The 69,248-nt window shown below is 41.2% G+C and overlaps 5 protein-coding genes across 8 annotated transcripts in view; 3 read left to right on the top strand and 2 right to left on the bottom strand.

The window, feature by feature from the left end:
* Positions 1-611, bottom strand: part of LOC104562011 (olfactory receptor 2A12-like) — a 939-nt gene extending 328 nt beyond the window's left edge. Inside the window, exon 1 of the mRNA XM_010207906.2 lies at positions 1-611. This exon is cut by the window's left edge and continues 328 nt beyond it. Within this exon, the coding sequence (XP_010206208.2) occupies positions 1-611 (611 nt within the window).
* Positions 612-10,030: 9,419 nt separating this feature from the next.
* Positions 10,031-10,588, bottom strand: LOC104556020 (uncharacterized). The gene has a single exon (XM_010199693.1). It carries the CDS (start codon positions 10,586-10,588, stop codon positions 10,031-10,033), a length of 558 nt encoding a protein of 185 aa, XP_010197995.1.
* A 6,791-nt stretch (positions 10,589-17,379) lies between these two features.
* Positions 17,380-29,684, top strand: LOC104563370 (C-type lectin domain family 12 member A-like). 2 transcript variants are annotated; one of them, XM_010209798.2, is made up of 8 exons: positions 17,380-17,431; positions 17,545-17,637; positions 20,742-20,840; positions 21,512-21,655; positions 22,792-22,946; positions 23,536-23,651; positions 24,451-24,648; positions 24,746-29,684. In XM_010209798.2, exons 2-7 carry the CDS (start codon positions 17,547-17,549, stop codon positions 24,617-24,619), a joined length of 774 nt encoding a protein of 257 aa, XP_010208100.1. In that variant the 5' UTR covers positions 17,380-17,431; positions 17,545-17,546; the 3' UTR covers positions 24,620-24,648; positions 24,746-29,684. The 2 variants fall into 2 exon arrangements, with proteins under 2 accessions (XP_010208100.1, XP_061863668.1); XM_062007684.1 differs by having other exon boundaries at positions 17,386-17,637.
* Positions 29,685-30,272: 588 nt separating this feature from the next.
* Positions 30,273-38,857, top strand: LOC104557841 (natural killer cells antigen CD94). Of its 3 annotated transcripts, none has more exons than XM_062007662.1 (7): positions 30,273-30,461; positions 34,349-34,447; positions 34,525-34,608; positions 35,640-35,726; positions 36,004-36,134; positions 37,944-38,056; positions 38,595-38,857. In XM_062007662.1, exons 1-7 carry the CDS (start codon positions 30,335-30,337, stop codon positions 38,713-38,715), a joined length of 762 nt encoding a protein of 253 aa, XP_061863646.1. In that variant the 5' UTR covers positions 30,273-30,334; the 3' UTR covers positions 38,716-38,857. The 3 variants fall into 3 exon arrangements, with proteins under 3 accessions (XP_061863646.1, XP_061863637.1, XP_061863654.1); XM_062007653.1 differs by having other exon boundaries at positions 35,980-36,134; XM_062007670.1 differs by lacking the exon at positions 34,525-34,608 and having other exon boundaries at positions 35,980-36,134.
* Positions 38,858-64,608: 25,751 nt separating this feature from the next.
* Positions 64,609-68,306, top strand: TMEM52B (transmembrane protein 52B). The gene is made up of 5 exons (XM_010202197.2): positions 64,609-64,641; positions 65,630-65,673; positions 66,519-66,557; positions 67,445-67,611; positions 68,056-68,306. Exons 1-5 carry the CDS (start codon positions 64,609-64,611, stop codon positions 68,304-68,306), a joined length of 534 nt encoding a protein of 177 aa, XP_010200499.2.
* Positions 68,307-69,248: the final 942 nt, after the last annotated feature.

The raw sequence follows: 69,248 nt of genomic DNA, 5'->3' as shown, positions 1-69,248 counted from the left end.
AAGCACACACAAACAGCAAAGATCAGGACTTTATTGGCAGTAGTGTCAGTGCAGGCCAGCTTTAAGACAGCAAGGATTTCACAGAAGAAGTGATCAACCTTGTAGGGGCCACAGAAAGGCAGATGTAAAGCCAAAGAGGCTTGTAGTGTACCAAATAGGAACCCAAAAGCCCATGAAACTGCAGCAAGGGTGAGGCGCACCCTCCAGCTCATGATGAGGGCATAGCAGAGGGGCTGGCAGATGGCCATGTAACGATCGTAAGACATCACCGCCGGCAACACGCACTCAGTAAGTGCAAAGGTTAAATAAAGATGTATCTGTGTCCCACATCCAGCAAAGGAGATGGTTCTGCCTTGTTCAAGGAGGTTCATCAGCATATAGGGGACATTGTTGGAGGCATAGCAGATGTCTACGATGGAGAGATGGCAGAGGAAGAAGTACATAGGGCTGTGGAGGTTGTGGTCCAGGCAGATAAGCACAAAGACAAGTGTATTTCCCATAAGAATGGCAGAGTAGAGGACAGAGAAAAGGCCAAAGAGGCACACACGCAGGGATTGGTTGCTGGAGAACCCCAGCAAGATGAATTCTGTGGCAGTCGTTTTATTCTGCATGCTGTGAGGCACAAACCGTGACCACGGAGACCTGAAAAGGAAGCAACAAGGAAAAGGAAAGGAAATTGAGGGTTTTCCTAATAATTTAGCGTCCTTCACTCTTTATACTGCAACTCTTTTCTCCTTGTTTTTACCCCTGACTCCAGTGGAAGGTGCTTACTACCCTCATCATGCTGAGTGATGTAGATCTAAATTGTAAACTCTAATCTCTGCACAAACTTTGAATAGTTTTGAGTAATCTTACACAGCTTCACTGCCTAGCTTGCCCTTGATGTCTCTCTTTTTCTGAGTTTCTTTTGGGAGGTTGGACTTTCTCTGTTGGAGAAAATAACAGCTCACTGTCATGATAAAGATTACAAGTGTTAAACAAAGTGAAGCCAGAACACCTTCAAAGCAGCTATTTTAAAATATTTAAGTGAATGTATAGTTCATAGAATAATTCCAGTTAACATTAAACCTACTACCATTTCTAATCCATTGCTGTGTCCTCTTGACTTTAGTGAAGCACATTCCTGCTGAATCGTACAGTTGCTTGATCATTAATCTACGTCTTCAGATTGCTGAACAAACTCAGAGCTACACTTGGATGTACATCAGATAATTATTGCTAAAAGAATATTACTATCATTCATACACAAGAGTTTCCTTGCCTGTAGCATCTAGACAAAGGTAATTTTTCCAGCTCTGTGTTTTTGGTCAGGGAAACCCTATTAGAAAATTCTGCATGCGTTTCTCAGACAACAGGCAAAATAAAACACTGTTCCGCTCTGTTCAGCTCCCTACATGCATTTGTTTTTAAAGCCAAAGTTTTCTGTGTAATGTGTCTGAAGGGACACTGTTTTGATCACCAACAAGGCAGTACAGAAGTGTAAATCCCCAGAGTCCCATGCCTGAACTCTGGGGCTCCTTCCAGAATGTAAACAACTCTTTATTCTGAAATGGACATAGCATCGTACTTACATGGTGTTGTACTTACTGGCCCTTTGTTCATATGTGTTTCTTTTCTGTTAAACACAGTCTCCTCCATCACTTTCTGCTTTATGCCTTCACTGCCTCCCAGAATTTCCCTGCCTTCAACAGTGTATAGAGCTTTTCGTTTCTGAGACACTAACGTAGGATAAATTCTGCTGTTACAAGTTGCCAAATCCAGTATCTCGATGCAGTGTAGTACTTCTGCAGCTCCATGTCTCCATATTCAGCCAAGGAGTGAGGCTGAGCCTGTGTTTTCTAAACAGCACACATATGCATGCATACACGCATATGCCTTACCACATAAATCCATGCTGATCGAAAGCAAAGCCCATGCACAAATACAAATAGCACAAACACCCACAATCCTGTTCCCTGTCTGGTTAATCAACATTAAAGACGGTGGAAAATATATACATACCTATGCTCAGAAGCCACATGGGTTCCATTAGTAACTGACCTTAGACAGCCATCCAGTACTTGGCCCCAGGATGCCATGGTCTCCCAGCTGCCTCAGGTACAAACTCACACACATGGAAACATGTTTTTCAGCAGCTGTTCCAGACCTACAGCCTTACCATTGGTCTCTCCCACAGCTGGCTTGGGCTTCCCAGTCCTGCCAATAACTGACTCTCAGATCCCCTAGTCTCTCCAATAGCTGGCCCAGACTTAAAACCACTCCAGTCCCTGAGTCCCAAGCACCTTATTCTGCTTGCTGACTAATTCAGCTTGATGCTCATAAGCAGTTGTGACAGTGACATATATACACTCACAGTAGGTACACACTGTGGTCTCCACAGCCTCTGGTGCCTTAGGTCCGTGGTCCCCTATGGCTCAAGATCCCTTTCCTGTTGCTAGCAGTTAGACCTTACACACAAAGTATAGATGTTCTTTTAATAAGATGGGACAGATTGGGATTACATCATGGGCAAATCAGAATAAACAACAACCTGTTGTATATGTGGGCTCTGGATTTTATTTAATAGCCAGAAAGATTAGCCCCTACTTGTTTATTTCTGTCTCACACACACATAGAGTCATATATGTGAGCAGCTGAGATTGAACACATAGTGCTACATCCCAGAGATTGCAACTTCCCTTCCCAGCAGGGAGGTAGCTACACATCTGGGAAGGTCAAGCAGAAAGTCATATTGGTTCCTGCTGTGCAGCTTCTTGCCTTTTCCACTTTTTGAGATTGCTAGTCAAGGTCCCTGGGCATCCCCTGGCATCTGTCTCCATGCTGGTCTTTTCTCCAAGATCTTCCCCCGCTTCCAAGATATTTCCTTCAGACAGGATTGTCACCTTTTTCTTTCTGTGAAAGAAAAGGTCCTTTCTTTTAATATCATCTTTCTGTGACAATGCCTCATCAGCCTCTTAATTATTGTTTCTGTCTATTATCATTTTATCAATTATAGGATTCAGCATATGCCGCTTTTTAGTATTCCAGGTGTTACCTAAATTTACAACCAGTCCATAATGGTTGAAGATACCAAGTAGTAGGCTTCTGCTTGAGAGTCCAGAATTCAGTTTCTGACATTCACACAAGCAGACTTTGCCATCTACATACACACAGTCCTGTGTTTTCTGTTAACCGTTTAAGGTAGTTATTATTGATGACAGGTGTTCAGATGCAAAGCATGGCCAAAGAAGTACATTCCTCACTTCAGTCTGTGAGAAGAGAGTCAATACTTGTCTGGTAAGTCTCATACCCAGACTATATGGTCCATTCGTCTCCTGTGACAGCCCTGAGAAAAGCCACATCAGAATGCTTCACTGCCTCTGTGTAGGTTACTGGGTTACTCTGTCTGCCATTGCTCCTTTGTACTTCTTTATGGTTGTGGAGATGATCCCATAACCACCCAATCTAACAACTACAACACTGAGAGTCTGCAAAGGGTCCAGGGTAGAAGGTCGTCGATGTTTGTGAGAAGCAGGGGACCTAGCTCACCTGTTTATTCCTGAGCTGCTCTAGAAGCAGCACTGCATGCAGTATGCTCTGTTAAACAGGCTGTGCCTGTGTCTGACTGTGTTTTGACTACATCAGCCTATGCTGGAGGAATGCCACAGACAGCAAGGACAATGCCTCTTCCCCCTGAGCAACTGAGAATGCTCCTCTGAGCACTGCTGCACGGGCAAGCCAAAGTGTGGCATGCAGGGAAGGAGGGAAATGCAGGAATGAGGGAGTTGAGAGTAATGGGGCAGACTGGGAGATGTCTGAGCCTGTTGTAGTGATGCTGACTGGGACATCACTGTACATCGAGGAGCTGGCGACCCATGTTGTGGATAGTCTCAGTAGGTGAAGGTTTTGCTGTGCTGTATGTAGGCTGTGTCCCTACACAGGTCCCTTGGCCACAGGATAAACTTAGCCACTTAATTATGACAGAGGAGCCTACAGGCAACTCCTGCTTGGTACAGCAATTAGGCTATCTGCATAGCCTGGCATTTATCTCAAGTGCAGTAAGAAGTCCTCATGTGAACATCTTTTATGAATACAGTTGTTTTCTTGTAAGAAAAATTGCATAATATATTGAATAACCAAAAAGGTGGAACTTCTCTACAACAGGGTCTGTACAGAGTGCCAAAGGAAAGTCCATGTGGGGTCTCTCCAATGCTGCAGGAATGCAGGATTCCCAGCATCTCAAGGGACAGAATGTACTTGCTACCTACATGTCTTTTCTTATTCCGTCTTATTGAACCAGCATTTTTATTAAGTCTTTCTTACTGAGATTCAGAAGGAGCCCCACACCACCTCCCTCTGCCACCTCTTTCACCTCCCCAGTGCAGAACATGTATGTTTTAGTGAAAACTATCAAAACTAACTTTAGGGATGCTCTCTGCAGGGTGTAAGGAAAGAATTTTTGATTTCAAAGTTCTGGCCAGCTCCCACCATCAACACAGTTGCCATGAGCAGGAGAAAGGTATTCCACACACACACACGGACAGAACAAGACATCACCAGCTTGTTGTGCAGAGGTGAAGACTGATGGAAATCCATGGTTTTTTGCTGTTTCACAGTCCCTAATTCAGTGATGGAAAAGTACCTGTGATGGAAAAGAAGTTGTCTAGGATACTTTGTCACCTTCAGGGATGTTTAGTTCCATTCTGACCTCCTTCAGTCTGCTGGAGCATGCCCATAGCACAACTTAACTTCACTTTTGAAGTATCTTAACCTTATTCTGACCTTATTGCTCAATTAATGATAACTGTACTTAGCTTTACAGCTCCTCTACTCCCAGGCATGCAATGTCACCTAAGACTTCTACTGACTATTATTCATACCCCAGGCTCCCACTTACCTGCTGACACTCCCTTAGCCATGCAACTGGAACAAAAGGCTGATGGTTAGCTCTCATCCTGCCAAAGAGTTCAGCAGCAAGGCTCACACCCCTCAAATGAGCATGGGCTGATCCAAAATGAGGCCTGTTACAGTCCAAGATTGACTAAGGTCCTGCAAGACCCCTCTGACAGTCATCATAGACATGTGAGCTGGTATGGTGAATGCCAGCTGGGCTGCCTTGGAAGGATTTCCAAGGGCCTAGAGGCAGGATGGAGAAGAGACGTCAGGTATATTATTTCTATATTATTTTTATAGTATTCTTGTAATTGAATAATATTAACCCAGAGAATAATGATGGATATTTCATGCTGATTTTTTTTCCATTCTGTCTGTTCAGTTTTAGAATATGAAAAATAAGGAAAAATGTAGTTTGCTAAGTGTTTAAATAAGAAGTTACTAATAAAACCATGTCTAAATTTACAGGGAAAGTAAAATTATGAACTGTCAAACAAATTTAAATATTGTGGTCTAAGACATGGCATTTCTTTATAATCTGAACTCTTCAATGACAATTCCAATAGTTAACTCATGGGTTTCCATTTTATGTCATAATGGCGTGTTACCTTTGGTTGACTCATGTGTTTCCTGGTCCAGAGGTTTGCCTTGTCAGTTACCACTCCAATAGCTCTAACAAGAATTTACCATGTTAATGCACTTTACAAATAATTCCAAAGAATTGCTAATGTATTCCTGAAAATATACATTTATTTGGGTTTGTGCATTAGCCTATGTGGAAGGAATCTTCTCCAGCCCTCACTCAAAAATGAAACTGTTTTGCCATCATAATATTTTTTAAAAAGATACTTCTGATGTTTCAAATCAAAAGTTCCCCTTTTTAGGGAGAGGAGCTTTCCATTATCATTGCATTGAATCTTTTCTTCATTTGTTTAATTTCTGAAGTAAAACTGATGTTCATAGTATTTTACTATGTCTCACTGATGACACCAATTAGTCCTAGGTTTTGAAACACCAGAAGGACTATACCCCAGAGGTCTCACAGGATGTATAAAGGTGTGACTTTCTGGGATTGCAGGTATTCAGAAGACTCGTTTTATACCTTAAATTTCTAACAGCTACTTTTTCTCCTAATACGAGGGTAGTTGCAATACCTAACCCTGTTTTTCCTAATCCTAACCCTGGTCAGGGAGATAGGAAAGATGGTTACTGACATCTCAAGAAAGATATTGATGGCAAGACTGAACAAAGTTTGCATCAATCTCTGATTTTTAGAACTGTCATCAAAGGTATGTCTCTTTGGGTAAGACATTCCAGCAGCTTCTTCAACTCAGTTTCTGATATTACAAGCATAGGTAAACTAAACGTGCAAACTACAAAGACTCTGTTTCTCTCTATGATATCACTACTGGTTTGATAGAGCCAATTCCGTAGTTTTGCCTTTCTTCATAGTTCACTCTAAATTGTGATGAAACTGTCAATTATAGCCAGATTTTACATAAATGTGTTACCATATGGAACTAAGAGTACTAATACTGAAACTGAATGAATCAATGGCTTGTTTTATCTGACACTACTATCTTTTGAATGTTGAGGCATACAAAGAGATGTCTCCTATGTTGAAAGCCTTGCTGGATTTTACTTTGCAATGCTAGATGAATAGTAAAGGTTTTGTCCAAGCATAAAACCATCTTTTCCTTCCCCTGCATTTGAATGATCTGGTTTTGAATACTGTTGCACTTCTGGACTGTCTAGGCCTAGAATACCAAAATTCATTATGTAGTGAGACAAACCATTGGGAATTCAGCCTCACAAAAGCCCAAAGTGGTTTTTATACTGTAAGTTCAGTGCTGTTAAACTGAGATGATACCCTGACTTTGGAGTAAGACAACAAAGTTCATTTTTTTTTCCATTTTCCTTCATACTGAAGGAACAGCACAGAAATGTTTCTTAATATTATCTTTAATAATATTCCCAAACTGGGTTTGCAAAGAAGGAGGAGACTTCAAAGGAAACAAAGTGCTCTTGCTTACTGTCACTATTGCTTCACTGTAGAAATACTGTTCATATGTGTCAGAGGACTGTTCCCTGATGTTATAATGTGCTTTGGGAAAGGGGAAATGGTTTTGTTACTTTTCTCGCCATGTCAGATTTCTTTTTGCAAAGGATCTCTTTCTAGAAACTTGATGATGAATGAAACGAAAGTGATGGAGTTCATCTTGATTGGATTTTCATATTTTCCAGATTTGCGTATTCTATTATTCTCCTTTTTTTCCTTACTTACCTGGTCACTATCACAGTAAATATCCTGCTAATGACAATTATCTAACTTCATTGTCATCTTCGCATCCCCATGTATTTCTTCTTTTCCATTCTCTCTTTTTCAGAAACTTGCTATAATTTTACTGTCATTCCTAAGATGCTGGTAAATCTAATATGAGAAGAAAAGTCCATTTCTTTCATTGCATGTACTGTTCAGATATTTTTCTTCATTGGCTTTGGAAGCACTAACTGTGTGCTTCTAATGGCAATGGGATAGGACCAATATGTGGCTATATAGAAACCTTTACATTATAAAGTCCTCATGAAAACAGAGTCTGTAGTCAGCTGGTGGTCTTTGCAATGGTGACTGGCTTTACCTTCTCCCTGATAGATACCTACTTCATATTCACATTGTCTTTTTGTGAAAAGAAGGACATTAATCACTTGTTCTGTGACATGAATCCTGCCATTCAGACAGCTTGTACAAATAATAATGGAATTGAGACAGTAATTTTTAATGTTTTCTGTTGTGATGTTTGACTCCTTGTTGTTGACTCTTCTCTCCTACATTTTGACCTTCAACATCATCCTCAAGATCCAATCCAGGAACAATGACTGGCAGCAGCAGTGGAGCGGGCAGGTGCAGCCCTTGGCCTGCACTCTCTTATGGCTCTTGGTCACCTGCTTCCACTTGGTCAACTTCTTTCTGGAAGCCCATGCCACAGTGTCACCTTTCTTGACCAGCCTTTGAGTGGTACAAGGGCCCATTCCCGCACCACAACTGCTTCAGCACAGAGCTCTTGCGCAGTGCTACTTGCACCTGTTGTCTTGATGGGAGGGAGACAAAGCTATTGCTAAGTCCAGCCAGGGAGCTGATCCATCTCTGACTCTCCACTATGGGAAAGCATCTGCCCTAGTTTTGCCATGCTGTAAAACATCACCTTAACTTAAGGCTGGACTAGCTGTGCACGCCCAACTTAGAGCTTGAGTAAGAAGTACAGATGTGGAAGATGCGGAAGATGAAAGGTCTGAGGCTTTTTCTGCTCATGGCCAAGGCTTACTTTCACTTCCTTCCCTCAAGTCCTCAAGTCAAGATTAGAAGCAAACACCAAGTTACCCATTGCCCATGTGAGTACCTTTTTCCCACTTGAGAACACTGTTTGAAGTTCCTGATCTCCCTTCCTGCACACACTCTCTCAGCCATGATAAATGACCTTCCTTCTCACAACATCTCAGACCACAGTAGAACAACTTGCTCAGAGCATGCACAGAGTTCACCGACTCCAAGTTTCCCCTCAAGATTTTGCCCACTCCTTTTTAAAGACTGTGCACAGCTGAGCCCTGACTGACTAGGCTAAGCGACAGGGATTGCTGCAAGGAGGTTTATCTTTCACAACACTTGGGCTTGAAATTGTCTGTGAGCTTAAGCTCTCCTGAGTTTGAGTCCTTGACAATATGGCTGACTTTGGCCCAAAAATGGGATCCTGTGCTCCACAACAGGCCAGGCCTGCAGGGCCTTCACCTTTGACAGTCCACCACAGGCCAAGTCCACAAGGGCAGCTGAGCATCTGACTTGCAGCAGATGTTTAACATGCTGTGCCACGAGGTGCTTTTTCCCCACGCCACCTCCCTACAGCTGATTGCAGCTGTCTCAGCAGAAATCTCGTTTTTTTTTGGTCTGCAGGGACAGCCTCAGGGTTTGGGAAGGGATTTCGCAGTGGGTATCGGACAGGATTCCCTTCATCCCTGAGAGGACAAGAGAAGCCCAGCTGAAGAGCACAATAGGAAAGGAAGGACCAGGAGAAAATGGCTCTTCCAGGGAGCAGCCGTAGATGGAGAAGTGGGTGGAAGAATGCAGGAGGAAGTGGCTAAAAAGGGAACGGAACCTGAGCCAAGCAAAGGGAGAAATCCCAATGTTTATCTGACAGCGATTCAGAAACAAACGCTCCAGCAGCAGCGGTGTCTGGGCCCAACCTGCCATGCAGGCAATGCTCTGCCAGGACACCACCGAGTACGTGAGACTCACAGCCCTGCTCAGTGCTTCGTGGAGCAGAACAACTGGGATGAGGCTGTGCTGCCCAAACGGCTCAGGGAAGCATCCCGTGGCACTTGCAGAGCTGCTGCACTGGGCATCGTTAAGGAGTGAGCGCTCTAATGACGAGAAGCCTGAGGGTGCTCCTGCACGCGCGATTCCCAGTGCTACTGTTGTGCCACGACACAGGCCACAGAGGGGGTTGTTAAAAGTTAAGAGCTCTGCTTTGGCAAAGCAGTTACAGGCCTGCTGGTGATGATGTCAGGGGCTGCAGATGACACTTGGTGAAACCCCAGAACCATGAGCAAAGCCAGCTCCAGACCAGGCAGTTCCTTTGCCAAGTGCTTCCCTGCCCTCTCCACCCAGAAGGGGCAAATATGGCTGGACTGTGGGGCACTTGCTGTCCCTCCCCTGTTTCCCGCTGGGATGGTGTAAGAGGAACGTTCAGGGCCCTTTGCTCTTTCAGAAACAGTTATCCTCACCATCCCTCACAGCCTGTGCCCATCCTCTCCGGGGCAGAGCCCCGCTGCCCCTCTCAGCTGCCTTCAAAGCAGGGACAAACCTGAGCTGAGGCAGGTGCTGCCCACCATGGCCACTTGCCGTCCAGGCAGCTTCCTGCTTTCCTCCCCAGCCAGGGCTGTGCTGCAGCCTCCCTCTGCAGAGCTCTCTGCCTGCCTCCAGCTGCAAGCTCCCGGCCAGCCAGGAGACACTGATCCATCCCACAGTACAAAATGCCCCAAGTCCCACATGACATTGCAAAACTTTTAATGTACCCTTAAGCCACAGAGACAGATTTGACGCCAGAGAGCCTTGTGTGTATAGCAGCCCGTGCCCCTGTGTGTGGCACGAGCTTCTGCTTCCTGCTCACTTGGCAGCAGCCCTGGAGCGGGCAGGTGCAGCCCTCAGCCTGTGCTGTCTCTTCTGGCTCTTGGTCACCTGCTTCCGCTTGGTCGCCTTCTTTCTGGAGGCCAAGGCCCGGCGCTGCCTTTCTTGGCCAGCCCTTGCGTGGTGCGAGGGTCTGTTCCTGCAGCGCAGCTGCTTCAGCACAGAGCTCTTGTACAGCGCCGTGTGCAAGTGCAGCGCAGAAATGCAGCTCTGGTTGCGGTCCTTGGCGATCCTGCCAGCCACAGCCACGGCCTCCTCTGTCACGCACTGCAGCACTGCAGTCAGATAGACAGGGGCCTCGGCCCTGAGGCGCTTGGCAAAGCGGCTGCTGCGCAGCTGCCTCTCAACGCGGCTCACTGGGAAGAGCAGCCCAGCCCGTGAGGAGCGGGACGAGCGGCTCTTTGTGGCTTTCCCTTCGCTGCCATTGTCAGGGTCCCCAGCCTGTGTCCCTGAGGGCTCCCTCTCCTGCTCAGGCAGCATGCAGAACTCTGCTCTGGACAGGCTGCTGGCAGCACAGTCCTGTAGCACATCCTCCATGCTGCCTTCCTTCCCGCTGCCCTGGGTCTCCTCACTGGGCCTGGTGGCTGCTCCCCAGCTCAGGTTTAGGATACTTGACCCTGCCCCTGCCCTGCCCAGGCTCAGAGAGCACAGGAGCTCTGTCCCACAGCTGCCGTGCTGCAGCTGCTGCCTGTGGCACAATGGCTTGGGCTCTGGCCCTCCCCTGCGCAGGCTCTGGCCCTTTGTTCCCCTGAGCTGAGGAGCTCAGGTTCTACAGGGGCAGTGGGGCCAATAGGAAAGGACTTGTTCTGTGACTTCACCTCTCCGCTTCATGCTGATGTCACTGAGACATGTTGTCAGGGGTGACACCATCTCCACTGGCTCTGCCCTTTATGAGTAAACTTTGTACACACCTGCAATCCACTCTTCACTCCTCTGGTCCATGGCAGAGACTCCTCTCCTCTCCTCTCCTCTCCTCTCCTCTCCTCTCCTCTCCTCTCCTCTCCTCTCCTCTCCGCACCATAGGTCTGGGTCCTGCTGAGTACTGCCTGTCAGGGCAGATCACCTCTGAAGGGTCTTGAGTAGAGACGTATTAAACAGTGAGAAAACTTAGACATTGAATGTTTCAGTACCAGCATCCATTCTGCCCTCCTCTATTCCAGTCTTGCCTCTTAGCTGGAAAAAATAAATGATATTTGTGTCAGGTGTGAAACGCAGCGACACTCTGTGTGAGTTAGGTTTCACTAAGTCATTGACACTGTATCTGAGAATTGGCATTTTTGTGATGCAAATTTTCAAAAATCTGTGAGGAAGGATGTTTAACACCAAACCACCGGGTAAAGGGAAAAATGTCATCTCTTCCCAGAAGATATCAGCCTCAGCTTTGTTATTTCCTTTGTTTTTAATGCAAGCCTCCTCATTTTTATCTTTGCATTTAGACTTTCCCGTCACAAGGTTTTTAGGTACATGGCTTAAACTCCTCCAGAGTCTTAGTTTAGTACTAAGTAAGTCAGAAGCTGCAGTAATTTAGTATTAAACTCTTATAACAGTTTGGGAAAAGATCAGCTTTTCTAATGGGTTAAGCTGTGATACTGTTATTCTATTCGTTTGTCTTATGATCATTCTTTCCAGCAGAAGTATTTTGCATAAAAGAAAAAAGGAAACCAAATCCTCACAATCATCCTCCAATTTTCCAGGTTTCTTTTCCAGCTTATGCTCTTCCTAGAAGTTTCCATCGTAGACCTGCGTGCCAGAGATGTCACTATTATGGCAATAATAAGGGTTGACTGTACTCTCCCATGTATTTCTTACCTTCTGCTCCTTAGTTTTCCTAGATATTGACCCTAGTGTGATGGCAGATCACTTAATAGAAATCACGACTATTTCATTTATTGCTTGTCTTATCCAGACGTTTTTTCTTCATTGGGTCTTGATGCTCAGTTTGTTTGTTTCTAGTAGCAATGAGTTGTGATTGCTGCTTTGCAATGGGTAAGCCTTTTGTGAGAGTTTGTATGAATGGATCCCACAGGTACTGGTTTTCATTGATGTAGACGTTACCAGACAACATTAAGACAAGGAGAAGGGAAGTATATGCTAGACAGGTCCTAGGGAAGAAATCTCCCAAGGACTGATAAACTCTGTAGTCCAAAAGTTCTTCAGGAGCTGCAAGATCTTGTCAGCCCTGAATACCAAATCTGTAGCCTACTAATACGCAGAGTAACCCAGATTGTTGAGGAGCGGTGGCTGATGTTTCTAAGGCAGGCTAAAGGGATGTGCATAGATGTGATGAAACTCAGGGCTCCCTGAGGGACTTTCTGAAGTTGCCATGAGTGTCAATACAGCCTTTTGCTGCTGAGTGTACTGCAGTGCTTGGCCTCACCTGTTCTTCTCGGATCAGGTAGCTATTGGTGTGAGTTCAAACTGTGTAAGGTGCATAAGGGCAGCAAGAGAATGCATTTTGTGAATAGCCACCTGCTTTTGGCAATATGAATCGTAACTATTAGTTAATAAAAGGTGTTCCAAACAGTGTGGTCTCTGTCTCCTCTAAATCCATTTTTTGTTTTGATTTGGTTTTGGGGTTTTTTTATGAAGGAAAAGGGATTTTACAATGGAAAGATTCATTTCCCAAAGAAGAGTTGTTAGGGGCTACAGAAACTCATTATTCCCCTGAGAAATATAACATCCTGAACCCATTTATTGACTTAAATGACACAATACTCAGACAATCAGAAATTTATCCTACCTTGCTCCCCTGAAATATGCATCAAATAGCACTTCTGTAGTTATTTTATTCTTTGAATCGAATAACATAGAAGAGGTTTCTAACAAAATATGACATATTATCAATACAAGAGAAGGTGTGGTGACTTGTTTGGAGAAACAAGAAGTCTTCAGAGGTAGAAGGGAAGCAGAATTCCAGACTAAGAAGAAGCAAAAGAAAGAAGGGGGGGGGGGGGGGGGGGGAAGGGTGAGGACGGAGAGAAAAAATCCAAACAGATCAGCATTATCTAATAGAGAAGATGTATAAGAAAAAAAAATATCAACTGAACTAGTTAATCAACAGGTTGGTCTTCAGAGCTGGATGCCCTCAAACTTTCCAATCATTGAGACCCAGCACTTGATTGTTAGTGTTAGTTTCTCAGCCTCAGACATCTTTAGATCTGTGGCTTCAAGGTTTTAGAACATTGGAAAATCATAATGCAACTTAATAACTTGCAATAGGATTACCTTAAATTGGACTGGGTTCTGACATTAGCTGAACTGTTCACTTGAACTGAGGAGCAGCGGGAAGCATGTTTTTGCTATTTGACCATGTTCAGACATACAGGGCCAGCCTCAGCAGAAAGGATTGAAGCTCTCTACCACTGATTCATTTCCATGTGATAGAATAAAAATGTGCTTACGTCACATTGTGGGGCCCTTATAGCGAGTAGGAAGCAGAAGTACTTAGGGCATACGGTCCTGCTCCTCCAGCTGCGGTCACTGTCTTTGTAGATGTCAGATCACACTTATCTAAAGGATTAATTTCCCACAGCTGTTTAGCCTCTCTTTATCTATGAGGCCTGCCATTTCCCTTTCAAGATGGCATTCTGCCCAGCTAAATGAGACAAGATTTTAAGTTTTTTTCCTGTATGAGAGGCCTCATATTCCTGTCATCAGCACAAGCCTTTTTCTGCACTTTAATTTTGATTCTTCTTTTCTGAACAGAGACACTTTAAACATAGAGGATTCCAGATGAACCTGAGCCTGGGCACATCTTGTCTCTGTTTCTGTTAGGAACACATTTCACAAAGTTTATCATGCTGGCAGGACCCAAATGGCCCATATACATCCTGCAACCAGCTTTTACAGTCATTTCCAGTAGATGAACTTATTGTTCCAAGCAATTCTTTTAGCTATTAGTCTTACAAACTTGAGATCTTCTCATTTGGGCTATCATTTTTTTCTCTTCTGTTGAGTTTTAGGAGAAATACCTATGCACAGACAGCTAGTTGATCTTATTAATTCTAGCGACAGGACAAGGAGTAGTGGAATTAAGCTGGAAGACAAAAAGTTCCACTTAAACATAAGAAAAAACTATTTTACTGTGAGGGTGATGGAGCACTGGAACAGGCTGCCCAGGGAGGTTGTGGAGGTCTTCAGGACCCACCTGGACACATTCCTATGCAACCTGATCTAGGTGGACCTGTTTCTGCAGGGGGTTGTACCAGATGATCTCTAAAGGTCGCTTCCAACCCCTACTATTCTATGATTCCATGATTCTGGCTTGCTGGCCTGAGTATATTCCAGCTGGCCTGATATTTGTATTTCACTTCCTGAACTCTTCTGAAGGCACCATTTGAATTGAATTGCCTCAGTTGTGGTATATTACATGCCTAGAGGAGCAGCTGTGGGATGTAGGAATGTACCTAGGTTTTAAGGGGCTCGAGGATTCTTTTTCCTTTGTTTGCTTGTTTTTACTTTTATAATAGTGGGTTTCTGGTTTAGTTTCTTAAAAAGGCACCTTATAATTGAGTGGACCCTTCCCATGATATCTGACTTTACATGAGTTTTTTATGAGTACAATAGCAATCCATGAACCTTACATATGACTAGCAACCTGCATTGTGGGAAAGGACTACTTTTACAAAAGGGAAGATGAAAGCATAAGATCACAACAACCCTAATTGTCTTTAAATAGCAAGGATAAGCAATCCAAGATCATTTAATCTCCTGAAGTATGACAAAAAATATATCTGACATTCTACAGATAATCCTTTACCTATTCCAGACAGATCATATCTTTCTTAAAGCTTGGTGATCAGAACAACGATGCAGACTATTCTGCATGTGATGTCACCATGGCCTTATGTACCAGCACTTAAATTTCATTACTTTAGCTCTAGATATTTCTTCTGATGTAACTGGTTTGAGATCTTCACAGTCACAATATATTCCTAGTTCCTACTCACACTCACAGGAAATATTATTCTACTCAAATTCTTTTCTTTTTGAGCCCTTTCTGATTCAGAAGTTCTGGCTATCGATTCCTGTATATGTGGCCTTGCCATTTGCATTATTCACGTTCATCCCATTTTGATTTTTCTGTTCCTTAAGAATTTCAGGAGAATGAACTGTAGCCATTTAGCTTACAATAAATTAGAAAAGCTTTGTGGTTTAGATTCAGTCAAGGAATCTTTCTTCTATTTACGTTTAGCACTGTCAACTAGCAGATGATGCGTGTAGCCCTCCAGATTTTCATGACACATTTTGTGATGCAGTACAAGTTATGTATTAACTAAACAAACAACAAGGGCTTCTGCCTATAAGTCCAGAACTTTGTTTGAGTCAACTGACTAGAGCAAACAAATGTTGAAATTCTCACATTATGCAATTTTTTAAATTCTTCAAACAGGCAGAAGTTTCCTCATGTCTGTATAACGGTTAGTTAAGAAATGGAGAAGAGACAATATCTCTCAGCTGACAAATAGTCATATTACAACAGAATGACTATATAAATTTTCTGTTAAAGCTTTACTTTACTTTCTTCATTTTAGAACTTACTTATAGTTTCTCTTAAATTACTATAATTTCTGACTATCTGAAGCAATAGTCTAATATTAAATTATAATACACTATCTATTAGCAGAATATCATTATAAAGATACTTGTTTTTCGTAGTGCCTACATGAAAAAGTGACAAGTCTTAGAGGTGCTCAGTGCTGGTTTGCCTCCTTTAAGTCAATGAAGATACTCTTAAAGTTGAAATCCTGTAACTTAGTGCCTAAGCGAGCATGTAAAGTAGAACTTTTAAAAGCTCCAGAATTATTTTGGTGAACAAAGCTGATGGATCATTTTAGGTTGTTACAAATAAAAATATTTTACCAATAACACTTCCCTAAACAAACACACTTGTGAGGGGTACTAAAAAAATGGAAGGAAAGGAATAAACAAACAAAAAACCCCAACAGAAAAAAAAAACCCAAATCAGGCTTATTTTTACTAGAGTTTGGTTTTACACTCCTAACACAGATCAGAATAGTGCTCATAAGCCACATGCTTACTCAGGTGGTTACTCAGGAGGTAATGTACATGTATAATCTATTTCTTTTCACTGTTTTTGCTTAAGTGCAAAAACAGTCCTGGAAACTCCAGACATCCCGCTTTCATAATGCACATTTAAAATTTCACAGGTGTGGAAATGTTAAAAAACTTCATGAAGAGGGGCATAAAACTCCTTAGATAATCGATCCTGCTTCTGTTTCATTAAGGAATGCATCTCTGGCTTCCTACAGCAGTCAGAATCACTAATATTTTGACATCAGTTGAATGTTTTCCTCTTGGTCTAGAAGATCCTGTCTCATGGTCTCAGTTCTGCCTTTTAAAACGTTTGTTACATATCACAACATTTGCTGTAGACAATTCTTTGGGTAATGGCAATAGTCCAGCAAAGCACTGCCCTACCAGGATAACAAACAATTGTCGCTCTCTGGAGAGATGCAGCAGCCAGTAGATTCATGGGAGGCACACAACAGTAGAACTGGTTGACAGTTTCTCATCCAGTGGTCTAACTAGGACCTAACTAGGTCTACCTGTGATTTCTTTTCCTCTGTAGATTTACTTGTCCACCTCAGCAAAAGTTAGTTTCTATGTTCTTGTGCATCTCTACCAGGGAGTTATATTAAATGTATTTTCTTGAAGACTCACTTTACTATGCAGTCTCAAAATCTGAGGGTTAGCGTATGCTATAAATCTGGAGAAGAAACAAAGAATAAAGAAAGTTATTCCAGAAATTGAAATGAAACATTAATTCCAGAAAACTCAGTGGAAGAAAAAAACTTCTGAGATGCAGTCTTTGTCAAGATATACTTCCAGCTTGGTGACAGAGCACCCAGGCCAAATAATTACTTTGGCAAGGTGACATGGAAAGCAAGAGCCAACACCCTGACATATTCTAGTCGACGTACTAACCTTGAGCACAGGTTCTTTCTTCTTTTGGATGAAAGCACAGTTTGCCAGTTCTAAAATGCAAGTTCACTTGCTGGTTTGCTTTCAGCATATTTCCTTAGAAAACAGGTAGTAAAGTGTTGCCACACATCTGCTGCTGAACACTGCTGTCCAAACTAAAAGCCTGAAAGCTGTAAAACATTTTATTAAATTCTGTATTTCAAACCTGAAGCTGATGTAATCACTAATTAAGTGTTGTCTATCCAAAAGAAGAAGTGTTCTTGTGAAAAAGAGAAGTGTTTCACAAAAGTGGCTACATTTTCTTCAATAATGGCAGAAAGAAACCTATGCCAGTTAGGAAGGGTAGAAGTGAAGTAAAGAGGAAGAGAGAAAACAGAGCAATGAGGAACATTTTGTTGACAGTCCTGTGATTGTGGCAGTGCAGTCATTATCTTGGTATCCTTTCTCTCTTCATTTGTATCTGCCACAATAAGTAAAACCAAGCTTGCTAGCTGCCAATGCTAGATGTTTTTCTGGTCTTTTTGTTCTGACATTTTTCTTCTTACCAGCTATGACAGAAGAAGTAACATATGCTAATCTGAAATTTAAAAACAGACATGAGTTGGATAATATCGCAGCGCCTGAAGATACTCAGGAAAAAGGTGTGGTATCTATGAAGCTTTTATGATTTATTCTTGCTAAAGTAGATGGGATGGGAAATACTTTAATTATGTGACACTAAAGGGGCCTTTGTTAGCTTTGTTAGTCTCAGAAAAGTTGTACTAGTTATAAATATATCCTGTCACTTCTGCCTAAACATTTGAGAGTTTGGAAGGTATATCTGAAATAGTGATACTTCATGGAAAAGCATGTTGCTAAATGATATACTAAGCTCCACAAACAGTCCCAATTGTCTAAATCTCAAAAAAATTAACTTGAACTAATTTTTCAAAGTAGATCAGTTCAATTTTATTTCTCCATTCATTTTCATTAGAGCTTAGAACTCAATTAACTTTAACTGACTCATTTTATTTCACTTCTGAAGTTCTAGCCTGAATTAAGGAATCAGTCTTTCAAATGGCTATACCTGTTAAAGGGATGAATGCATTTTAAATAGTATATTTTACATATATATTTTAAATTAATTTTGCTTAATTTGTGTTTGGTCAAGAAAATGAGCTCTTGATTTGAATGTGCAACTCATGGGAACAAAGAACATAGAAAATATTAGCCATTTGTGGGATCAGGCTCTGGAGTTGAGCTTTACAAACAAGAGGACAAGTTGTTTGTGATACAGAAGGAATTCTCTGAGAAATTGTGTATCAAGGAGTAATGGTTTCAGGCACCATCATGTGTTTTGAACACATGTTTCTTGAACATGTTATGCTTTTTGAACATATGTTTTTTGACATTGTTATATGAAGTTATGGTTTTCAGCACTGACAAAGTGCAGTTCAGGGGCTAAAAAAAAAAAGTACTAATCTAATCTGTCCTTCTGTTAAGCTTTGGGCTTCTTTTCCTTTAACATTCAATGACACCAGTATCTTCATAAGGATAATGTTTCTTTTTCTGAAGGGCCTGAGTATTTCCTTTTTATGCATATCAAGGAGTTAAACCACTTTCTTAGTCTGAGAATTCATTCTAGGATGAAAGACTAGAATATATGTTTTGTCAATGTCTCTTACAATATTGTTGTTTTAAAGCTGAGGTAGTTATGAGATGGACAATGGACTGTTAGCTGGACTGAAAACTTTCTGGGCTATCAGGCGTAAAGAGGACTAACAAATAGCTCCACATCTATGTGGTGGCAGAGTCCCTTGGTGGTGCCTCAGGGGTTGATACTAAGCATATATTGTTTAACATAGAATCATAGAATCACATAATGGTAGGAGTTGGAAAGGATCTCTAAAGATCATCTAGTCCAGGTTCACCTCCATCAGGTCACACAGGAACACATCCAGAGAGGTTTTGAGAATGTCTGGAGAAGGAGATTCCACACCCTCTCCAGGCAGCCTCTGCCAGGGCTCCCTCACCCTTATAGTAAAGAAGATTTTCCCTTATGTTTAAGTGAAATTTCTTGTGTTCCAGCTTTTGTCCATTACACCTTGTCCTATCACTGGACACTACACACACACCTTTTAAATACTTGTGTTAATGAGATCCCTCCTCAGTCTTCTCTTCTCTAGACTAAACAGCCCCAGTTTCTGCAACCTTTGCTCATAATCTTTGCTCTGATCATCTTGGTGGCCCTGTGCTGGACTATCTCCAGAAATTCCCTGTTCCTCTTGAGCTGGGGAGCCCAGAACTGGACACAGGATTCCAGATGAGGCCTCACCAGGGCAGAGTAGAGGAAGAGGAGAACCTCCTTCGACCTTCTGGCCACATTCTTCTTGATGCATCCCAGAATGCCATTGATCTTCTTGGCCATGAGGGCACATTGCTAACTCATGTTCATAACTTTATCAATGACCTGAAAAATGACACAGAGTGTATCTTCAGCAAATTTATTCTAAAATAGGGATGGTGGCTAATGCTACCAATTGGTAGAGTTTCAAAATAAGAGAATCTGGAGAAACTTGAGGGCTGAGTGAGCAGAAGCTCCATGAAACCCACATGCTGTTGTGCACTGAGTCTGGACTAATCCCAGGCAGTGGTACAGACCGGGAGCATGCTGGCTGTGGAGGCTGGAAAGGAGCTGCAGTTTATGGTGAATGAGAGGTTGGATATTAACCAGCAGTAATCAGTGTTACAGTTCAAAGCAACATCCAATGCTCAATTTTCTTTTTCCTGAATATTCATCAACTTTAGTTTCTATAGGTTGAGGTCTTGTACCACATTTTGCCCAGCATTACTTCACCACAGGTAGTGACCACAGGTTATTTGTAGGAGAGGCATACTGCATACTTTCTGTTCTTGTTCCTACATCTTGACACACCAACTTTCAGTTCCTATTCCTTTTAGCTCCCCAGTTTTAAGTACTCCTTTTCTAGATGGGGAATTTCCTCTCCATATTCCCATTCTACTGCCTTTATTGGATTAGGTCAAGCTGGTTGCTTCTCACCACAAAGTCCATATAGTGGAAACTTCAGTATCTGCATAAGATTTAGTGCTTTCCTGATAAACTGAATACATTTTTTCCATCCTTCAGTGCATCTTTACTCACAAAATCTTCCAGCTCCTATGAAGAGTGTCTTTTGCATGAGCCACATGCTTTAAGTTTATCTTCCTGGGGAAAAGATTGTTCCTTTTTCTCCTCCTTAAGCACCCATTTCCATATTTAGGCTGTAATATTTACTACTAAAAAAAAACAAACAAAAAAAATCCCATGAATTCCTAGCTAGAAATCCCAAATTACCATAAAGTGCCAGAGGAGTTTACTATAACACTCAAATTAACCAGATCTATGCCACACATCACAAATTACCACAACTGTAGAGTGCACACTTGTTTTCAGCTTTGAGCAATCAGCTTTCTAGATTTTGCAATGTCTTGTTTTCTCAATATCTTTCTTGCCACAGACTATGGCTTTTGAGAATACCAAAGCTGTCCACATTGCCCACTGAGCTGTTGCTGTCTCTCATTCTCTTACTTTGTTTGGACATCTTTTGCTGTGTGCAGAGACTCTGCGTCAGGGATATAAAAACATGAAGTAAAAGCGATTATTTTTTTACCAGTGCACCAGAAAGATGGCTGCACTCTAATGAGGCTGTTGTGGTAATCATTCCCTTAGTATGACATCTCCATTTTGTGACTGAATTCCTTCCAGGGCCTGCCACTTCGTCTCGGTCTTTCTGGTCAGTTGTCCTGATTTTGTTTGTGCTGTGCTTGGCATTGCTGGTGGCAGTGGTGACCCTGGCAGTTTTATGTAAGTACTAATGAATTTCTGTTTGCTGAGGGGGGGTTCAAGCTACTCTATAACATCAGACTGACATCTCCTTTGGATGCAGCTTCTGGTTCAGCTGAGAACAGGCAACCCATCTGTTTTCCCTTATTGCAGCATCTCTGCCCTCTTCTTGACATACAAAAACAACATGGAGGAGAGCTGGAAGGAGGTGGAGTAGGAGATTCACTGCTTGCTCTGGCTGTCATTATCTGATATCCACAATCCTGCTGTTCTCACTAACAATGCAGTGAATTCTTCTTTGATAATGCTGGATCTGAAGGGAAGAAATTATGTCACAGTAAACAGATTGTGTCCACTACCTCCCATCTGCAACAATTCCACTGTGGTCCAGAGCTGAAGTTCACATTTTTAGGAAAAAAAACCTCACCTTGGAAAACAATATAAGAGAAAGATACACAATTTCAATATGAAAAGAGATGCTTTAATTTTGTTGTTCACTCACAGCCAAATAATAAGAAATCCACTATGCAAATATTCTCCATCTCAGCAGATTTTACATGCGAGTGTTCAGGGAGGAATAACATTTATCCAAAATAGTTTATTTATCCCTAATTATCTGCTAACACATTCTCTGTCTGCATCCCATCCTTTCTGAAGGACAGCATTTGAAAATGTCTTATTGCAAATTTCAGTTTTCCAGGTTCCCCAGGACTACAGGACACAACTTAGAGATCTCAACATGACAAAGAATGAGCTGCATGCAAATTTCTCAAATATGCTGCAAGCAATAGGAAATCATCTGTGCTTGAAAGGAGAAAAAAACTTGAAAAATAATGGTAAACCAACAAGTTTTGATGAGGGTTTATCTATCAACATGTCAGGAAAGGGAAATGAGATGCGTACTCAGGGCTCTCTCCTCGAGTGAGCCTGTGTCTCCTCAGATGTGATCACCTAGAAAGTAGGCAATGGGCATACCTGCCTCACCTGCCTCATACCTGCCTGGAGAGAGGCACCCAGCTTGACTGTATGTGAATTGGCATGGTACTCACAGTGGTATCAGGGTTCCAGGGTTTAGTTTCCATAAGAAAAGGATTCTGAGAGATACCTTCTGGACATGCTAGTTCCCTGCTAGCACTAGTGCAGGAATCTCTACAACATGCTCCTCTGCATCTAATAGATAATTTTACAGAGATGCCTTAGAACTAAACAACTTAATGCACTCTATGTGAACAGCAGCCCACATGCAAGACAGTGTGCTAGTACCTACACCAGGTAAGACAGGAATCTCCTAAAGTCAGAAGTGATGTGTGGTGAAGCACAGCTAAACCAACCTGGGAGTTCACTGGCTGTCTCCTGTCTGTGTAGAGTGAAGGGTAGTTTCTGAAATTAGTTTGCCCCAGCTCAGTTATTTAAGCATCATCTGACAATGAGCCAGACAGAGAAATAATTTTCTTCAGAAGTTATACTCTGAGTTGTAGGGGTGTGGGGCAAAGGGTAACTGTTGGGAAAGGGGGTTTGATTTGTCCAGATATCATTCCACAGAGAAGCTAACTGTCTAGATCTCCCTTTCAGTCAATGAAGACAAATTGGTAGTATAAGCATACAGTCTGTTTCTTCCCAAGAAAAACACTTGAAATGACAGAAGAAGCACACATGAGACATACCTACTTCTGTCCATTGACTAGAATCCAGATGGGTTGAATCATGTCACCTTTGTGGCCTCCTAAAGTTAGGCAAAATTAATCCCATTTGCAACTCCTCCCAGTGCTAAAGGAGTGGGAGAGATATGGCGATGACCTATGATGATCCCTCTCATTACCCAAACCTTCTGGAGCAACAGTGGGTTTATGATTGAATGAGGACATATCAAACATCCTCAGTCCCTACTGATGGTCTTATCATAGGCCAACAATAAAAGTTCTGTGAGGGATAGCCTGGGAAAATAAATAAGGTGATGGTTTTCCTTTTCCAGGACAGAACTGTGTACTCTGCCCTGCAAACTGGAAGTGGGAAGGTGGTGATATATGTTACTACATCTCCAAAGGAAAGGAGTCATGGGAAGAGAGTCGCCAGTTTTGTTCCTCACAAAACTCTACTCTTTTTCTGATAAAAAATGAGGAAAAGCTGGTATGGACTGGTTTCTCACTCTGTTTAGCATAGAGGATGATCATACACCCTATCAGCTACTGACTTCACGTAGAATTTTCTTAAATGGGGCTGTGAGCAGGAGTTTTTCTACATGATGAGGTGGTGAGGTTGTCTTGGACAGTGCTAAGGCATAGGACTGGTCTTTGCCACCCAAAGTATTGCCCTTGGAGCAGCTGAAAGTTGGAGACAGTCCATCTTGCTTCAGCTTTCTGTGGCTGGCTAGGTAACACCCAACAAATGCCACTGACTGAGCAGAAAGCAATAAGGTTTTGTCCCAGAAGAGAAGAAGCTTTATCCTCACAAACTAGTGATGGCAAAGGTTGAGTTTTGATGAGAGTGACGTTGCTCTTCAGAGCTAGAACTGTATCTTCTCTCCAATTGAGAACAGATCTACTGTCATTTCTCCTTTGATACTAGTTTTTTCCTTTAAGTGTACAACTTAGGTTAATAATTTGTGGTATCTATGTTCTTTAAGTGATTTCCATTAATGCTTTCAATTTCCCAGACTAAATATTTATTTTTAACATCTTCCTGAATATTTATTTTAAATTGTCCTTACTCTTTATAGGAAATGTTAAAAAAAATATATACAGAATATTACTGGGTTGGACTAATATTTAGAGCTGAAAAGAAAGCATGGTATTGGAATGACAACACAGCTATTACAGAAAAACAAAAGACTTGGTAAGTGAACATCCTTCCCTCCATATATAAAGTTGGTCCTTACCCACATGCAGCATGCAACTCTGAGTTTCTTTGACACAAAGGGCACATTGAAAAGCCAGCTTTTATGCAGCTTTCTCTATATGCTGGGTCTCACTTTTCCATTTCAAGTTTTTCTTGGCCTCACTCAGAACTGCTTGGAGGGTGATCTAAGCACTACTGGGGGGGGGCGGGGAAAGGGAAGGAAAGTACTTGGAAAGTTTATTTCCACCATTTAGTTTGACCATAAATGTTACACGTTTCTCTTGCTTCAGTGAGGACACAAAGAAAAAACTCCAATGGAAAGGTGTCTCATTTCATGTTTTGGGTTTTATACTTTTTAACTTTTAGATAAGATGCTATTTATTCTCTGGAATTATTTCACTTTGGTTTAACATGTTATTTCAGAAATACAATACCTTTCTCTTCTTCCTTTCCAAGCTGTTTTGCCAGTTTTTCTTTTCATTATTGGGTAGTCTCCTCAACATTTCTGTTGAAACAGGCTATGCCACTCTCCAGTCAGTATCCAGGAATCAGTGTTTCTTTATTGTCAGGTACAATAAACGCTTTACAGTCTACACTTAGAGTCTGCTGGGAGTGCTTGTTGAGTTCAGGACAAGATCAGCTTCCTAGAAGTTAGTGCATGAATGCTTTATTTCTTTGTTGGAGGTATATATAGTCCACAAAAGCCACATAAGTAAATTTTGCTAAGTTTTGGAGGGGGCAAGGATGCATCATTTGAATAAGGTGATATGTAAAAATAAAGATTTTTCCTTCCTAGGTTAAATCTCCAAAGCCCCTTCTCCCAACACTGCGGATATTTTGCTTACACTAACGTGTATGGCACATCATGTGAAAAAAAATATTCCTATATCTGTGAAAAGCCTGCCGTCCAATTACAGCGAGGTAATAGCCATTGTCAGGAGGACTGGTTTGTCAGATCAAAATGATTGCAAGAAGCTGGAAGACATTCCACAAGGTTAGAATTTTTAATTTTGTTTTTGAGAACTGTCACATAAGTATTTAAATATATTGGATCAGACCTAACACATTTCCCTGTTTTCTTTCTATTTTAGACATATTTAAAAATAGCTTCATACTAGGGAAATGGGCCTGGTGGCAGGCTCCAGGAGTAACTCAAGCCTGACACTCCAGATCAAAAACTGTCAAAAGATTGTTCAGTTTTAACACAAGTGATTGACAAAATGGCCAAAAGGGATGGCCAGGAAAAGAAAGCACAGTGACAACGCAAGCACAGAAACATACTGCTCCTTTCCCAGCATCCACTGATAGAGTCCTAATATCATTCGCCAGTTCATGACTGTACAGCTGTAACGTAACACAAGTGATGAGGATTAAACACTCCCATTCACGAGATGCTTCTGATGTCTGGTTCAACTGACTGCTTTAATACACTAGTAGGCTGGAGCAAACAACATGCTCTGCTATCGTCAGAATGTGGGACAAAGTGTTCCTGAATTGTATAAATAATCATATTTGCTCTGGAGCATAGAAATTCATAGTCTTTGTGAGAACTTGTGCATGTGTCACAGGAGAAGATATCATTTAGCAATGAATGTCTATCTCTCCTCTACACTCTCCATTTCTTTCTGGCACTGTTACATCTCTTTTTTCCCCCTAGTAGCATTTCTATTCTTCTTTTCTACTTGAATACTCTGCGTTTTTGATCTCTTGCAAGAGCTACACAGGGCTCAGTCAGAGGCACAAATAGAATCTCCTTTTACGTATTTTTTAGGATATTTTCTGGAATTTCATACTATTAATTTAATCATAGAATGGTTTGGGTTGGAAGAGACCTTAAAGATCATCTAGTTCAAATCCCTCTGCCATGAGCAGGAGTGTCTTTCACTAGACCAGGTTGCTCAAAGCCCCATCCAACCTGGCCTTTAACATTGCCAGGGATGGGGCATCCACAAACTTTTTGGGCAATCTGTTCTGGTGCCTCAGTGCCCTCACATTGAAGAACTTCCTCCAAATATTTGAGCTATATCTCTTTCAGTTTGGAGCCATTACACCTTGTCCTGTCACTACATGACCTTGTAAAAAAGTCCCTCTAAGGCTTTCCTGTAGGCCCCTTTAGGTACCGGAAGGCTGCTATATAAATGTACTGAGCAAGGATCTACAAACCTGTGAAAACACCTCAAGCAGTGAACAAAATGTCTTTGTAGAGCAACAAAAGTCAGATTGGAATAAGAAATGCACATCCCATAAACACTGTTTTAGTTTGAGAAAAAAAGCCCACAATTTCCTGTGTATTCCTTGTGGATTGCATCCCAGACTATTTGTTGTGGATCATTTACCACTGGTGTAGCAGCTAGGCTGATAAAGGACTAGTCTTTCCTTTCAAGAGATTGTTCTAGTGTCTCACTATTCTCAGCACTATACAGCAGTTTCTAATCACCAAAATTACCATTTCAGGTGTAATTTTCAAACACCAGTTTCACGCTTCAGAAACCTTAGTGATTTCTCTTCCTATCTATTGTTTACATTCATCACTCTCATCTCTAATGTAACTTTTCCTAGCTTCACCTCTCAGTTTCTTTCCTCATTGTTCCTGTCTTTGGTGTGAAAATGCAGAATGCTTCTACCCTGCAATGCAGACACAGTCCTTGTGTGTGTCCCAGAGGTTCTCTCAGCATTCATTCCAGCTGCACCAAAATAAGTAACCTTGTGTAAAAGGTGTCTTGAACTGTATTCATGGTGCATAGTTTATCGATAATGAAAGACTTTGCTGTAATTTGCCAGAAGAAAAAGAAAATAAAGAAGGAAAAAAAAAGTCTAATCTGGTTTCTCCTACATTAGAGTAACTAAGCAAGAGGGAAAGATATTTCCAGGATTTTTTTTTCATTGAGTCATGCCTAAGTGCAGATAGGCAAATCCTAGGTGTTTCTGCAGTCTGTTGAAGGCGAATATGAGTGGAGATTGACAGCTCCCCGCGCTGACAGGCAGCTACAAGACTACATTATATCTTGCTATGGCCTTGATCTTTTGAGTCGCCAGCACAAAAGAAGTCACTGGTGGGGCACCTGCATTTGTAACTGCAAAGGCCTGTGGAGTTAAGAGCATCTTTTCACAGTGTGCCGTGCTACTGAGACAGAGGCAGCTGGCTGCTTCTCCTCAAAAGCCAATGACTAAAACACACATACACAAAAACCACCCCAGGAAAGACAAGAGGCAGTGTCTTATGTCATGGTTTAGCAAGGAGCAGCTTTTGCTTGGTAACAGGGCGAGCAGGTTTCAGTGAAGACCTGGTAAAGACTTTTTGGACTCTTCCCTGGCTCCTGGGTTCAGACCCAGCTGGGTCAATCTGGCGCCTCTGCAATAACTATTTAGGGATGGGAATTTGAACTGCTGGTAGGAGGTGTAAGAGTGATACAAGATGGAGGTGACCACGCGGGCCCCACAGTCAGAGAAGGAGGAAGGAAGGAGGAGCACCAGACCAGAGACCCCTCTGCAAGCCATGGTGAGAATGTAGGCTGTACCCCTGCAACCCATGCAGGGCCATGGCAGGACTGAGAGCCACCAGCAGCTCCATGTGAGTGCACCTGGATGGGTGAGGGACTGTGTGGGGAGACGGCCATGGAGCAGGCCGTGCTGGAGAGCCTGAGCAGCGCAGAGCAGCCCCACACAAGAGGCAGAGAGGAGCTGCAGCTTTTGGGATAAATATACGTAGGAGCAGCCTGTGCAGGGCTGCCGTGTGTGTGAGGTACCCCATGGACTTGCAGGGAGAACTGGTTCAGAGTCCACCTGCCCCGAGGAGAGACAAATGGCAGAAGCTATCAGGAATAGACTGACTAAAACCCCCACTCTGAAACCCCCACTCCCTGCCCCCCTGGGCCGTTCCGGGATCAGGTCTCTGAGCCCAGGAAGAGGGGAGGGATGGGGAGAAGGTGGTCTTAAAGGGCTGGTCGGACTCTTCATCATTATACCACTCTGTATTGTGTTGTGTTTGTTATGTTTTGGGGTTTTATGGTTATGTTTTAGTTGGTGTTGCATTACATTATTTTCTGTTTTCTTCCCCAAGCCAAGTAGCCTGGTCTGTTTTGTCTTGGACCTTAAGTGCCAATTAAGCTCTCCCTGCCCTTTGGCAATCCTCAGGTCTTTGGTACTTGAGGCTAATCGTGGTCTTTTGTTCCCTGATGGGCCTAAACCATGACATCTTACCATTCACTAGAGATGTTCAGAGTGCTACCACCAATAAGCTCAACTAGCAAGGCTGAAACTTGTAAAGGACGTACCCTGGTGGTGGAGTAACCATGAAGGACTCAAGTATGTGCTGTCTGACTGTATCCCCTATTCCATTGAATAGGTACAGGGGAAGAGATATAGAAATGTACTGTTTGTGTATTAGCTGAGACGGCATTTTGAATCACAGTACTGTACAATAGCGTGTTTCCCATGTCTAAATTCTACTTCTTCCCTGTGCCCCTGTCAGACTCCGGATGATGCAATTTGCAAGGTAACATTCTGATTAATAAACACAGATGTTTTGTCCAGCCTACTGTTAACATTTATACAAAGGCTGTGTTCAAATGTAGACTTAAACTTCCTACCTTATTTTACCTTTCTTTACATTTTAGTCTGAAGAAACAAGAAATTCTTCCTGTTCTGGATCCTTACAAGAACAGAGGGCCCCATCTTGCTACCTTTTTTATTTCTGTTCTTGCAGCAGAATTTGTTTCAAAAGGGGATTAAAAAAAATATAGTAACAGACTGCTTATTGAATTCACAGCTACAAGAACAATAGAAGTAAGGGACATTAACTCCTGTTTTCTGTCCAGAAGTAAAATTAAGTTTCCTCAAAGGTGATTCATTACATAGTTAAAAATTGTGGTTAAGACTGAAGAGGTTGTTGTCATGAAAACTTGCAACAAAATTCAGTACCATTGACAAACCTGACACCCAGCTATCTGCAGAAAAGCCCTTTTTACACTGAGATGCCAACATACAGTTTTCAGACAAGTGGTTTTGTACCATATTTAGCATGAGATTTTTATGAAGATATTACAGATATACTAGGAATACTGTTCCTTCTGTGATCTCTGTGCAACAAAACTTTACTCCCAGCTTTTCCATCATTCCTTCTCTTTGCATGCAGTTAAGATATAATGCAAGAAAAACATGCAGACAGAGATATTTCTGCTCTGAAAAAACATCTATCCTTTGCATAGAAAGGTGAGAAAAATAACCTAGTCATTACTGGGTATTTCCAGTCCATTGATAGGATTTTGCAAATGAAAACTTTACACACAAAAGCAATAACAGCTACCATAGAAATTCCTCTCTTGCGATTTCCTTCTGACTCACTGTGATGTGATTCATCATGTCTGAGCAAGTGCTCTGTTAAGGAGAGATGGTCTCTGAAGATATTCAAGAACCATAGCTCAGCATCAGAGCAAGGCACTGCAGAGAGCTAGAGATGGAGAGTGTGAATGGGTAAGCCAGTCCTGCACAGTGAATTCTGCATACTATGCAGGAGCAGAGAGCTCCTTAGTGTAGTCTGGTCTTTCTCTGACACTGGCTGAATTGATGTAGAGCTTTATACTAACATGTACTAATAAACCTTATACTAACTTATCGCAATAGTATAAAGCTTATTTTTCAGACGGGACAAAATTCACACAAGCTGTAAAAAGGTCACGCTTATCTCCTCACACAATACCTCCGGGGTCCTCCAACTTCCTTGAGGGCAGAAAGCAGTTCTGCGAGGGGCCGAGTGATATCTGAAGATCAGGGGTGAGAAAGCCTCAGGACTTATCAGCTTTCATCTCCCAAGGCCCTAAAGACCATCACCGGCCATCACCGGGAGATATCACGCAAATGAAAGGAAGAAAAGACCTAATTTACATGCGAAATCGGGGACAGGTTGTATCTTTGTCTAGGCGGATAACGTCATCATATGATTTTGTAACTTTTTAACAAATATAAGTCAAGCAAGTTGCAGAGTCGGGTGCGCACGGTTGTGGTGGAGCGATCCCCTATGCGCCCAGTGCCGAATAAACATACCTTCTTTATAACTCTTTGAGCTATAGAGTTTGATTCCGCAAGTCAGAATGGTCTCACAAATCCTGCCAAGCTCCTGGCCTCACCACCCTTTCAGCTCAGCTTTTCCCCTTCTGGTATTTATTTCAGTAATTTTTTTGTAAAATTACTTACTTTTTCATTTATTTCATAACAGTGTATGGAAATGCAGCCTATTGCTTTCCTTGCAGGTGTTGTGTTCTATTTATGCTCTCATACATCAACAGATATCTTGCAAATGTTAACACAAAATAGCAATGATTTCCAGAGCACCTTATTTTAAGGAGGTAGAAAGTCCTGATACTTGCTGTATTTACAGGATCACATCAGGTGGATAGTTAAATGTAACAACATTAAGCTCCAGACAGGCACCAAGACTCCCCTTCTTCACATTCAGGAAGAAAATGTCCATCTTTGACAGTGCCTTTTTAACTCCTTAACATGTTTCCATTATGTTACACTTTTACTATGACATGTAATCAGAAAAGAGCCAACTTCCTCTGTGGTTTCACTGGAAATGCTGAAACATGAACTATTCTCATCATCTTGGCATTGGTCTCCCTGTGGTGTGCCCCTACTCCCAAAATACTGCTATAGCAGAAAAGAAGTGTGGTGATCTGGAGATGGAGGATGAGGAAGGCTACACCGCTTTAAATTTACGACCCTCAGCTTCAGTTATTACTTCTGGATATTTGAGCAGCAACAAATGTTCTGCATTTAAGGCTCCAGCCACTTGTGTTACAGTAGACAGTAAGTACAGATGGAAATTACCTTTTCTATCTAAACCAGGGCATAACTTCAATTTGCATATTCACATTGATTGCTTTGGAATCCTTCTTGGCTTTATAGTGTATTCTTAAATAAATGTTCATAGGGACAGCAGAAAGAGTAATCATAATGGCACCTTGTGTGTCATTGTTTATGATTATGATTGATATTTTTTTCTGAAGCCTATCTTGATTCCCATTATTTTTTCCATTTAATCAGAAGACAGAATTCACCTTTCTATGTTTTTGTTTTTTGATTTTTGTAGCACGCATTTATTACAACAGAGCACTACAAGAGAGGAAGTCACTATAGTTTCATGAGATAATTCAGGTCTTGGAAATGGAAGCAATTTCCTCAGCTATGGAGAATAGAAAGGTGCCCTGTTTATCAGTCTTAATAGTGAATGGAAGTTCTGATAGAAATACACATTTTTATTTGTTTATACTCAAAGTGTTTCTGTAAACAAGCTGAGTATTCACTAAGGTGGATTGTGTCCGTGCAATGCCTGACACCATAAAACAATGACTTGGGTACTGTTCCTGCTGTGTGTGGAATATAATTGCTGCCATTTCCAGGTCAAGTAGAGTAAACAAAGACTGGATTGACTTAATTCTGGTGCTGTCTAGAAAAGATCTAGGGCTATTCATTGAAAATGACCACTTGACAAGAAGAATGGAGGAGAAGCTGTTGAGCAGCAGCAGCCAGAAAACCAAGGACAAAATATTAGGGACTCTGATCTCAGGGCAGATCTTCCCACAAAGCAACAGATTGACAAACTCAGAAAACTCTTAAAATAGTCTTTTGATGCACTGTCCTGTTTTCTGATGGTATGGAGTTAGTTTTCTTCAAAGTAGTTGGTGCAGTGCTCTGTTTTGAGTTTATGCTGGAGGGAATGTTGATAACACAGGGATGTTTTGGTTATTGCCGAGCAGTTCTTGCACAGAGTCAAGGACCTTTCTGTTTCTCATACTGCCCTGGCAGTGAGTGGGCTGGGGGTGCACAAGAAGCTGGAAGGAAGCATGGCCAGGCCAGCTGACCCCAGCTAAACAAAGGGTTATTCCATATGATAGAACATCATGCTCAGTGTACAAACTGGAGGCAGCTGGCCAGGAGAGGCAGGTCACTGTCCAGACATCAGTCAGCGGGTGGTAAGAAACTGCATTGGATATCATTTGTCTTTCATTGTTTCTCTTAAACACTACATTTTATTATTCTTGCTGTTATTGTATTTTATTTTTATTTAGTTATTATACTTGTTTTTATCTTAACTCACAAGTTTTGATTTCTTTTCCAGTTCTCCTCCCCATCCTACAGGAAGTGTGGGGAGGGGAAAAGGAGTCAGTGGGCAACTGCAAGGGACTTAGTTGCCAGCTAAGCTTAAAATATGACATACACACAGATAACATGTAAAGTAGGTAGACTTATGACTAAATTAGGTTTGTGGGGGCCTCTGTAGTTCATCTTTTCTAATATTTTGCTCAAGGACTCGCTCTAAAGTCCAATTAAGTTGCTCAAGAAGGAATTTTTTTCCTCACATCTAATCAGAGGTTTTGCTGATACAAGTTGTGACTGTTGTATTGCATCCTTTCACTATGCCTCTCTGAGAAGAGTCTGGCTCCATCTATAAAGACTTTTTAGGTAGTGGAGGGCTGATATAAGGCCCTCACTTAGCCTACTCTTCTCCAGGCTAAACAAGCCTAGGTCCTTCAGCCTCTCTATACATTCCTGACTGTCGTGGTTTAGGCCTATCAGGGAACAAAGACCATGATTAGCCTCGAGTACCAAAGAGATTGAGAATTGCTCAAGGGCAGGGAGAGCTTAATTGCCGCTTCAGGTTCAGGACAAAACAGACCAGGCTACTCGGTTTGGGGAAGAAAACAGAAAAATAATTTAATGCAACACCAACTAAAACATACCCCCAAAAACCCAAAACATAACCAAAATGAAACAACACAGAGTAATACATCAATGAAGAGTCCAACCAGCCTTTTTAAGAACACCTTCTTGCCACACCTCCCCTCTTCCTGGGCTCAGAGCCCTGATCCAGGGGTTTTTACCCTGTCCCCCCCCTGAACGATTCGGGAGGGCAGGCAGTGGGGGTTTCAGTTAGTCTGTTCCCGATAGCTTCTGCCGTTTGTCCCTCCTCAGGACGGGTGAACTCCACACCAGTCCTCCCTGCAAGTCCGTGGGGTAATTCACACGCATGGCAGACCTGCACGGGCTGCTCCGACGCGCACTTATTCCAAAGGCTGCAGCTCCTCTCTGCCTCTCGTGTGGGGCTGCTCTGAGGCACACAGGCTCTCCAACACGGCCTGGGCCACGGCCGTCTCCCCACACAGTCCCTCGCCCGTCTGGGCTCACTCACATGGAGCTGCTGGTAACTCTCGGTCCTGCCATGGACATCCATAGGTTGCAGGGGCACACCTTGCATTCTCGCCTCGGCTTGCAGAGGAGTCTCTGGTCTATTGCTTCTCCTTCCTTCCTCCTTCTCTGGCTGAAGGGTACGCGTGGTCGCCTCCATCTTGTATCACTCTTACACCTCCTGCCTCGCATTCCAAATTTCCATCCCTAAATAGTGATCGCAGAGGCGCCAGATTGGCCCAGCGGGGCCGGAGGTGGGTGTGAACCCAGGAGCTGGGGGAGAGTCCGCAGACTCTTTACCGGGTCTTCACTGCAACCCGCTCCCCCTGTTACTAAGCCAAAAGCTGCTCCTTGCTAAACCAGAACACTGACAAACTCAGCAATCCTCTGCTGCACTCTTCACAGTTAGCTGACATCCCTCGAACTAGGAAGCTAGGCACTGGACACAATATCCTAGACATGCTGACTGTCAAGTACAGCAAATTAATCACTTCTCTCAGTCTGGTTACAGCTGGTTACAGCCATGCCAATGCAGCCCACAAGGCTGCCACAAGGAGGACTTCATGTTCAACTTGTCCACCAGGACCCTGAAGCATAGTTGTTTTCTAACCAGGCAGTCCCTTACCTGAACTGGTGCATCAAGTGGTACTGTTATAGGTGCCGGCCTTCACATTTGCCTATGTTGAGCTGTTGCACCTAACAATTCATTTCTAGGATTTGTAGTTTTTTTTAAAAGGAAGCCCTCCTGTTCTGCATATCAGTCACCATCTAAATATGGTGTGATCTGCAGTCTCCCAGTTACCTTAACTGGTGAGAGTTAGGATCAACTCCCTTTAGATATAGAAGTTTTAGTTGCTATCTGGACTTCTGGCCACCTCTGGAGGGTGTTTTTTCTCACCTAATGAGAGATTAGTTTCCTAGAGGTGCTTGCTTTGACGCACTAGACTGCAGTAAAATACTTCATGTGTATAGTGCTTTTCAGTTAATCTAAAAAGTCTAGAATAGCTGTGAGAGTATTACCAAAAAAAAGAAAAAAAAGAAAGAAAAAAAAATATAAACATATATAAAATAACATATTTTAGTCAAGGGATAGTCAGATGGAGAACTATATTCCTGACTAGACACTGAACCACAGTGGAGATTCAGACAAAAAGCCTGAAGCAAGATGCAGAATTCAATGTTGAAGCATTACAATTATTTACAATCACAGTCAACAGGTTCCAGACATAATTATCCAAAACTAGATGACAATTTCTCCTTTTCAAGGTGGAGAAGTAGGAACTTCAAAATCTAACCTTTTTACCTCTTTTATGAGAAGAAGTTTTACTCTAAACCACATTTCTCAAAAGGAAATTCAGAATCTTGATAACAAAAAGTGTAGAAAAAGAAAAAGGAGACCCTGCAGAAGGGATAAAAGTGAAGTAGCACTGTCAGAAAGGAGCTAATATCACTGCATGGTGAGGAGAGCTTCTGGTTTTGTTGCTGAATATTTTTTTTATTTGTCCCAGGAGTCTCTGCCTCATCTTCCTTATGGCGGCCGGTAGCCTTTGGTTTCCTTGCCTTGTGCCTGGTGCTGCTGATGGGGCTGGTAGCCCTGCTGGCTCTGTGTAAGTACCATGGTTGGCCTGAGCTGCTGTGATGGGAGTGAATTCCAGATGTGCAGCTGCTTCCTCTCCCCTTACAGACTGGCCCTGTTCTCCCAGTGGAAATCATATGGCAAGAAGGGCAACAGGACAGTTCTCCCATGGAAGAACCCTCACAGCTGTGTGTCAGTGCAGGTCACTCAGGATCACTAGTATCTGCACTTACAGTTACCTTAACCCAAGTGGTTACAGAAATCGCACTGCAACACCTAACTAACCCTAGCTCTAAAACTAACCTCTACTTCTAAAGCTAATCCGCTAACTTTAATTTTAACCTTAATGACTCTAACACTAAAGGTGACTCCCTAACCCTATCCCTAAACATAACCCCAACCCTAAACCTAAACTATAACCCTAAACCTAAGCCTAAGCTTAAACCTAATTGTAATAGCCCTAATCCTAACCATAACCCCAATCTCAATCCTAAATCTAACCTATCTTTCACTAAAACCTAATCCTAATCCTAACTCTAAACCCTAACCTGTTTCTGAATTACTTAGTTTTCACAGCTAGCTCATTTCGTTCACCACACTACCTGGTTAACAGTGCCCCCCTGTGACTCTCGCCAGAATATTTCAGTTTCCTCTTTTTCTTGGAGTGCAAGGGAAAATCTGGCATCAAAGCACTGTGATTAGTGCGTTTTCCCAACAATTACAGAAGTCTTTCTGTAGAAATACTTCAATTAACAACAAAAGGTGATTCCATGTTACATTTGGAGGCAGAGAATCCCCAGTTTCTTTTTGACAGGAGGATAGCAGTTGCATGTGCCCAGGATGAACACTCAGTGTGGTCCAAGACACCACAGAAATGTTAGATCAGAGGCAACTGTTCAAGTTTCTATCCTGATCTCTACCCTTTCCTCCCCAACATTCAAAGTAGGATTATCACCAACCCCAGATAAACTCATCTGTAGCTTTGTTTAGATTACTTCTGAAAATGGTCAAGGCTAGAGATGCCTCCATCTTCTCAGATGACCTTATCCAGCACAGCACAATGCTCTTGGTGAAGAAAGTGTGGATGATGTACACACAATGGTGAATTTACAAATGAAGTAGACCAAAAAACAACAACAACAACAAAAAAAGTGCCAAAAGCTACAAATTAAAGCTATGAAATTTTATAAACAAACTTTCATAAGCACTGTCATGCCCTTCAGTTTTTCAGGTATCCAAAGACTCTGAGGAAGGAAAGAAGCTGGATGAAATGAGGGAAGCATTGTGTTTTGAAGGGAAGGAGAACAATGGTAAATTGTTACGTGAATAAACACAAATATCCCCTCTCCTTTTCAGAGCCCACTGCCTATATAATCACCTGGAAAAGATCTGGTTGGTTGATGTGGATATGTGTACCTTGGCTGCAACAACTTGTCTCTCCCCTCAAGAGCTTAGCTGATTAAGGGCTACCCTTAATCTTTTTTCAGTCCTTTCTCAGCAAAGCCAGTAGCTAAAGCCCCTGTATTCCTCACAGGTCTGCATAACACTCTCTCTGATTTCTAGAAACAAAATGTGCTCTCTGTCCAGCAAGGTGGCAAAACACTGGAGCTGACAACTGCTTCTACATTTCTAAGCAGAAGAAAACATGGAAACAAAGCCAGGAGTTCTGTTCCTCAAGAAACTCCACTCTTCTTGTGCTAAAAGACAAAGCAAAGATGGTACAATCTTCACCTCATGCATTCCTTTATGCCATATGTCTTAACTTCCATCAGTCTTGTAGGCAGAAAATAGTTTGGCCATTTACAGTGCATGTATTTAATTTTCTCAGGGTCAAGTAGCCCTCCTGAAAGTGGCAAGATTATGACAGCTTGCAATGCTTTCTAAAGTGTGCGTTGTGTGAAACAGTGAAATTATGGACTATGAGAAATAGAATAAGCCATTGCACCTTACCTTAATTAGTCAAGGCTTAGGTTTTTCACAGAGCAAACAAATTGCATATTATCAACATGGAGGAGGGACCCAGCACACAGAATGCATCTTTCTATTTGTTCTGTCCACAGATTTTATCACTAAGGGCTCCCAGCATCAAACCCACACTTACATGAAATCTAGGGTGGCCAATTCAGCATGGTACTGTCATTGACATGCTACAGTGCAAAGTGACTAAAAAAGGTGCTTTTTTCTGACTTGTGTGTTTTACCCTTACAGAGTGGTGTTAATGATGGCACAAAGGTTGAACAGCAAATTAGTCTACTAGTTGACTAGTTAAAAATCTGCAATCTGCTGTCAAGGCCATATTTTCCTCTTTTTTGTACACATGTATCTGGGAACACCTTTTTCAACAGCTATTAAGCTTACACAGAGGCCAAGTATCCTTATTTTCTTTTTGCTACATAAAACTTTTGAAGGGGAACAAGCTTCCCCGGAAATCTCTCTCTATTTTCCAGAAAGAGTTAGTCTCAGATAGGGGTTCTCAACTCTCCTATTTTAAGGCATAAAAGCTATCCTTTTGGGTCTTTTTGATAAAAGTGAAAATCAGACGAACAGAGAGAAAATAGAAGTGGATAAACAGTTTGATTTTAACAGCATCCTGAGACTAGAATCATGCTCCACACTGTTGGAAGACAGCTGAACACCGCACCTTCAATGTTGAATTCAAAATATGATTTTGGTAGGCTATATAAATCCCTGGATAGTTTGACTCCAGATGTCTGGATCCTTGCTTTTTCTTCCATGTTGGGTATATGCAGCTGCAGTCAGACTAAGGGCAGACCAGTTAAAGCTGGCTGTGGATTTTAGTTTTGGATGAGCCCCTAAACTTGCTACTAAGCAGCACTAGAGTATCTGGAGGATCTGAACAGACTAAGTTGCTGAGGAATCTCTTAGGTAGCAGTTAAAGACTTAAGGAATGATTCAGGTACCTAAGCATAGATTTCTAGGGCAATAAGAGATGCCTGGAGGTATTTGATCTCTAAATAATGCCTCAGCAAGGCACAGTTCCCCCATAGGTTCTGGATCTTTCTCTGTCAGACATATGTGAAGACCTCAGACCAGTTGGAGAATCTGAAAACTTCAGAAGTCTGATACTTCAGAGTCACTCCATTACAGTCAGTGGGAGATCTAGGTGATGCAGTCATTATTCAGTAGCACTCACATTGAATGAGATGACTCTAATTGGACCTTAACTGGCACTCCCATATCTATACCTAAGCTGCAGATATCTAAAAGCAGATCAGATAAAGCTGAGTGTCTGGTTTGGTTTAAGTTTTTGATTTTTCTTTAAAAAAATCAGAACTTTTACAGATCCTGAGTACATTTATCTTATGGTAATTCAATAAACAACAGTATTTGAATGATCCTGTAACCAGAGCAGTCAGCACTGCCTCATGGAAAACAAGCATGGACAATAGGTTACTCTACTATTGAGTAAGAATTAGGTCTTTTGGTTAGAGAACCCTCACAACTGGACACAGGAACTTAGGTCTTTCTTTTTAAATATTATTTTGATGATGTTCTCATACCTACAGGTTTCCCTGCCACAGGATTCAGAGTTTTACTGGGTTGGATTATCGCACATATCTGAAAGGAGAGGCTGGTACTGGGAGGATGGAACAGCTTTTTCAAGAGAAGAGACAAATTGGTAAACCTTCCTAACTTAGGATCAAGTGTGGTTCTATCTGATCATAGAATCATTACAATTGGAAAAGACCTTTAAGATCATCAAGTCCAAACACTAACCTCACACTAGACTAAACCATATCCCTCAGTACTTCATCTATGTGTCTTTTGGGTATCTCCGGGGACAGTGACTCCACCATCTCCCTGGGCAGCCTGTTCCAAAGTTTAATAACCCTCTTGGTGAAAAAGTTCCCAGTAAATCATGAGTGACTTGCACTTCTTCTTACTTTCCCATGTTTGTCATGTGTGTAATGCCGAAGGAGTGTGCAGACCATAGTACCTGCTATGGAGCTCTGAATTCCTCTCCTGTACAACTCAGGACAAAGTACAACTCAGTCACATGCACCAGACCTGAAAGGATCACCTAGCAGAAATAAAATAGCTCCAAAGGGGAAAGAGCTCTACAATGCAGTGGTGAATCAGTATGATTACATATGGTCCAAATATGGATCACATGATGTCACTGGGACATTACTAAGCCATATCTTTTAATTTCCTAGGGTTGTATTATACGACAACATCTTCTGTGCCTCCTTATATGGCCGAATTATTTATACCAGTCGCTCCTGTTCAACAAAACAATTCTGGATCTGTGAGAAAGTGACAGTTCGTTTCATTTGAAGAAGCACTGCAAGAAGCGATGTGGAATTTGCCACTGCGAAGTACCAACTTTAGGAACTGGAAGTTTTGAACATATTTTTCTTTTTATTTGTTTATCATGCAGTTTTCTCAGAATGACAATATAAATGGGCAGTTGATTACAGACTAAATCTTCTTTGTCTACAAATGAGAGCAAGAAAAAGCCCACAAAGCTAAAAACTACAAGCTTAGAATATAATTATTAAAAATATATATAAAAACCCAGAAGATATAAAAATATCTATTTACTATATTACAGAATCACAGAATCCAAAGGGCTGGAAGGGACCTTGAGAAATCATCTAGTCCAACCCCCTGCCCAAGCAGGACCACTTAGAGTAGGTCACACAGGAACTCATCCAGGTGGATTTTGAATGTCCCCAGAGAAGGAGACTCCACAACCCATCTGCACAGCCTGTTCCATTGCTCCATCACGTTCACAGTGAAGAAAATCTTCCTTGTATATATTTGAATGTATAAAATAACTAGCTTCAGTCAAGCAATGATTCTTGCATGACTCTCTAGGTTGACAACCACACATTCCATATTTCTTGAGCTTCAGTTAGCATTTTGCACTAATATCGGCCACTCATAGACCAATCCAAATACATCCTCAATTATTTCATTCACTGAATTACTTACTGTACACACTTACTTCTGTACACCCACAATACTCAGTTTGCTTAGGCATGCCTTCTTTCCTGAATTTCTTTTTCCAATTGTTCCTCTGTTTAGGGTACAGAGACACAGAAAGAACACAAAGTTTTATTTTTCCACAAAGGTTTTTTTCGTGTGTTTATTAATATTTATAGGAAAAAAAAGACACTTGTGAGACAATTATATAATCCCTGAAAGCAATCTGTGAAAAGTACAGTCAATGTCATAGCTGGATTAAAACATTACCTGACTAACTTGAGGGCTATTATAATATTAATTACTATGCAAATAACAGCAAGGATAACAATTATGTGCTCCATTCACAGCTACACAATCACTACTCAGTCATGTAGAAGCCATGCCACAAATCTTACTTGAACTCTTGTATTATACTCACACAGTTCGGTATCTCTGGAGCCCAAGTTACACACTATATACATCATGTGTTATTAAAATACTTGTCATACTTCTTGAAAGAAAATTATGCCTCCACTTTTCTGGTTGGAGCTTCATTGCATGAGTTCTTTGAAGTTATGTATGTCAGGATCTGTTTTGAATTACCTATGCATATATTCCTTATCTATATATATATATATATACCTTGTATCTATGGGCATATGCCTTAGTATTTGAAGAGTTTCATTAAAATAGATTAAAAAAACAATAATATGTCTTTAATAGTCAATATTTCCTTGGAAAATATTCTCAAAGTCTGAAGCAACTGCTTGGTAAAAAAGTCAACTACTCTTCTCAGTGTGCTGAAAGATGTTTGTGAACTGAATAAATTCACTATATTCACTAGAGCCAAGTCTTAATTCACGGCCAAAACTACTGGATGAACTATCTAGAGTTCCTTATTACTGCAGTAGGAAGTGCAAGGTACAACACAGGTAAGGCACAGTGTTTCATCTGTTTCAAGCCATTCAAATTGAAAAACGTTCACAGCAGGCATCCAAGCTGACACATTTTACCCTTTTTTCTTCCCATAAACTAACACTTGATTTTTTTTTTCTAGCAATCTGCTATACACTGCAGATATATATATTTGATGACTGCATTGTGAAAAGTAGTGTTAGCTTCTGGTTTTCCTGATGACTGCTTGGTGTGACTTTTTAGGGACCATTCACTGTTGCTGCAAGAAGGTCAGATCAGTGATAACCTGCAGGGTATATTTGTGTCTAAGGCTGAATACTTTATAAGTATTTCCATAGCTTTACATAGTAAACTCCATTTGGTCTCAGCCCAAATTTTGGCCCCAACAACTTGGAAAGGGCTCTTCTCCTGTTAACTGTGATGCACTTCAGAGGGAAGAATTTTTAGTACCCAATATTTCAAATTCAAGCAAATCTATTATTTCATTCAGTCTGCCTTCTCTCTTAAAGTCTGTCAAAGTTCTCCTGACTACACATGTATGGAGCCCAAGTTCATGGAGATGGCACTATCTTTGGGAATAAGAGAGGTTCACAATACTTTCATGGTACCGGGAAGTTCATTGAAGCAGTTCATTGAAGCACATTTTGTATGGAAAATAAAACTTAGTACCATGTACTAAATGTGAGAGTAAAGCCCTTTGTAGAACCTGAGACCTCTCAAATCTTTAGAGGTCTGGGAACTAAAGAGAAATTTTGGGCTTCAGCATCCTTTCAAACAGCGTATGGACAGTGAAGATACATGTGAAGTGAGTAAAGGTGCCTACTGGGGGAATGAGCCCTGCAGTGCCATTCTAAAGAGGAAGGAGCATGACAATGTCACATTTGCCTATCTACAATGAGATAGTCAAGACAGTGAAATGGGAGGAGCCTAAACATCAGCTGCTGGATAAGAAACAGGAGTGTTCATGGATATCAGGAAGGTGGGTTCAGAAATAAAAGAGTTGAACCAAACACCCTCACTGCACAGTGCCTCTTCACATCCTGCACTACACACTCTGTTTCAGTTCCTGCACTCACTGCATCCTTTCTCCTTCCCAGTGGCCTCCATCTCCTTGTTATGATCATGCCGATTGCCCTGGAAGGGGTTCAGACTTGCCAGCAGATACTGGTGCCCACAAGCTGAAATGAATCGCCAGCAACATGCTAAATAACATGGTGCCAATTTGTATTCACAGACACTGTCTCTAGAAAACAAAAAAGAAAAACATTCTTTCCCTGTGAAGGTCAGGCTAAAGAATTTTATGCCTTTGTGTCCCTGGATCTTCCCTCTCTGTTTGTTCTTTTATTTCAAATGAGAATCCTAAAGCATTAAACCATTATAATATCTTTCATGGTGTCATGGTTTAAGTCCAGCTGGCAACCAAGCATCATGCAGACGCTTGCTCACCCCACACCCTGTGGCGGGATAGGGACAGAAAAGATAACCAAAGTCCTTCTATTCTTAAGAGGATCATTTTGTTCATGGAGCATGGTCCTGCTCCCCCTCTAACCCTGCCTTCACTTGATCAGTTTCTATGTTTGTTTTATGTTAAATTAGGTTGATCTATTTTCATCTGAAACATATGAGGCAGCAAGAAAGGCAAAAGCCTTTCAGAAACTTCTCTCTTGCCATTGTGACTTTAATGCATCTTGGTAGGGGAGCTTCAGATGAAAAAAGGAAGAGTGCACAGCAATGTGCAGAAGGGCCTGCAAACTGTAAGCTAAGCTTTGCAAAAAGAAAAAGGGTTCATACTGTTAGTTGGGTGGTGCAGAGCATCTGAATTACTAGAGGAAGTTATATCCAGTCTGTTTCTCACTTTCTAAATATTTCTTATCAAGTTAGAAGAAAGGGAATATAGTCTTGTTTTAGGTTATCTACTTTTCAGCATTCTTCCCTAAAAATCATAGTGCATCTTCTCTTCAAATTCATAGGTTACAAAGTAATGGAAAGATTTAGATTCTCTGAAGTCTATCTTGTCCAAACTCTTTCTCAACAGGTCTAATTTCAAAGCTAGATCAAAACCCTCCAGTTCCTGTCCAGACAGAAAATCTCCAAGGATGGAGATGACACATGCTCTCTGGGCACATGTTCTAATATTTGACCACCCTACCTGTAACTTATGACCATGACTACTTTCCTTTCACTGTATACCTATGAAAATCTGGCTCCTCCTTTTCCATAGTCCCTTTATGCACTAAGAAACTGCAATTGGATTCTCCTTATCTTTTTCTTTTCCAGACTGAATAAATCCAGCTGGCAGAGTCTGTCCATATAAATCAAATGCTCCAGCTCCTAAGTATCTTGGTGGTTGTCCACTTGACCAGTTTTAGTATCTATATGGTTTATGGGATTTTTAATTTTTTTTTTTTTTTTTACTGGAGAGTCCAAGGGTGGATAATAGTACTCCAACTGCATACTCAGAAGTGATGGAGAGAAGAGAATCAACATCTCCTTCACCCTATTACCCACCATTTTGCTAGATCAGTCCAGTACATGATTAGCTTTTGCCATGAGGCCTCACTTCTCTAACTTGTTAAATCCTGTCTGCATCTTCTTTCCCTACACTCTGATTTCCCACTTCTCCCTCTGGGAAGATGACATTAGATTCTGGATAGCACTTCTGCCTCCCTAAACAGTTTTAGCAGCTATTTGCAGCTGTGATTTTTTTTTTTTCTCTCCATTGAATACAGACTGAGATGATGCTTGTTCTAGTTTAAAATGTGGAAAGTTCAAAGAAGTTGAAAGTCACAAGGTTAAATGGAAAAGAGAGAAACTATCATTTACTGGGTTGCACATCACTCGTATGTGTCGTAGACCCAGGCTGAGATGTAGTGGTTAGGAAGCGAGGAATCCTCCCCCTGGAAGACGCAAAGGAGTCGTCACACATAATACTTGAGGGAGAATATCTTGTTTTATGGCATTCAAAGTGTGACTCATTCTCCTATCCCCTCCCTCTTTCTGGTTTTCCTTTTGCTTCCCCTTCAGTCTGTCTTTTAAAATTGTTATTGAATCACAAATGAGTTCTCAAATAATGTATCCTAATACAGAGGAAGAGGACGGATACTCTAATTTAAATCACCTATCACAGAATCCAGCCAGACACTACATGTCCCTGAACATCAACGAAAGTATGACAGACACTTGCTTTTTGAACTTTCTGTGCCGTGGTAGACAAAGACAATAGGAACAGGCTCTTTTGTCAAGATCAATAACAATCAACAAGAAAAATATATATTTATAGGTTTAATGTTACAGATTTAATTCATTGTTCGTATTGTTTTGACTGACAAAATGCAGCATGCATGAATGTGAAAATACACAGAGTGGAACTGCTACCACCACTTACTCCAAATTGGGCAGGAAAAGACAGGTGGCCTCAGGATCAAGAATGCAGGAATCAGCTTTAATGTGGTTAGCTTTATTGTTTGCTTACTACAGGAAATGGCTATAGAGATTATATAATCTCACTTTATTATGAAAAAATCTTTCACATTTTGTCCTCCGGACCTTAATGTTTCAGAAAATGCTTAAGATTTTTAGCCTTTAAGGCCAGAAGTTATGATCTTTCTTCATCTGAAAGTGATCTTTCTTCATCTAAAAAATCCATCATGCTGCATTGCCATGATAGTTTGGTGACGGTAACTCTTGAGAATTTTTTAATCCAGTGAAACATTGGTGGATATTTTGAGCTCCAGAATCTTCCTGAACTGCGTTTTAGCCTAGAGAGTAGTTTCTTTGTCAAAGGTAAGGAATCTCCCAGCAGGTTCAGTGCCTCCTTTCAAACAAATCTCTTTAACATGCACCACGTCTTCTCAACTTGCATTTGTGATGATCCTTAAAATATAATACAGCCTGGAAGAGGATCTCTTTTGAGAGTCACCAAATGGCTTTTCATGGAAGGGTGGAGGCTTGGGAGTGGTGTTGAATTGAGTGCCTGCCCTTCATGTACATTGTTGGTTTCTCCCAGGGCGCTCTCTTCCCTTGGCTGTATGGTGGCCAGCTATCTTCACCTTGTTTGCACTGTGCCTGGCTCTCACCATAGGAATGACAGTCCTAGGTAAGTGTGGAAATATACTGTATGCCTTTATTCATATTAACACCTGGGGAATAACTGCAGACTGATTGTGACAAAGATGGTTATAGCTCATCCTTTCCACATATACTGTCCTTTCCTCTCCTCCTAATTGCCTACTATGAATCCTCTGCAGCTTGGTGCATGTAAAGCTTTGAGGAAACCAGGTCTGTTTTTTTTAAGTCTGGACCTGTGCTCTGAGCAAGGATATACAAATCAAGATGACACATTTTGTAAAGAGTGGGAGGACTGGACTATGTTCTCATCCACCTATTACACATGTATTTGCTAATCATATTCAATTATAAAATTCTAATGTCGACTTTCAGAAATCAGTTTGTTGTTTCTCTTCTATTGTCCAAGCTCCTCTGTGTTATTGGAATAGCAGTTCTTGTCTCATTCCTTTTGATAAATTTTTCATGTCTGTAGACCAGCCTTCATGTTTGTAGACTGTTGTCTTTAATTAGTTCATACTGGTATACTGAAAAAATGGACATACTCCTAGCACTCAGATTCATGATGAAATCTCACCTTTTCTGAGTCTGTTTTACTCAGTCATACCACTTTACCAGAGACATGAGAGAGAAGTGAAGATTTTGAATTTATACTAGCTTTTATCATGTGTGACATGATTGTACTAATACTTTCTGTCACAGAGCCTGGACGGAGCCATTCTGAGGTGTTGCCACCAAAATGTTGTTGAGGATGACCTAACAAAAATCCTCCTCACTTTCTTCAGAGAAGTTTTATCAGTCTTTAAGAAATAAAAGATTTTTTTCAACTTCAGTTATATTTAGAATTAGATTTTTCAGAGGCTTATAAAACTTTCTTTAAGATTGACATGATTAGTACAACATAGTCCTTCCTGAGCATATTTCTTCTGTTAATTTAGTCTTTTATTAGACTATCAAATGGCCTGCAATGGCACTGTGATTAAACTGCATTGTAAATTTGGAAATCTCATTTTTCCATCATTTTCTTATCTGCTAATCTCCTCGCAATATGTGACACTGTATCATCCGAGTCACATGTGAGCACACTGTTACAAAAAGTGAATTTGCAACATAGAATGAAGCACATATAATTCAGTAGCACCATTGCAACTTTTTTGTCTCGTTAAGAATATCTTTATACAGGTCTCAGAGGTTTTTAGGCACCTGCAGGACATAATGAAAACTTGCAAGGATTAAAGGAGAGATTGTGCTTGATGAGTGATGCAAACAATGAGAACAATAGTAAGTAGAACTACTGCTCACATAGCCTGAAATCTGTTAGGCCTTTTATCACATTAAACAAGGGTGTTATATGCAATATAGGCATAAGTTCTGCATAACTTTGACTTTCCAGGCCTGTGAGTATAGACTTCCCTCCTTCTTTAGCTGTTTGTAAGGGACTGATGGTTTCTTTCTATTCTAGGACCTGCGTGTTCACTCTGCCCTGTAAATTGGAAATGGGTTGGAGGCAATACCTGTTTCTACTTTTCAGAAAAGGAGGCCACATGGCAGGAAAGTAAAGGTTTCTGCTTGTCCCAAAATGCCACCCTTCTTATGCGGAAAAATGAAAGCAAGTTGGTATGGTTCCAATCATACTGGTACTGCTTTGCATTGGTATCAACTATTCAAAACTTCACACCAGTCAGCAAGAGTGCCTCTTGGTGTTACACAGTAACAGGGGCACTATCCCCAAGATCTGAGGCAATGCAGACTACAAAACCTTTTACCACAGATGCACAACGATGGAGTAGCTAGCAACATAGGATATTATTCAGTCAAACAGTGGGCATGAGTGTCATGGATTCTGTGAAAGTTCTAAGCAGTGAGTCTTTTATTCAGCAAATGTCTTTGAATACTCTCAGAGATAGGTCTTTCAAAAGATTCGCTGCCCTGATCTTACATTTAGTACAGATCTCAGGTAAAAATTACTCCTGTTCACATGCTAAATAAAGATGTTATCTCTTGGAAACTGTTATGAAGGTCTGATGGAGCGTTTAGAGAGTCCTTGTCAAACTGTCTCCTTGGATTCTTTCTTGATCATCTCCTCTCTCAAGACTAGTTCTTTAGGTATGGGGAGAGGGGAAAAAAAAGCCCACAAGCTCCTTGGTGGTAAAGGTTTTGCATTTTTTACAGCTCAGCATATCTCAAATATCACAAAAAAAATTACTGGATTGGATTATCATATGAAGTTGATGGCTGATCTTGGATAGATGATACAAAACTTTCTACAAAGAGAACGGACTGGTAAGTTTTCTAAACTTAAACAGTTGGTGAGTTTTAATGTCTTCTTGCACAATATCCTCCCTGTGCACTGAAGGCGAAGGAAACCAAAATCCCACTAATAGCAAAGCTTCAAGACATATTGTATCAGCAGATATATCTGGAATTAAAATACTGTTTTAGGTGTGGAGTCCTTGAAATAGAGAAAAGAGTCTCAGAAGATAGAAGTGTGAGCAGGAGAGGGAGTCAGCAAACCTGTGCAATCAGTGACTGCTCTCACCATCTAAACCCACAGTTATCCCAAATTCACTTCTGCTTTCCATCAACATTTTTAAACCTTTACTACACAAAATATGGTCAATGTGTAGGTGGAGAGGATCTTTATATTTTTTCTGTAAAATCTTGTCAGCTTGCTCAATGCATTTCTCCTTTACTAACCATGGGGGAAAAAAAATAAAAGAAGAAAAAAAAGAATTCCTGTTCTGTTCTGTGTGAAGTCATCACCACATGCAGTAATATTAAAGTCCTCTTATGGGTCTGGTGAACCTTCTGTAAGTGAAGATGTCTCCAGCACCTCCTTGGAAAGATGTACTCATTTTGTCTTGCAAAATCTTACACTTCCTGTGGCTGATAGACACTGGGCAGAATGATCTGGCTCCTGTTCGGGTGGACCACTGCCTTTCAGTTTCGAGACCCAAATTACCCCTACATTAAAGCAATGACTTTAGTGCCATAACCAATGGTAAGGAGCTAAAACTATTTTCTGACTTGAAACATAGGTTTTCCTTTTTATATCTTTGAGCTGAATCAGGTGGGAGAATTCTCCTTCAGATTTGAATTATATGAACTATTATGTTATTCAATATTTCGGGTAAAGCTTTATAAACCTTAAAAATGAGTAAGTAAAGTTTGCAATAACGTATCATTGCTCAGAAGTGGTTTAATGTGTTTTTGTTTTAACTTGCAGGTGAGAATTTTTAACAAGATGATATGGGTTTTTCTCTAGGATGTATTTGTCCTCCAAGCAAAACTGCACATACATATTTTATCATAAACCAAGAGTTTACAGTGCGAATTGTTATGAGAAATATCCCTGGATCTGTGAGAAGGAAGCAGTCCACCTGGTGTAAAAGGATTTCAATAGAAAAAGAAATGGAAGAGTATGAAGAAGAAGAGGAGGTGTAAAATAATAATACAAATTCAGAGTAGAGTCCATCCTTTCTTCCTAGTGTATTCACACAAACATAAAAGTGGAAGAGACAGAAAACCTTTGCAGATTAAAAGAACCATCAGTAACAAATACCTCCTAAAGATATTAATCTCATTGCTGACAATCTCAAGCATTGCTTACAACCAAAGAAATCAGAAGAGGCCTGTGGAATCACTTCTTATCACTCTGACTGGAATTTCATGTATACTCATTTCTACCAAGACATTCTCTTTAGGCCATTTGACCTTACTCAGATGATCAGTCTTTTCTAGCTTTGATTTGCAAAGATATGCTAAATTCCAATAAATCTTACCTATTTCTAGCCTCCACTTCACAGTCACTTTCAGTTACTCTATATTCCTCTAAAACTCCAAGGCAAGCTCTACTCTCCTTTACTGCTCAAAGACATGTGGTTTCCTTGTTCACTGTGTTAGCAATGAAACATCATTTGGCATCCTCATCTTCCTCTTGATGACATATGACATATGAATTTCAGATAGGTTTTGATTTTCTTTCCAGATAACATGCTTTTCCTTTACATGCAATAGTATGTTCTTTCAAGACTGCCCAGAAGTCAGTGTTAAAAAAGTTTAAATAAACATTATATTATTATCATAATCACCATTGTAGTTATGCAGAAAGAATGGAAATAATTGTATTTTTCCAAAAATACCATCTCAGTGCTGTTGGTCTTTAGCTAAGATAGAATATGACCATCCTTTTACCCAGTGCATCTCGCCATAGGAAAGCATGGATAAATGGCATCATTGGCTACATTGGTAGCTGGAATGTTGTAATGGTATTCAGAAAACTATTAATTGGTGAATGAGGAACTGAATTTTTTTGTATATTGGAAACTACATATTTTTGGCACTATATATTAGTTGTATTTTGTAATGGATGATTTTCTAAATCTAAATAACTGTATCTGGTGCATCTTATTTAGCAGAGAGTTGGACTATGAGTTCTACAGACCCCTTCCAACCCCCAGCATTCTGTGATTCTATGACTGGTCAGGATCCTGAGAGGAGGGAGGCAGTAAACAAGCAAGCTCACAACCCTGGAGAGTAGACTTTGGCAGCTTCAAAGATCTACTCAAAGACACCCCATGGGATAAAGACCTGGAAGGAGGAGGGCCTCTGACTTATGTGGCCTTTCTCTGACAAATAATATTTCACCTCCTTCAAGCACAAGAGCAGTCAGTGTCAATGAGTAGGAAGTCAGACAGGAATGCCAGGAAGCCTGCATGAATGAACAAGCTGATATTGACAAAAAACAAGCACAAATAGGAAGCACAGAGAGCGTGGAAGAAGAGACAGGTAACACGGAAGGAATACAGAGACACTTGCTGAGCATACAGGGATGAGATTAGGAAAACCAAAGCCCCAAAGGAACTGAATCTGGTGAGAGGTGTCAAAGGCAACAAAGAGGGCTTCTACAAATACGTGGGTGGCAAAAGAGAGTCAAAAGGAAATGAGTGCTCACCTACTGAGTGAGACCAGGGACCTGGTGAAATGGAACTTGGAAAAGACTGAGGTACTGAATGCCTTCTTTGCCTTAGTCTTTACTAGCAAGACTGACCTTCAAGAATCCCGTGTCCCACAGACCAGGGAAGTCTGCAGCAAGAGAAGTATATCCGTAGTGGAAGAGGATCAGGTCAGGTCAGGCAAGCTGGATATGCATAAGTCCTTGGGCCCTGATAGGATGCACTCACAAGTGATGAGAGGGTCGGCAGATATCATTGCAAGACTGCTCTTGATATTCTTTGATTGATGATGGCAACTGGAAGAAGTGTCCGAGGACTTGAGGAAAACAACTGTCACTTCTATCTTCAATAAGGGCAGGAATGAGGACTCAGGGAACTACAAACTAAACAGCCCCACCTCAATCCCTAGGAAGCTGATGAAGCAAACAATTCTGGAAACCATTTCCAGGCATGTGAAGGACAAGAAGGTGGTTGGGGGTATCCAACATGGATTCACCAACAGAAAACATTACTTGACCAACCTGATAATCTTTTATGATGAGACGATTGGTTTGGTAGACAGGGAGAGAACAGTGAATATTGTCTATCTAGTAAATCTCTCGACAATTTCCCCCATAAGATCCTCAAAGAGAAGAAGTTAGTATACAGGCTGGATGAGTAGTGAGGTGAATTGAAAATTGGCTAAACAGATGGATCCAGAGTTGTGGTGATTAGTGGCATGAAGGTAGAGGCTAGTCACTAGCAGTGCAATCCAGCAGTCAACACTTGGTCTGACCCGGTTCAACATCTTCATTAATGATCTTACATGGTTGAGGCAGAGTTTTCTAATGACACAAAACCAGGAGGAGTGGCTGATACACCAGAAGATTGTGCTGCCATCCAGGAGGAACTCAATACACTGGAAAAATAGGTTGATGAGACCTCATTAAGATCAATAAGAAGTACAAAGTCCTACAACTGGAGGAACAACCCCACGCCCCAGTACATGCTGGGGACTGAGCGTCCAGAAAGACGTTTTGCAGAAAAGGATCTAGGGTTCTGGTGGAGACCAAATTGACCATGAACCAACAGTATCCGCTTGTGGAATGCCCTTATGGTATCCTGGGCTGCATTAGGAGGATTGTCACCAGCAGGCCGAAAAAGGTGATCCTTCCCCTCTGCTCTGTACTGGTGAGGTCACATCTGGAGTTCTGGGACCAGTGCTGGGCTCCTCAGTAGAAGAAAGACATGAACAAACTGGAGAGAAGGGCCTTGAAGATGATAAAGAGACTGAAGCATCTCTCCTATGAGGAGAGGCTGAGCGATAGGATGGTCTAGCCTAGAGAAGGCAAGGCTTGGAGTGGAATTTATAAATGTATACCTGAAGGGAAGATATAAAAAGGGCAGAGCTAGGCTCTTTTCAGTGGTGCCCAGTGACAGGATCAGAGACAATGGGCACAATCTGAAGCACAAGAGTTTCCCTCTGGACATAAGGAAACACTTTCTTACTGTGAAGGTGACCAAACACTTGCATAGGCTGCCCAGGGAGGTTGTGGAGTCTCCTTCTCTGGAGGTTTTCAAAACCTGTCTGGACGTGTTCCTGTGTGACTTGATCAAAGTCAATCTGCTTTAGCAGTGGGCTGGACTAGATGATCTCTAGAGGTTCCTTCCAAACCCTACCATTCTGTGATTCTGTAAACCACCACATTTAAAAATGACAAATTTTGGTCTATGATTGGTTGATAGATACGAGATAGTCTTATTTATACAGCTGAATAAACTGCTCCCTTTCCATGTGTTGTAATATTATGCTTCAAAATGCATATTTTTTTAAGTGCATAAGACTTTTACCACCATATCATGGTCAAGATGATGTTAATTATTTATTTATCCCTTACAAAATAGTGCTTTGCAGCTATACAATTCATATTAAATATCTGCACCACAATTTGTGCAATGACAAGTTAATTTGACATTATAAATAGCAGCAAATGATATAGTCATTTGTTTTATCCACAAAGGCCACCTGTGCATGTTGTGCATTTAAGTGTGTTCCAACTGAGTGCTCCAATTCCATATGTCACTTGAGGCTGGTTTTTTGTTTCAGGTGCCCACAAGGCACACTGAAAAGGGAGGAAATATTGGCTTTGCTGTTGATGGCTTAATCTGACTTACATGATCTCTGACAAATAATATTTCACAACTCTGAATATTTTTGTTTCAAATCAGAACAAAAGAGCAATTCATCTACAGGAGTGAGCATTTCTTCCTGTTCAGTTTCCTGGCAGGCCTCCAGAATGGTGAGATACAGGGAGAGTAGGTATGTTTTCAGGATAACAGGCATATGTGTGATTGTGAACCACTGGCTCTGAATTTCTGAAGTCGAGATAGAAAAAGACTTCTCTGGAAGCATTTAGACAACTCCTGCATTTCAGTTTTCAATTACAAAACCACAGGTTTGTTTTTGCTAAATTCACAGGATGGGAATCTTTATTTAGCAAAAGCAGAAATTTCAACATTAGGATGAGTAACATTTCCTTTTTTACTTCTTTTTTTTTACCATTAAAATGAGTTCTTGTATCCAAAAGGGTCAGGGATGGGATTGTGATGGAAAGAGAATCAAAGATTGGAGAGGAGGCAAAAGATAGACTAAACATGCTTGAATGCATAGGTTTAAGTGCAGTTTTCCAAAATCCTGACTCTGTCTGCAGAATTCCAATCACACTGAAAAAAGCTCTCTTGACCATCTCTCATGGCTTTGACTTTGATTTTAGGTGTGGGATGTGAACACTCATTTTAAACAAAATTGAAAACCATAGAAAACTTAAATAAAGAACCCAGTAAGCACCTGGATTTACTTTGATACATTCTGTAAATCCTTCCTCGTTTTCTCAGCAATCCTTAGCAGAGGTGATTTAGCAATATTTTCCGTATACCATATGGCTGTGCAACTTGAAGAATAACAGTATATTTTGCAAGGCTTGTTGTTTAAAGAGAGAAGTTTTTGTCTCCACCAAAATCAGAGATGCATCTATTTTCTCTGCTAATTATGAGTATTGGGATCTTGCTGCAAGAACATTTTTCCCCACTTGGGTTTGTTTAAGTTTTTAGGATGCGGGTGGTATGCTGACTGTCTGCCACCAAGGCTAAAGACAATGCAAAGAAGAAAACTCATTAAAAAGCAAAGCTGTGATATTCCATCCAAGGTTGCATCCCTGAGCTTTGCGAGAAATTAGGTACTTGTGCAGTTATATGTCAACAGAAAGCAATGTAAGAAAACTAAGCAAGCAGAACAATTTGTCTTTAAAACATACAGGCACTATGAATAAAAATATACTAATGTTGGGCATAGTAGGAAAAATATTTTCCAGGAAGGACTGAGAGTGGTTCATGAGCTGAAGGCTTTTTTTGTAACACAGATCTCTGATTTTCATGGACATTGTACTACACTGAAAAGGCCAATTATAGACTTAAGATTTTTTAAATTTTTTGCACTATGAACAACATAACATTGAGAATACAGAACTGGCTGTGCTAGTAAAACATTATGGCAACAACGGGAAGCAACTGATTACTAATCTAGTGATGGCTAGCCAAAAACCCATACCCCCCTTTGTCTTTTTCAGATAACCAATAAAACCTAAATATTTGGCTATGAGCATTGTGTGAGTTGAAATTACTGGATTCATTTGATTAAAGGTATGATTGCATGCTGCCCTTGAACTTTGTCAGTTTTAAACATTTTCTGCAGGCAAATTACAGCAGAGATGACATCGCTCTAAAGACGAATTAATATTGAAGTTGTGGTAATTTTGAAGGCCCAGACTTCACAGGGAAGGAAAATCTTGCACAGGAGCTGGAGATGAAGTGTGGTACAAGATAAAGATGGTCACGTGGACCCCCTAATCAGAGAAGAAAAAAGGAAGGAGGAGCACCCGGGCTGCAGCCTATGGTGAGAATGCAGGCTTTTCCCCTGCAACCCATGGAGGGCAATGGTAGGATTAATAGTCCCCTGCAGCACTAGGACTACCCTGTGCCAGGGAATGTGATTGCTGAGGACCTCATGCAAGGGAATAGATTGCTCTCAGACAGGCAGGAGACTGTGTGTGGCACAAATCATGTAACAGATTGTACGTTGCACATCTCGGGACAATTACTGGATGTCATGCATGCTTCTATTCCGTGCAGCTTGGCTCATTGTGTAGCAGTTTTAACTACAAGTCATTGAAGCATGAAGATGTGGTATAAAATGAAAAAATCCAGACAGCAATGAGGACCAGGAACTTACCCCTTGTTTTTTAAGTTCCTGAGCTTGTGAATATTCAGCAGCCAGGTGTTGAAACTTGTGCTTCATGTCCCAGATAGAGGGACAAGATAGGGCAATGGATGCTCTGCTCAACTGCAGTGCACAACATCAGTCTATTGGGCAACATCTCCTTCCTTCATTTTCTTCACTATTTCACTCCCAGTAACAGTCCATAATACCAGCATTTTTCACATGCAACACTTTTCCTTCAACCAGGCCTCTACAATAAACTACTGCTCCTCCCACTGGTCTGCTGACCTCATGCCCATTTCACCACTTCCCTCTCATCAAGTTTTGCTCATTGTTTCAGCTTTTCACTGGCTTCTCTTCAGACCATCTCCCTCAGTGAAGGCTCTCCTGCTTCCTTGTGGTGTGATTGTTAAGATGCTCTTATATTATCAAGGGTTATAAGATGGGGCCTTCCCTCACTCCCTGCATGTGTTAGAACAGCAGCCCTGTATGAGTTATCCCTCCCATCATTCATGTCATATCTGCATTCCTTGTAGATCAGTCAGTACTGGGATGCCAGGTATTATCTCTATGGCTGCTGAGGCCACATGCTTAGACTTAGAAAATGCAGCATTTCCAGACTATGAGATAGCTGTGTGGCAAGGCACTCTCAGTTGACCCTGCTCCTCTAAATTACTCCTTCATGTACAGAATGAAGATAAATGCCATATCACTAAACACTCATTTAGCAAGGGATACAGTACACTTGTTGGCTGCTACTACTGCAGACTTCTGATGCACAGCTTCATGTCTGAAATAAACATAATTAGAGGCCTGGCTAAATACCTCCACCTCCTTCTACTTAAAGTTCAATTTTAATTGAATGGCTCAATTTAGAACAAAGTACACACAAGAACAAAAGTCCCAAGGATAAACTTGACTGTTCCTGAGAGATCTCAAAGAGTTCTACTGTTTGCTAGTGCCATAGAAGAGAGATGCTTTCTCTGATGAAATCTTCTCTTTGAACAGCCTGCTAAATAACAGAGGAGCAACAGGAGGCTTTGCATCATTAAAGGCCCTGTGTTTGATGGTTGTTGTGCCTACTGTGCACAGTGACTTACTAAGAAGACACACTACAGAAAAGTTCAGCAGCAGCAATATTTATTCCAGTTGTGAAACTGCAACAGAATTGGAAATGGATTTCAGAAGTCCAAGATGTGGATCATATGCCATGGATAATTATAAAGACACATGCCTTTGAGGAACACATCTTCTCCCCTAGCTCCTCACGCAGCAGAACAATCTACTAGCAGCTGTACTGGTATTCGTGGGAATTAAATATTGCTGACTTTCCTCAGTAAAAGTATGTTCTACATTTGCCTTCTGTTATTTGAGCCTATAGGCCATACAATCCTATTTAAAAGCTTTTCTATCTAACCAGGACAACTATAGATATTTTAATTTTTCTTTTAAGGTAGGCTTTCATTCTGTTGCACTTCCTATTTATCAGTAGGTGGGGACTGAAATTAAATCAAATGTGTGGAAATTAATTGTAAATTGGGACCTTACATCTATGAATATGCAATGGACAGAGTTTGAAAACATGACATGTTGCTCTTACAAATGGTCACAGATTCTTGTTTCTGGGAGATAAGTATGAATCTTTTGTTTCATTTAGAAGGGATTTTATGAGAAGTAGGTAGAAATGGCTGCTCAAGAATGGCAAGGCAGAAAGAAGAAAGAGCTAATTAAGTTGTTGAAGAAATGGTACAAAGAGTTTGGCTGATGTGCATCTCCAGAAGACAAGCCAAGCTTAGATTATTCCTTATGTTACATTAACCTGAGTTCAGACTCACTTTCCCTATGGAAAACCTTGGGGCACAACTAATTTCCACAACAGCACATAGCAGGACAAGGCTCTCTGCAGAGCTCTGTATGCTAGTGCCTGTCTGAGTAGGTTACTTGCTCAACTACTACAGGATCCAGCACTTTTTCACAGATGTAAAATTTGTACTCGCCACACTGTGCAGCATCTATGTTTGTACCTTGAAGCCACACACAATCTAGGAAAGGACTTGAGCTGGCTTGTTGGAGCTGAAACCTGTGAAATAAAATAGCAGAGACATTCATCATCCCATGGAAACAGTCACAAGCTGATAAAATAATTCCCAACTGCTGCTAATTATTTGACCCACAAGAGCATAGAAGCTCTCTGATGGGGGCTTGCTGAGACTGGTAAGTAAGCAAGCGGGTGATGGGCAGTCTGTCTGCTGGCAAGCAGGTTGGGGCATAGGCAGTTACTGAGTGGCAGTTAAAGGTTGACACTTTTAGCTCATAACAAACACATCTGTTTGTGGTCTGCTCGTATCCTTATGTAGCAACTTACAGGTCAGGGAAGAAAGGTGATCCATCCTCCCACAGCCAGGGCCCTTCAGCTCCTTTGCGAGACAGCCCAATCCAGAAGGAGTAAGACCCGTAAAACTGTGCTGATCGCCTTGCAAAGTTCTGTACAGAAACAAATTCAAAGCCTATGAATCATGTCCTTGCTGCAGCCATAACAGCCTGTGATCTGGAAAAGGAGAGAGGCAAATGAAAGTGAGCTGTGCACACCTGAGCACACCACTTTGTTTCACAAGTGAATCTAGGTAGTGCTTCATACTCCTGGCAGTCAGTGCTGGTTTGGAGATAAGGAAAATGAACCTGCTGGGAGCTTTCAGTAGCTCTCAGATAAAAGAACAGTTGAGATAACCAAAGCCTGCATATTAGCTAGGTAATGGATATAGGACAATGGCTCCCTTCCAACACCCTGGTTGCATTGTCAGGCAGGAAAAGGCCTTTGAATGGTTTACTATCATTATATGCAACCAGTTGCCAGCCACTACTAGTTCACTACTTAAATTAGCCCTGAGGTGGGATGAGGTTTTAGGTGTGTAGACTCAAGCTTTCCTGTCTCAGTTAATTCCCCTGGAGCGAGAAGATATGTACCAGGGAGAGTGTAGTCACAGTAAAGGTAGAGGAGCCCCAAAGGGGCATGGACAGTTTTTGCCACTTGGTCCAGCATACATATGCCATAGCACCAGTGAAAGGATGGAGTGGCTGTTCAGGTCACAGTAAAATGCAGAGGGTATAATGAGAGAGAAAGGGAGAAAAAAAAGAAATCTTTACCAGCTCTTCCTTACTCTCTATCTTAAGAAGTCTGGAGTCCAGAGCAGAGCATTGAGCTTTGCTGTCTTGCCAAGTTTTCCATTCCTTTGAAAAGTGGTAGCAGTTCTCCCCATATTGCAGCCAGTTCTCAGGACAGGGAATACATTTACGTTCTTGAAAGCAAAAGAACATCTGATCAGATTTGCCAGTGGCATCAATCTCTATCAGTCTAGTGGCTCCCTGCAGTATGTCTAGAGCAGTGCACAGCCTCCCTCTCACAGAGGAGCAACAGTTCCTCCTTCATTCTGCAGCTAAATTCATGTCTTCATTGGAGACTTAATAAACCCAGTTGCCAGAAGACCAGAAAATCATTCCTAAATGAAAATCAGAAAAATAAATGACAAAGATTTTTTTTAATTTGACCAATTTGAATCTGGAGAGTGCTAGTGAAACAAATAGAGGAAATTTTGGAAGGCTGAGCCATGTTCATGGAAACATGGATCTAAGTGGACATAGAAGGAAAGCTAGACTTTCAGTCATATGGGTATATCTCTATTCAGGTGAACTTCTTAACTTCTTGTTAACATCAGGGATGACTCTTCCCTGTCATGTGCTTTACAATGCAATTTGTGGGAATGCCAAGATTTGATGGTGGATGGCAATAGATAGCACAACACTGTGCACTTCACTCTTACAAGTAGCTTCTGGTTTTAGCTAAATTCAAATGCAGACATTGACACAGATAATAACCTTGCCACTCTCTCACAAGATGTTAATTTTTCTTCTATAGGATAATCTAGTGTATTCAGCTCACCCATCATTAAAGTTTCACATCATAATTTTGCAGAAGAAAAACAAACCACCCTCAGCATATAGCCTGTAAACTGCTAAAGCCAGTGATTACAATCTCATTTGGCAGAGTGCAGCAGTATTCATACTGTTCCATCCGTGACAACATAACAGAATGAAGTTATCTTGAGGAGTCAAACATTCCAGACAATTAAAGCCATTACGAATTTTCCTTTTTTTTTTTTTTTTTAATATAATTCACTGAAACTCACTGTGGAAGAAGGAAAGGTAGCATCAATGAATGTACCTATTAGAAAAAAATCATTTTTAAAAAGGTGTCATCATCACAGTATTTTCTGAATTGAAATGTTTCTTTTAGGGTATAAACCAGCTCCATTACCAAAATTCATACTTCAGAAATACTGATACTTAAAAAAATTATCAAAATGTAAAAGCAGCCTTTTGAATTACTTCACTGAAATTAGTTTTTAAGCAATTCAGGGCAATTTTAGATGCTTTGATTTTTACTTCCAATATAGTTGATAGAAAAAAAAAAATCATTCTGTGGCTACTATAGTGCGATGGAACCACTACCTTCCCACCACTATGTACCTCTGGAGGTGGCAAGTTGTTTTACAGTCTCTGTCAAGTTCAAATTCTGAGCCTGGAGGAGCTCCAACTGCTGGTTGAGGCTTTCCATAATTGCCTTTTGCAGAGTGATGTTTTCATCCCTTTCACACACAAGCTGGCAGACCAGGAGGACTTTAACCACAGCAAAACAAGAATGAAATTGTGACAGCAATATTCAAACTAAACTGCTCAATACATCCTGAATAAACTTATCAAAGACAAACATACCTCCCCATGACTGAATATCCCTGACCTACACACAATTTGTGTGTATCTCTGAGCAAGACCGAATACATCCCAATTTCAAAGACTGAGAGTGGGTAAACTCTTCCAGCAAGGGATACTTTTTTGTTATGAATCCCCTAGGCTAATCCTTTTCCTTAACTGATTTCCTAGACTTTTAGCCATTTGTACTGAACTCGAAGCACCTCTTTTTTGATCACACTTACACCTCGCAGCCAAGACTCCCGCAGCTACCACTGAACTTAGGCAGAAGATCCCAAGCACCGCTGTAGCCAGTTGCCAACAGGAAGACAGTCTCGGGGAATCTGAGATAAACAAAAAAAAAAGGGGGAAAACAGCAAGAACAGAAATCTTACATCTTTGTATTTGCAGATCCTACATTGCACAAGACAACATGACTGGTAGTCTGCCCAATGAACTGCTGAGTTTCAGACTAGTATATGGTATTATGAAAATTGTCTCATCATCTAGCCATGGTCAGTCCTCTGGGGGACTAGGAAGTGAGTTGGAAGGCTAGGAATTGAGCAGGCCATGGAGACTATCTTAGCCAGGAGAACTGGACAAATAGAGATGAACAGCACAGTATTTCACACATGGGGAAAGAACATCAAGGAAGACTTTGTGCTTACAACATGGCTGAAATTCTCATACACAGACATTTCTGAGTGCCTAACCTGACAAATCAGGAATGAATTCAGCTTTTGAGAAGATAATCCCAGAAGCAGTCACCAATGAAAACCACATCTCTGAAAAATAATCTGAAATTAGGGCATACAGATGTGGAAAAGACCGTATACCTTCAGTTGCACTGAAACACTGTTTCACACTTGGAAATGCACATTCCCATTTTTGCAATGCAGGTGAGACACCTATGTGAATTCATACAGAGCCCCGAAACTCAGCAGAAAGGATTATTTCTAATATAAGACTTTTCACAGAATCACAGAATCACAGAATGGTAGGGGTTGGAAGGGATCTTTAGAGATCATCTAGTCCAACCCTCCTGCTCAAGCAGGGCCACCTAAATCAGGTCACACATGAACATGTCCAGGTGGGTTTTGAAAACATCCAGAGAAGGAGACTCCACACCCTCCTTGGACAGCCTGTGCCAGGGCTCCATCATCCTCACAGTAAATAAGTTTTTCCTTAAGTGTAAGTGGAACTTTCTGTGTTTCAGCTTTTGTCCCAGCTTTTTACCCCTACTTCTATCACTGTACACTACAGAAAAAAAGTGACGTCCCATCCCCTTGAAATACACCTTCCAAATACTTGTAAGTATTAATGAGGTCCTCCCTCAGTCTTCTTTTATCCAGGCTGAACAGCCCCAGATCTCGCAGTCTTTCCTCATAAGAAAGATGCTCCAATCCCCTGATCATCTTGGTGGCCCTGGACCCCAGAAGTTCCCTGTCCCTCTTGAGTTGGGGAGCCCAGAACTGGACACAGAACTCCAGATGAGGCCTCGCCAGGGTACAGTAGAGTTCTGGTGTTCTTTTCTTAGAGTCCAGTACGAATTTTCCATGGAAATACTTGTTGAAGTCACCAACAGAAATAAATGAGAACAGGATCCAAGTACTAAAACTCAAAGACTCCTCAAAAAGTGAGAATGAGAGTCACTGGCTAGCCAATAAGAGGAAATTTCCTTCATAAAAATCTCTTCAATCTATTAGATTTTTTATCAAATTTATCACACTCATTTTCAGACATTGAAAGCACTAATGTATAGCATAAAGAATAAAGATTATCATAGAATCACAGAATGGTAGGAGTTGGAAGGGACCTTTAGAGATCATCTAGTCCAATCCCCCTGTAGAAGCAGGTCAGCCTAGATCAGGTCGCATAGGAACATGTCCAGGCAGGTTTTGAAAACCGCCAGAGAAGGAGATTCTGGAGGAGACTTTTGGATCAGCTACATTCCTCTCTTCTTCTGTGAAGCTATGTAACATAACTTTTGAGGATTTTTAAGTACAATAAGGTGTCTATTCCTTCCCTTAAGACAATTTTTTTTGTTTCCCAGGCATTTACTTCATTCAGTTAGTCAGATTTAAATGAGTAAAGCTGAAAGACTTTTGCAATATCCCTTAGGCAGGTTGCTTAATTAAATTCCAGGAGCTGACACTTAATGTCTAACTGGAACGTGTTTATTATTACTTAACTCCATCCTACAACTTTAATTATACCTCTTCTCTCAAATCTAAACAGTTTTTTTCTGTCTTCTCCTCCCTTCCATTCCTTTTAATCTCCTGCCTTTTTTTCTTTTCTCCCTATAAAGTGCTAAAGGGCTGTCAGTAGTCAAGACTCATAGACGACAGCTCTCTCTGAGTGCCACATAAAAACTGTTCTCTAAGGTGAGTTTGCCTTGAAGAGAACTGCCCCCACCCCCACCACCACCACTACCTTTTACTTTTGCAGTCTGGAGATCCTGGTCCCGGTATTTTTCCAGTGTCATGAATCTCAGGTCGGCATATGTCACTTCTTCACTTGTCATTTCTGGCAAGGTTAGAGGAAAATTCAAAAGTTTGGTTGCTCCCACAGGAGAAACAAGGATAAGGTTCTGGCTGGGCTCAAACAAATGGTCAGTGTCATTGGGAGCTAACAGAGTGATTCACACAAAAGTCAGAAGGGTTTTTTGGCTCATACAAAAGGATTTAATGACACAGTGATCATGAAGGTTGTTCGCATACAGCAGAGTCCCAGAATAGTATTTAAATCTTGTGTGTGTGCAAATATGCAATGGGGCATGGATATCTCACAGTTGTCTGTTCCTGGAACAGAGGCATAGAGCTACCCAATTTAAGGGTATGTTGTTTTTGCAGAAAGAAAAAGAAGGAAGGGGAGAGCTGAAGAGGAAATTACATTAATTTTGTACTAAGTTTAAATAATTCCCTGAAATTTTTCAGCAGCGAGGGGGAAGGCAGGGGTGGGAGGTCCTGGCTTTATTATACAGTGATTTATTATACAGTGGAAGCAGGGTAGGTACAATTACAAGTGATAGTCTTTGCCTTTAGCAAGACTGAGTAACAGCACAGCAGCATACCACTGTGCTAGGGCTGCTCCTGCATCTAAGGAGTGGTCACTTGTCAGCTTAAACACCTGCAGGACGCTCTCTCATACTTTGAGCACCAGGAATAATATGAAGAAACTTAACTGGCAAAATGACAGTAATGAGATCTGAAATTTCATTTTTATTTCCTGTGTTTCTACTACACACCGCCCAGGAACTGCTGGTCTCACCAGCTGATAAGAGGGGAACAAGGATGAGGACCAGGTAGCACAGAATACTACCTTCCAGCACTACATCTCGCCATGAGCTTTGCTGACCCCAGGTTGCTGGAGAACAAAGCTCCCAGGTACTGGGCAGAAGTCATTCCCAGACTTTTATCTTACAGCAGAAAAATTGAGCACAGTCATTTAGACTCCAGCATCTGGGAAGAGACATATAGACAAATAAATGTTGATTCCAAGAGTGCCTTACTTTGTCTCCAATGAGCTGCTGCTTTTGAACACTCTCACATTTTCTGTCAAGAGTGGGTAACAATCCTTACATCCTCCATGGAAAGAGCACGTAATGTGTAAGTGCTCTGCATCTTTAGGCACAGTTCATTCAAAAATTATCTGATTTTGTTTTACAAAAGAAAGATCTCTTTGGGATTATCATCTTTCAGTGTAAAAGACATTAAAGTTCTGATAGTGTCTTCTTACTACACCTGAAAATGTATCAGAGGTCCTTGTCAGCCCCAAATGTGTTCCCATATTTTACATTTCTAAATGCCCATGGGCAAGTATTGGGTATGGCCATCAACCTGGCTCTAGTGGAATACTCTGTTAGGAGTAGCAAAGAACAAGCAGCAATTTCTCAACAACTTTTAAGAGCAGTACAACAATACTTCTTCAGTTCATTGGGAAGTGTTAGTTCCAGTCAAAATCATGTTACCTTGGAAATAAGTCAGAACAGGCTTGGGATGCATCCCTTGATACAACCAGACGGAGAACAAGAGAGGTGTTTTCTGTCCATACCACAAAATGCCTTCTCTAGCATCCAAGAAAGTATATGTTAAAATTACATAGTTTACTATGGAATGGACCCTTGCAAAGAACAGGGAAAAGTCAATGATGGAATATTTTGATTTGTTCTAGCAGTTCTGTTAGGGTCTGACAATATTTTTAAAACCTTTTGAAAGGTGTCAAGGGGAAAATATTAAAAAGTCACCTAAGTGCAACATAAACCAAAGAAAAACAAAAAATTGAAATAATTGAAGCAAAATACCAGGGAAGGTGGAGAAATTTAAGCCATTGTTGAATGACAGGTTAGTAGGACGATAGGTGATTTACTGGAAGCACAGTATTCATGACAGTGTCATAGAGATAGAAAAAGAGTGATCAATAAGTTTCAGCAAGAATGAGTTATGATATGCTTTTGAACAGATTACTGTTTCAGGTCGCACTGCTGTTTTTTCTTTAGAGAAATTTTTTACCAGTTTATTTGATATTTCTCCAGTTCAATCCTTCTAAGATTTGCAACTTTCATGAGACTAAACTTCAGTTAAAAACAAAGCGAAAATCTATTGAATTATCACACTGATTAAAAGCCCCTGAAAAACATTGCTAATTTGCCCTTCTTTTGCACAGTGAATACCATTGGTTTTAAAAGCCATATCTACAAGAAAGGTTATTTTACAGTTCTGCGGGATCTTCTAAAATGCCTATAATACACAAAAGAATTTAAGGACAAGGTGACAAAAAGAATCCTCATGTAAATACAAAGCCAATAAATAGCTTGTGTTTCTATGTTTCGTATTTGTCCACCAGGACTCAGAAACCTTCTTCTAGATATTGGGTTCCTTGGATAGATGGAAGGATGGAGAGATGGATGGACAGAAAGAACCATGCTAAGGCATGTTTATACTGCATCATTACTTCTATAATTAGAAAATTGCAAATGTTTTTTAGCCTGCCTTGAGAGAATACATTATGTTCATGAATCCATTGGTTCTGCTCTGCAACACATATATGCCTCACCATGGCTAATGATTCACCAGTTTAATGTGAATGCATTGTGATTGCAACATGGGGCAACAAGTTTCTCCAGTTGCCATCCTGCCTTTAACATATATTTATGCACCGGTTCCAGGTGGTTCCCAAACTTTTTTCTCTCTCAGCTATTCAGAAGAGAAGGAGAAGGTGAACATAGCTATATGCACATAATGAGACTGAACAGCCATGAGCAGTAACAGAAATACAAAGTGGTTCTACAAGAAAGAGAAAATTAATGGTTTGTTGAATTGAACTTACTAATATAACCAGATGTAGGACAAATAGTGCCAAGGATAGGAGACTTGGCTGGCCATGAAGGTAATTTGAGAATGGGACCTGTGAGGTAGCAGGCTGTCAGTTGTGTGACTGATATAGCAGGAGGCTACCAGGTAAGAGAGGTGGTGACAGAGTCTTAAAATGGGAGATAAAAGAGGTATTGTATAGATATAAACATGTATGCATATACATACATATATATGTTGCATTAATATACATATGCACATATGCATATACATATCTTTTTACAAAATGATGCATTTAATTATTATATTGCAAACCCTTTCACTTCATCAGGAACATCTCACCTGTAACATACATTCTGGATGTTAATCCTATGGTCAAAGTCAATAGATTGGGTACACAGAGGTAGGACAATGTGAGTGCAGACACAGAAAAGGTAATGGAGAAGGAGGGGGAGAAACCTGAACTCCATTTAAACAGGTCAATAACATGACCTTCAGCCCACCTCCACCCTGCAGGCTAGGGGTGGGGAAAGGAGTAACTGGGAATGAACAAACTCTGAGACCCTTTCTGCTCACAGAAGGGAAGGGTCAGGTCTGCAGAGATCTCACGATACCCTTCACTTAATTAGTTCAACATCGAAGGTCAGAACTTGTAGCCACCGCTTTTGTCCTGATCTGACTGGAAGGCTTTAGAGATCCTTTCCAAAGAGGGAGAGAAGCAGGCCAGGGGAATAAAAAAAGGAGACAGGCAGAAACAAACAGGAATTGCCAGTGACAAAGACGGAAAGAAAGAAAGCAAAATCCTGACAGGCAGCGAAGAAGAACGGTCTCAGAGGAGGACAGAAAGAGGTAGAGCAGGAAAAAGGGATTGGATACAACACACAAGAATGAATCCACTCCTGGTCGGCGGACTAGTGAGGATGAACTGAAACTAAAAAGGAAAAGAAAACACTGAGCAGTTTGAGACACCAAGAGGCCACAGACTCACCCTATGGGGATGTATAGCCCAGTCATGATCTGCTTCATTTTAAGGTGTTTTTTATGGGTAAGTCACACATCAGACTACTTTTTGTGGAGTCTCTGCTCAGTTATTGAGTGATTGTGGAAAGATGGTGAGGCATCAGCAACTGACAGTCACAGTGATTTCCCTGGTATTAGAACTGAATGTATAAAAGGCAGGCAGTCACGTAGAAGGGAAGAATATTTACTGTTATTCAAGGGATGGTAACACAGAAGTCAAGGTCCTCAAGGAAAAGTAATGAGAAGCGTAGGAGTGCCAGAGAGACAGAGCAGAATTCGAGTCAGTGTGGGTATAAAACAAAGCAGGATATTTAACTGTTCTTAATATTAAAATATGGAGAAGGATCTACACCTGTAGCATGACATAGCTTGTGATGGGGAAAGGGAAACCTTTGGTGAGGGTGAAAGTAAAGTCAGGGTATCTGCTGGTAACAGTGCTAAGTAGGATTTTTATGACTACAGGAAGTTAAGATATAAAACAATGGAATTGGTAGCACAGTCATTGCAAATCTACAGCAGAATACGTGTTGGACAGTGTCGTGGTTTTGCCCAGCCAGCAATGAAGCACCACGACAATCTCTTGCTCAGTGCCCCCCATCCATCCCCCATCCTCCTTAGGACAGTGGAGGCCCCAGGGAGATTGGAGGGAAAAAAAAAAAACAAGGATGTTGTGATCTGAGACAAGGGCAGGGAAGGCTCATTGACAATTATGGTTTTGCGCAAAACAGACACCACTACTTGACTTAGTGAGGAAAGTAAGGAAAGTTTATTCTATTACCTACAAGAAACAGAACAGAACAAAAAGCAAAACAGAGAGTAGGATGATGAGAAAACTGCAACCAAGCACTTTAAGATCTCCCTCCTCCACCCCTTCTTTCTTCTATAGACAGATAACAGTAATCCCTACCACAGGAGATTCAGACTGCTACTAGTCCAGGTGGCAGAGATAAAAGTTGCATATGACAAATATCTAATTCACTCTAACTGTGTCTTATTTGGTCTTGTCCATCTAGTTTCCTCAAGTGAGAGGTGAAGAAGGATGTCTCAACACTGAACTGTGAGTATTGTTTGATCTTGCACTCTTTTAAGAAGACAATGAGGACAAAGGCAGTAGTAGACCTCAGTGTTATGGTGGCTGACATTTTCCTTACTTTAATTGCAACTGTTGAAAACTCACATAAAATTTCCATTGCTTTGAATGTGAAGTGTATTATTTACTATCTATTCAATGCACTGATCATGTAGTATTGTCATTTTGATTGAATCACAGAATCGTAAAATCATAGAATGGTAGGGGTTGGAAGATTATAAATTTGTAACCGACTTTTCCTTGAAAAAAATTTTTGAAATATAGGGTTTTGGTGAAACCAAAGAACAACAGAAATCGAGACAAAAGAAATGTGAAAAAAATGCTTACGACGATTCTTTTTTAACTAAAGAAAGTCTCTTAAAATGCACAGGCAGATCTACCAACTAAAACTGGAGGAATATACAAGGCAGCATCCAAAATGTACCAAAAGGAACAGAAAGGAATCAAAGAGAAAGTCAGAAAAAAAAAAAAAAGAAAGATAAAATGGAACAGAGTCGGGCAGACTCAGTTGTGAAAAACACAAGTAAAACATGATGCAAATCCCTGAAGCTTGCAACCAGAATTGAGCAGGCACAAATATCAGGGAATCAATAAAGAGATACAGCCAAAAGGCTAACTCACCCAACAGGGAAGCTGATGAGACTAGACAACTGTCTCCTTCACCAAGTACAGTGAATTTCTCATCATTGTGCCATCTAGAAGCTAGAGCGTAATTGAGGAGCATGAGAGGAGTTGGAAGAGGAGATAGTAGAGATTTTCTTATTTATTTGGCATTCTGTGGCTCACTATATGTTGTACCCTCTTCTCCTCAGCTGTTCAGGTATGGAGTGGGACCGCTTGTGGTATATCTGGTAAGATGGCATATGTATACTTTATCTGTATCCCTGGTCAATTCCAGTAGCAAAGAGTGGGATTAAACGTAACCCACTCCAGTGTGGTGCCATGCCTTGGGATTCTAATGCTCTGAAGCATCTTTAAGAAACATTGACTTGCGAGCCCGCTTTTTTATGCCACATATTAATTGTTAGTTGGATCAGTGGCATAATATGCCTCTTAAAAGGCCAATTTTAAAGTAATTTCAGTCTGATTCCTTAGTAATTCTCAGTTGGATGAGATTAAAAAGGATGGTAGTTGTTGAACATCTACAAGATTTCATGAATAAGAATATAGCCACTAGATCGAGAGACCTGATTTTTCCTCTCTGCTTATCAGTCATGAGGACACATCTGGAATATGTCCAGTCTTGGTCCCTGAGTACTCTAGAGAGGTTCACAAACTGAAGCAAGTTCACTGGAGATGGTCAGTGGTCCAAAGAACATAATGTTTGAAGAGAAGTTGAAAGGACCAGGTTTGTTCAGCCTGGAAAGAGGCTAAGGGGAAGTGCTAAGGCACTTAGTCCACTTGTGTTTTTCCATTACCTAAAGTGGATGTAGAAAGAAAATAGTCTTCCCAGAGGTGTCCAGCAAAAGGACTTGAGGCAAATTTCCCTGCATCCAGGGAAACTTTGATAAGACAGAAGGAAAAAATGCTTCCCCCAAGGGTGGTGCAGCACTGAAATGCGTGCCCAGAGGGGACATGGGATCTCTGTCCCTGAAGGCTGTCCAGCCTCTGCTGTACAAGGGTCCACATGACCATGTCTAGCCTTGAGGTTAGCCCTACTTCAAACAGGGAAAGATCTTAAAAAGCACCCTGAAAACAAGGCCCTTCTGTCCTAATTTTGTGTCCCTTCCCTTTCCAGGCTAGCAGTGGCAATCAGTGGGCTGCTGCTCCTGTGTGGCCTGGTTTCCATCTGCATGAGATGCTGTTTTCATTGTCATCAGACAGGGGAGGAATCGAGTCCTCAGCCCTATGAGGTCACCGTCATTGCTTTTGATCATGACAGCACCCTCCAGAGCACCATTACCTGTGAGTTGGCTTCGAGAGAGATTGGAGACCTCACCACAGCCTGACATGAGGGGCTGGGCTGTAAAAGGCTCAGATTGCCGCACTCCAAGCCTGGCAGAGGGCAGTTCATGGCAGAATGATGGGAAAGTGGCATCTGTACATAGTACAGGTGCTCACCAAACTTCATGCAGCAAATGCAGGCAGATGGTGAATCAGCTGACACACATGTCTGAGTGGAATTAGGGCAGCTATGGGCCTCGGTGGCATTTGAAGAAGGAGTAATTGTGGGATGTCACTGATGGGGTTTCACATATGCTTCTTTTATGGAAGGATAAAGGTGCAGGGAAAGGAAAACATTCAGGCTGTGTGGAGAGAGAAGCCTATGTTCTGCAGTTATACTTATGCTCCTCTAAATTGCATGATGATTTCCAAATGAGCAAATGGCTTTTGTCTTCTCCCTTTTAGCTCTCCATTCTGTGTTTGGGCCTGCTGCCAGGAGGATATTAGCAGTGGCACGCTCCCATAACGCTGCACAGGGAACGCCACCCCTCTCGACATCAGACACTCCTCCAGTCTATGAAGAAGCTCTGCACATGAGTAGATTCACAGTCGCCAAGACAGGGCAGAAAGTGCCAGACCTGGATCCAGTGCCAGAGGAAAAACTGCAGGTATCTGCTGAAGGCAAGGATTCCCAGCCAGCCCTCCCAGGATACTAGTGCCTGTTTTTATTGAATGGCAAATAATACAGAATAGTTAGGTGCAGAGGCTAATTCTTCTGAGCAGAGTTAGTAATATCAGATTAACCTCCTTGGTCTAAGGAGAAAGGGAGGGGGTGTGAAAAACAGATCAAAATATTTTCAGATCCAGTGTATTTTGATGGCTTCTTTTGACACCTTGAGATGACTGACAAATGGCCTTCCCTATGTCCATTTATTACACATCCTCACATCACTAGTATCACCCTTTACACAAACAAGCAGGCATCAGGTTCAAGGTGCTGAGCCACTTTGCAGGCTAGTGACCTGCAGGAAGATCGTAGATGCCATCTTATTCTGCCTGCCTCCAGCCCAAGTTTCCTGGGTATGGCAGAGAGGTTTTTCACAACAGGAAAATGAAAGACTTGTGAGAAGGTCTTAATACCTCTTAATAACACAAAACTTCTGGAAAGTTTATAGTAAATTTAAAATAAAACTTTAAAAAGGATCTGCAAGTTACCAAAAGATAGCATCTAATTGGTAGTCTGTACACTGTAGTGCCCTAATGCCCTATGAGATGTATAGAATTAATGCAGACTGGGTATTAATCTGATATACAGCAATTCGGAAATAGTAGCCACAAGCTTTTAATTTTTTTAAATGTATGTATGATAACAGAGCAAACAAGCGGGGGGAAGGGGGCAGAATATACACTATTCCTGAAATAAAATTCAATAGTATTTTAGTTGCATTCATATTGTCTCGTTTATTAATTCCTCCTAACGTTTTAGAAGCAGATCAAATTAAATAAGACTGATTAAAATATTTAAGCCATTTCTCATGGAAAGGGTCTGCATGGCCCTTCCTACTGGAACACCGAAATTCTCTCTGTCTTTGATACTCTAATCTTCACAACACTCCTGTGACAATATAGAAAATATCCTTTTTTTGTGGATAAGGAGA

Source organism: Colius striatus, chromosome 1, assembly GCF_028858725.1.
Source record: "Colius striatus isolate bColStr4 chromosome 1, bColStr4.1.hap1, whole genome shotgun sequence".
In the NCBI taxonomy this organism is placed as follows: Eukaryota; Metazoa; Chordata; class Aves; order Coliiformes; family Coliidae; genus Colius; species Colius striatus.
This window is presented reverse-complemented; position numbering and strand designations above follow the sequence as displayed.

Excerpts from the sequence above, each read along its gene's own strand:
- LOC104556020 (XM_010199693.1), bottom strand. The coding sequence starts at position 10,588 with ATGGAGGATGTGCTACAGGACTGTGCTGCCAGCAGCCTGTCCAGAGCA.
- LOC104563370 (XM_010209798.2), top strand. The coding sequence starts at position 17,547 with ATGACAGAAGAAGTAACATATGCTAATCTGAAATTTAAAAACAGACAT. Across the intron at positions 17,638-20,741 it reads TGAAGATACTCAGGAAAAAG|GGCCTGCCACTTCGTCTCGG; the intron begins GTGTGGTATCTA and ends AATTCCTTCCAG. Across the intron at positions 22,947-23,535 it reads TAAAAAATGAGGAAAAGCTG|GAAATGTTAAAAAAAATATA; the intron begins GTATGGACTGGT and ends TACTCTTTATAG.
- LOC104557841 (XM_062007653.1), top strand. The coding sequence starts at position 30,335 with ATGGAGGATGAGGAAGGCTACACCGCTTTAAATTTACGACCCTCAGCT. Across the intron at positions 30,462-34,348 it reads CACTTGTGTTACAGTAGACA|GAGTCTCTGCCTCATCTTCC; the intron begins GTAAGTACAGAT and ends TATTTGTCCCAG. Across the intron at positions 38,057-38,594 it reads TCAAGAGAAGAGACAAATTG|GGTTGTATTATACGACAACA; the intron begins GTAAACCTTCCT and ends TTAATTTCCTAG.
- TMEM52B (XM_010202197.2), top strand. The coding sequence starts at position 64,609 with ATGATCTGCTTCATTTTAAGGTGTTTTTTATGG. Across the intron at positions 66,558-67,444 it reads GACCGCTTGTGGTATATCTG|GCTAGCAGTGGCAATCAGTG; the intron begins GTAAGATGGCAT and ends TTCCCTTTCCAG. Across the intron at positions 67,612-68,055 it reads CCTCCAGAGCACCATTACCT|CTCTCCATTCTGTGTTTGGG; the intron begins GTGAGTTGGCTT and ends TCTCCCTTTTAG.